This window comes from Bidens hawaiensis, unplaced genomic scaffold, assembly GCF_021521415.1.
Source record: "Bidens hawaiensis isolate Kalapana, Puna unplaced genomic scaffold, B.hawaiensis_p1.1 tig00009451_1, whole genome shotgun sequence".
NCBI lineage: Eukaryota > Viridiplantae > Streptophyta > Magnoliopsida > Asterales > Asteraceae > Bidens > Bidens hawaiensis.
Genome location: NW_027491702.1, coordinates 626,545 through 698,633, shown reverse-complemented (window position 1 = coordinate 698,633; position 72,089 = coordinate 626,545). Strand labels below are relative to the sequence as shown.

The 72,089-nt window shown below is 37.2% G+C and overlaps 1 protein-coding gene and 1 pseudogene across 1 annotated transcript; both read left to right on the top strand.

Annotated features, from left to right (window-relative positions):
• The first annotated feature begins 14,340 nt into the window (after window positions 1-14,340).
• LOC143532548 (putative acyl-CoA dehydrogenase IBR3) lies at window positions 14,341-19,930 on the top strand. The gene is made up of 17 exons (XM_077027575.1): window positions 14,341-14,475; window positions 15,035-15,169; window positions 15,254-15,394; window positions 15,486-15,617; window positions 16,085-16,270; window positions 16,353-16,430; window positions 16,519-16,635; window positions 16,707-16,805; window positions 16,884-17,001; window positions 17,086-17,315; window positions 17,403-17,597; window positions 17,676-17,818; window positions 18,075-18,159; window positions 18,236-18,445; window positions 18,524-18,676; window positions 18,749-18,853; window positions 19,639-19,930. The coding sequence occupies exons 1-17, from the start codon at window positions 14,341-14,343 to the stop codon at window positions 19,828-19,830; spliced, it is 2,454 nt and encodes an 817-aa protein (XP_076883690.1). The 3' UTR covers window positions 19,831-19,930.
• Window positions 19,931-28,515: 8,585 nt separating this feature from the next.
• LOC143532538 (pectinesterase pseudogene) lies at window positions 28,516-30,291 on the top strand (annotated as a pseudogene).
• The last annotated feature ends 41,798 nt before the right edge of the window (window positions 30,292-72,089 follow it).

Below are 72,089 nucleotides of genomic sequence, written 5' to 3'. Positions count from 1 at the left end.
TAGAAGATTTCTTGCTTTGTTTCTTCTCACTTTTCTTAACAGTTTTCTCATCTTCAAGGTTGTTTGAATCAGAAAAACATATCTAATGATTGATCATATTCTCTTCTTCTGAAGAAGAAATTCTCTCTTTTTCTTCATTCAATCTTCTTTTTCTTCACTCTTAAAAACTTCTTGCAAAGCTTCTTCCTTCTCCGCGGCTTCCTGAACTTCCTTCTCATGTGCTTGTTCTTCATGAACAATCGCATCCAGTCTTTCTTTCTCATCGGTTTCTTAAGCTGCTTTTTCATCTTCTACATTTTGTACGTAATCAATTCCAAGAAATCGAATCTTCAAAGCACACCATACTTCCTTAGCATTCATGAGTATGCCAACTTATACCAAGATGTCTTCCAGTAGGGTTTGACATATGAGCCCCAACGTCGTATACATCTTCCTTTCATCTATAGCTACTCCCACTGTAGGTTCAATAACATTCCAAAAGCCATACTCTTTTAGAAATTCCTCCATCTTGGTCGACCATACTTTGTAGTTCGATTTCGTCAATAATGGAAGTCCTCCACTCACCATCGTGTCTTTCCTATCTTTACTTTCTTTACTTATCTGCACTTTCAGTTGGAATTGATTCCCAATCTCGAAACCAATCTCCAATAAACAACCAAGCACCACAAACTTCTCTTTAAATCATCAAGAGCAACATTCTTGATTACCCGAATATAATTTTGCTAGACACGAACTTACTTTTAAAACTTGGATTCCAAAAACCCAAACACTAATCAATAATTAGAAAGTGAAACAAACTATAATGGCAAACCTCTAAGCATTTTGCTACGGTTTCTTTCTTCTCACCTACTAAAAGCAAATTGACTTCCAAACACTTCCAATAGAACTACTTGCTTTCTTACTTTTGTGGTTTTATATTAACTTTCTTGCTTTTTTAGTAGTAGGATTTACTTAGCACGATAATATGTTGCTGCTTTTCCTTTGAAAAATAATTCTCTTTCTTGACTTTTTTTACGTGTCTGCTTCAATTTAATTCTCCTGCTAGTTGGATGCTTGCTTTTTATATTAATTCATTCCAGCTAGTAGCTTGCTAGCTCTCGGTCAATTCCAGCCACAAATATGGAAATTACTTGTTTAATTCTTTATTTCTTCCGTGACTCCGTCTTTCGATATGATTAGCTTGAACAAATTGATTCTTTGCAAGAATCAATTAATTCTTGCAACTGCTGCTTCTGTGGTTTCAAAATATTCCGTAGACTTCCTTCAACTAACTGCAAAAAAGAAATATGATACAGTTTTCCAACCTCACCTTATTGCTCTAATACCAATTGTCGGTCCAGAGGATCAAATAATTAGATTAAACGAACTTAACAAACAAACAAATTTAACAAACTCACATGGAGAAGAGAGACTCCTCTTGACTCACAATAAACAATAACCTAGACCCCTATTTATAGATCTACTAAACATGTTCTTCAAGCCAAACCTAACTTGGAAAACAAAACAACCTTATTCTAGAATAATTCATATTAAAATAAACTTAACAAAGCAAACTCTCAACTTTATTGATAAGTCAAGATTAACCTTCAAATTTTTTTTAGGTCCTTGTAGTGGTTGCAGTTCTGTCCCTAGATCAAACGAAGTCATGGACGGTGTTGCCTTTCTAGCCACTCACATGTTCATGCTTAAATATTTTGCTTCTTCGCTGATTAGAATGAAAGAGATATCTTAGATCCGGAGTGGCAGAAGGTCGAGACGACTACAAACAGTGGAGACTATCATTACATCTCATCAATATCTTAAAGACAACTTTTTTTCCTTGTTCATCACGAAATTAGCCGGCAAAAAGGTAAAATGGGCAAATACTCTAATTAAAAAATGAAAGACTTATCTATATGGCCTCAATCCGAAATATTTGGTCTTGGATATTATTTGTGAAAAGTGATCAAGAGATTAGAGGCATTTAGATTTGCTAGTGCTTTCTACTGTGTCGTCTTTAGATTTTTTTTCTTTAATTAGGTTATCTCATTTGTTTGAGTGGAAAGTCGATCTCTTTACTATTTGTGTTTTCATAATCACTTTTTTCCGTTGGAACATATGCTAAAAATACATATAATATGTTCTAAATGCTTTAAGGTTCTCCTATCTGAAATCTGATTTCTAATTTCCTGCCACGGGAGACCATATGTAAAAGTAAAAGATTCATATTTCATAAGCATATTAAAAGAGACTAGGTCATGATACTATACTTCCTTGTAAGTTCCTTTTTAAACAATTGGGAATCAGAATAAATCACGCATGACACATCATATGCTTAGAAGATGTGCTATGGGTTATTCTTCTCATTTTCCATCATTTACCACGTCTGCGCCACCTTCATGCCAACTCAACTTTTCCTCCATCATTAAACCCCATCACTCAAACCCTGTTAAGGGTCAACCCCATCACTCGTGTCTCATCTTAATATCTTGAAGACCACGTGTCTAACACAAACTATGATTTATATGATCTTGTTGGTTAGTAGAGTATTGAGAGGTACAGTGTGTTTTTCGATAACAGGTTCTCATGGTATCTTTGGTTCTCAAGAAAAAAAGATTTTTAGGACTTAAGAAAATATTTGGTCCTAAAAGCATCTTGGGGTCACCGGACCAGATTTCATATAGTTAATCATTGTGAGACCATATAGGATCCAAACACAACTTGTTAGGGCATATAGCTGCGGAAGAAAGAAAGAATCTAATTGTAGTATTCCATCTCACTACAACCTAACATTATTCTCTGAACAAAATTGGCCATATCTACACACTAAAAACATCCCTCATAGGGGATCCATGAGCTCGTATGTGGGCTTTGTGGGCGTCCGCTACGGAAGTATCATGTATGCATTGGGTGGATCATTGATGGGGCATCCGTGGTCAACACATAACTACTAAAATTAATGAGGAAAACCTGATAAATATGCTTTGAACCTCGGCACTTTAAGTATGAACATTTTTTATATCTCAAACTTTCAAATCTATGTACGTAGTAAGTGTGGATATATTTCTGTTACAGAGATCAAATCAAAACATTTTAAGCAACTATCAACAATTTGAACAAACCACTTGGAAAAATTAATAAAGTTCTTGATCTCCCTTGTAACGAAATTATCAAACCAATGTTTAATTGCATGTTCGATCAATCCATCATGACAAAAACGCATATCTATTCTATACAAAAAGATGAAGGGGAGAGAAGACAATAAAAACACTGTAACATTTCATATAAGACCAGTTGTTACATTTAGAACCTAAGCACACTTACTAAACTGACTATATTTTAACCTATATATATGAACTTCATACAGACATGACAAATACTAGATAACAAAACTACATTAGTTGAGTCCTATAACTCTTTCTAGGAAAGAACTGATTTATGGATCAAATCTAGCTTCCCACCACCACAGAACAGCATGTGGCCTTGCAACTTGCACTAGACTCATTCAGTGCCACCAGATGCACCGTAGGATGTTGAGGAACGTACTGATAGTGGCAAGATTGGTGCAACATGGTCGAAGACCGCCCTTTCTGACCTATCGATCGCTCATTTTCCGTGCTTGAAGCTTCCATAGCAACAACCTTAACAAGAGGTGTCTTTGATGCCATTTCTAGTGCTGCAGTTGAGAAGATTAAAACTAGAAGTAAATATGTTGTTGGTTGTAGGTGTGTATAAAAGTTTTGAGAACATGAAAATTTATATGAGGGAAAAGGGTTAGAACCGTAAATTGAGCAACTTTTCGCATCAGTAAATGATACACCTTTTCAAGTGGTGATGATTCCTTTAAGATAAGTCGGTAGAATGAATATGGAGTTGAATTGATATCAAAAGAATGCACCTCTATCCGGATAACAGAATTATCTTAGTGTGTTCAACTTATTAAGAATACCTCATCAAAATGTGACCACATTAAATGGTGTGGTACTAGGATATTCATGGTTTGAAACTGTGACATAAATTACTGGGGTAATGATCAAAAAAAATATTTTTATCGAATTTCATACAATGTAAACGAAACAAAAACATATTTCAACAGATGCAATTGCAATAGGTAAAAAATCAACCTAGCTTCAATACTCGACGAATCAAAGGAAAAACGGTATGCTTTCGGTTTCACTCTTACATGAGCAAGGTCACACATTCCACCCAATTTTGCAAATTTATCATATTCCTTTAAATTGTGATAAAAGGTCATACGATCACCCAAAATACACCCTCTTTATTCATTACCAAAATCATTCAGATACATTTCTGAAAATGTCACTATTTTAGATATGTCAAACTTGGAAAACGAATCTCATAGATTTAAACTAGACATATTTTCTAACAAACTAGTAAAGAACTCATTGAATCTATTTCCAAGTTCTTGAATTTGCATATCCAAAACCGTATTAAAAGCCTCAACCTCAAAATGATGATTTTGTTGAGCCTGTTTCTATTTGATGTTTCTAGTTCAAACGAAAGAAAAAAAAATGTTAATTGTTTGTATTTGCTTTAGGCATTTTGTTTGGGCTTTATTTGATTTGAACTTTAAAAAATGATCATTCTGTTGAGCTTGTTTCTGTTTAAGTTCCCCGTTCAAACGAAAGAAAAAAAAAGGTTAAGAGTTTTTATTTGTTTTGGGCTATAAACTTTGTTTGAGCTTTATTTGATTTGAACTTTTAATTGATTGGGCTTTGAACAAAAAGGGGTAACGTAATATTTTTTTCGAGGAGCAGCGAAATACGAAAACCAACCCAAAATGAAAAAAGTATACACTATCGACGAAAAGTTGAGGGGTAGCATATGATTTAGATCTGCCCCCTGTCAATGGTTAACCATTGTATTGTGGAAGGTTAATAACTATCAGTTTTGTTGTATGAGCATCTTCAAAGAGAATTTGAATTTTTCTTTCATTTGATACTAAGAAATATGTTCGATCTCTTACTTTCGCGTAACACTAACAAAGGAACACAATTATTAGTGACTGAAAGCTGCATCTGAAAAACGTTTGCAAAGTCGTGACGGATTTGTGACCACAGAAATTGGTTGCAAATCAAAAGATAATCTAGCGACCACATATTTGTCGCAGAGCTATCGCTAAAATTAAAATAATATATATAGTATTCTTGAAACGATCAGAAAAGATGAAAAACTGTCATAGCTTTATACTAAAAGAACAAAAGTTAAATCAAATTTTAAAAAATGTACTTATGGTCATAAAACGATTGTGAAGGTTAGAAAATATGTGACTAAACATTAATTAAGTTCTAGTAAAAAAAACAGTCACGAAATTCCTTTTTAAGAAAAGATTAAGAAAACTGAAATTAGATTAATACTCCAGCTGCAAAACTTTCAAAAGGAAAAAAAAAATATTATAAAAAATCAAATCTAAATTCCGACGGTAAAAAGTGAAAACAAAAAACTCCCGTTGCAAAGCGCTTGTCGCAACTCAGTAGCAGAAGGTTTTCGGCGCAACGAATAATAGCCATACCGGACATATGGTAGAGAAGTATTATGTTAACAGATAAAACATCATGAACAAACCAAGACAAGCCAGAAAATGTGGCATGCAGAAGCCAGCAACCCCTAAGACAATATATGGCAAAACGGTGCTAGCCTTTAAGTCTTTAATTAACCTTAATCTTTCGTTTCCGCAAAGACCTATTCTTGACCATGTCCTCAGAGAAATGCAAGCTTAACAAATCATGTCTAGTTCATTCATTCCATGTTAGTTTGAGTTTGCCTCTACCCCTCCACCCTCCACAAAGGGAGTTTGAGCGGCTCCAACAAATGCTTTGTGACATTTATTGCAAATGTCCTCCCCTCCACAAATGTCCTCTTCACATGTCCAAACCATTTTAATTTTCCCTCTATATAATATGCTATGCTAGACATACTTAACTATTCCTAAAAAATATGTACCTTATTCGGTTAAACCTTATATTCCCACACATCCACCTCATCATTATCATCTCTACTACCTCCAGCTTATGTGTATGTGTCTTATTGATGGACGAATAATCTGATTCATAAAACACGGTCGTTTGAACTGCAATATCCTACAAAATCTTTTCTTTAATTTGGTTGGAACCTCTTATTACATAATACCTGTTTAGCTGCTCTCCACCTACACAGCTACACCAGCCTACACGGGCGTGATGGCCTATATCATCCTTGTTGCTCTATACAAACATCCTAGTACTTGAATTTGGTTGGCTATGGACCACATAGCCTTCGATGTTGATATGGCCGTCTTAGAGCTACTAATCCTTAAACGGTTTCTCCCTAATGCTGCTCGTCTGTAACATTTCGGGTTTTACCATGTCCATTTATTTTCGTTTTATCATTTTACGAACATCTTTCGGATCCTAATTTTTAATAATAAATTTCATTTATAAGTATTTAAGTTGTTAAATGTTCATTTATTACCCCTTGCACTTTAGAAATGTTCATTTCCTATTTACTTCCATAACAAGTTCAACAAGTGACCATTTAATAAACTATAGGGACTAAATGTGGAAAAAATGAAAATGTCTTCTCCTGGACGCCGTCGCGCAGCGCTCCGGCGGGCCTAGGGCTGGTCGCGCAGCGCGTTGGGTAAGCTGGGCAGAATCTTGGTTCGTTTTCGTTTTCTAGCTCATTTTTGGTATAAAATCGTGTATACTAGGCATATTTGAGTGAATTAAGATCCAAGAAAACATAATATAACTAAAATATAAGCCTAAATTCGCTTCTTATTGATCAAGGTCATGTTTTTTGGCTTATTTCGTTGATTTTGTCATTAAAACGATATTTACTCGCTTAAACGAGTAAATCTTCCAAATATAGTTTGTTTTTGCTATATCTATATAAACAACTCATAATCTCTGCCACAAACCTTTACACTAAACCCTAAGAGCCTTCTCAGCCGTCACCTACCTCTGATCATCACCAAACTCTTCAGTTTTTGCTTATATGTTGAAGATACAAGCTTGTTCGTTTGACTTTGCTTACGTGTGGACCTTTGACTCGTCGTATCTGTTGATTCTTTCACTTTCCGGGTAAGTTGTAAAATAAAAATCGTTCATACATATTCCCTAGTCAATAAATTTCAATCAATTTCGGTGGTTGAAGGGTATTGACTGGTCAATTCGGTTAAAACTCGTTAAAAGGCAAAACTGTCAACAACTGATCGGATTAAACGTTCGGTCTAGAAGACTTTTATTCTCGTAACGAAATTTTAAGGCTACTGACCAAAACCCGACTTCCGACTCGCTGTTCGGATTTTGGTCAGTACCAGCTCGCTTAAATTTTTAACTTAACATAACCGGAGTTCTAAACGTCCGTTTGGATTGATTCCAGTGACAACGAGTTCATTTTTACTCATATTATCATATCTCAAAGTTGCAGGTTCTAATTGTTTATATTGTTTGACGCGTAGTGGACGACTCGCTTATTCGCTAACTCGTTTATTCATATTTATAGTTACTTGCCTTTAATCTAAGGTGAGTTTTATTATTCTCATATTTTACTAAGTTTTCTAAACGTTTTAGGTACATATGCGTATATCATGTTATATATATATATATATATATATATCTCAAACAATAGCAAACATGTAATTGTGTGTGATTAATCAAATATACTTGTTATATGCTTACTTGCTTATGTGCACATTCGTATTCAAAGAGGTCCATCATATCTGTAACACCCCGGCTAAAGCGGAAACGTCTGAGTGTGACGTGCATATTGCTCAAACACACGTGACACTATTAGGTGATCATAGTAACATTATTTCATTTAAAGCTTCATGTATCACAAGTTTATCAAATAATACAAGTTGTAACAAATAAATAAGCAAAATGATAAGTTTCTTTGAATATCCTATAAGCATGCTATGTGTCTTCTAACTTTCATCCTCGTATCTCTACACCTGTAACATATGTATAAAATAAAGTCAGCTACGAACATAGCTGGTGAGATTCCCACAGTTTGATATAATACGTAAAAATCATACAATTCATGGACAAGTGAAAAACGAGCAAGTAAAGTCCTTTCCAATTGGTATCAACCAACGTCCTCAGGTAATTGCGCAAGTAAGGTCATTTCCAGTTGTTAACAACCAACGTACTCGGATAATGAGGCCCTTTTCCACTCGATACAAATGGACCTGAGTGCAAAGGGGGGGCGTATGATCATACTTATTGAGGCAACCACTGAGCAAGTAATTCTGAGCAAGTAATCAAGTAACGCACAAGTCCATATAGTGAATTGTAGTTTGTAATCGAAATTGTAATACTTGAATTTGTAATAGATACATATGCTACCCCAAAATATGAAAACGTTTAAAAAGGGGTTGTGAGAAACTCACCTTGAAATTGAAGATAAACACTGCAATAAAAACCAAAAGCATGATAACGAAACCGAAGCAACCAAAAGTGCGTTAAAGAATTCGATACGATGAACTTCATGAACTATATATATAATTACGAGCATTTTAAGACTAACTAACGGGATTAATAAAGTTACTTATTGGTTTTAAAAAAGGCACGTTATATTTTATTATTTTAAAGCGTTTTGGATTTTTATATTGTTTTTAAGCTTTAACGATGTTTTAACAGGATCATGTTTTTAATATTATATATATATATATATAGGGGTGGGTTCTAGTGAAAACTCCTCTTAAAGAGAAAACTTAAAAACTCCTAAAAACTTCTAAAAAAACTATTTTTAACTTTTTAAAAAAAAAAATTTTTAAGTTTCTTTTTTTTCCATTATTTTTATATGTTGTTATTAGTTCCCAAAAAAAAACCTGTCGTTAACCTCGTCGGTATAGTGCGCATGTGTAATAGTGTGCATTGCATATATGTAAAAGTGTTGTATTGTATAGAATACAACACTATTGCACATATTTGATACACACCATTGTATATATGCAATATAAGACTAATACGCACATCGAATACACATTAGTACGTATGTGTAATACAACATTAACGTACATGTGCACCACATCGACTTTTATTTTATTATTTTTTTTCCATATAATACAACACTACTACACATATACAATACACAAATATTAAATATATGCAATAAAACACTATTAAACTCAAAAATACATAGTAATACACATGTGTAATACAACGGTATCGCACAGTAATACGTATGTGCATTACAGCGGGGGGTTTGTTTTTATATTTTTCGAGTGAAATATAAAAAAATATAAGAATAATGGCTAAAACAGAATTTTGAAAATATTTTTTTATTTTTAATTAAAAATAATTCTTTAGGAGTTTTTAAGAGTTTTTAAGTTTTCTCTCTAAATGTGAGTTTTCTCTTGATCCTCTCCCTATATATATATAAAGTATGGATTTGAATGGTGATCATGATCTCAAAAAACATTTATGCTAACGAATTAAAACTAACTAATTATAATTCTAACGGGTTAAAGTTTAACGAAACCAAAAGCTATAGAATTTAAGTTTAACGAGTTAAAGCAAATTAAAGCTAATAAATTAAAGTTTAATGACGAGTTAATATTACGGATTAAAGGCTTAATAAATTAATGTAAAGTAATGGGATTATAAACTATTTTTAACGGTCTAACGTAATAAAAGTTGAATAATTAAAGTTAGCAAATCAATATTAACGAACAAATTAAAATTAGCGGGCTAACTAGTTTGAAAGTTTGGTTTTTAGATGTGAAATGATAAAATATATTTTATATTTAATTTATAAAAATTTATTTAGTCCAAAAAAAATTTTATTTGATTTATTATGATTTTTAAATAATATATTTAATAAATATATAAGAAGAATTGGTTCAAAAAAAAAGAAATATCACCAGGGTCCTCCTGGTTACACATATGGCTTCAAGAGCATTTATCTCCTTTCTCATGGCTTCTCTCAAGTTTTTGTTCTGCACAGCTTTGTTGAAAGTTCTTGGCTCATCGTGTGTCATGATGGCCGATAAAAAAGCTTTGTGAGACTTAGAATATTTATTATAGGAAATATAGTTTGCTAGAGAGTGTACCGTCGAGGAATTGTCTTGAATGGGGATAGGTAATGCACAATCTATAGATGGCGGAAGCTCAACTTCATATCCATCAAGACGTTTGGATCGAACACGTTCTCTTTTCTCCCTACCAGGAATTTGTTGATGGATTCAACATTATTAGTCCATCATTAATAGGCCCTCGGTGTGAGCTTGCAAATTTCCATCAGAATGTTCTTCAAAAATATCTTCTCGTGCTTCTGTTTGGACTTCCACCGGTCCAATATTTGTTTCTTGAGTATGGTTGGTTTCTTGGGTTTGGCCCTCCACATAATACCACGGAGGGAATTCAAAAGTTTATGTGATGTACCCGGAAATACATTTTCATTGAACCGAACATCTCTGGAAACAATGATTTTGTTTTTATTGACATCAAAAATTTTGAAACCTTTAGTTCCTTGAGGGTAACCCAAAAATATGCCCGGCTTCCCCCTTTCTTTAAACTTATCCCCTCCTGTTTCCATTCTACGATAATAAGCGAGACACCCAAAAATTTTCATGTGTTCATAATCTGGGGTTTGATTAAAAACCATTTCATATGTTGTTTTATTCCCAATTGTCTCTGATGGTAAACGATTAATAACATATGCAGCTGTCAAAATACATTCTCCCCAAAACCGAGAGGACAAGTTAGCTTCGAATTTTAATGCCCTCGCGGTTTCGAGTAAATGACGATGTTTTCGCTCCACAACACCATTTTGTTGTGGTGTATGTGGGCATGTTGTTTCTACTAAAATTCCATGATCATTATTATAGAAATTGATCATACGGTTTGAGGTGAATTCGCCACCATTGTCACAACGAATTCGTTTAACCGTTTTGTTGAATTGAGTTTTAACCATGTTGTGGAAAATAATTAAACAGTCACTCGCTTCATGCTTGTGTTTTAAAAGGAAAACCCAAACCGAGCGACTATAATCATCAACGATGGTAAGGAAATAATTTGCACTTGTAATAGATGGGGTTCGATATTTGCCCCAAATGTCACAATGTAGGAGTTCAAAACAATCCTTAGTTTTAATTGAACTAATGGGGAAAGGTAACCTGGTATGTTTAGCTGTAGCACACGAATCACAAATCTCATTACTAGTCTTCAAAGAAGCATTCTTAATGAAATCAAGAGAAGAAAGCTTACTGTTTGAGGCATGCCCCAAACGTTTATGCCAAACATCATAAGTAGTCATCATTGCCTTCCTTTCGATCCCCACCATGTCCATATGATAGAGTCCTTGTTTGCATTTACCCACTCCAATTAATCTCTTAGAGTTCAAGGACTGCATAACACAAAAATCTAGAAAAAATGTAACTGCACACTGCAAATCTTGTGCTAATCGACTAACCGACAAGAGGTTGCAAGTGAATCTTGGGACGTGTAGAACACCCCTGATTTATCTTTCATTGGGTAGGGTGCATGACCCTCTTCCCTCTACAGGTATTGAAGAACCGTTGGGAATGACAACCGGCAACTCGTTTGTTGTCATAAAATCGTTATCAAACCAATCCAATCTATGAGTTATGTGATCGGTGGCGCCCGAATCGATAATCAATGTGTTGCTATAGTTGAGTTTACCTCCTATATTGGCGACGGGCAGAGTTTCATCTTTGATTGACGCGACATTTGCTGCAAAAAACCCCAAAAATTGTTGGTACTGATCTTTGTTCAAACCATGCATAAGACTGTTCTTTCCGTCAACAAAGTCTATTGCGGTTCCAGTCATGGTGTCGGCTCCAGCAAAGACTGACCAATGTGAACAAGGGACAAGGGTTGTCGCTTATAATGGAACTTGAAAAAAAAAAAAAAAAAAAACTTTGATTATGTTGTGAAACAAGAAGGATAATATATTTTCCTTATCTATTTTTCGGTGATGCACAACCACCAAAATAGGTTAAAAATAATATATTCCCTTTTCTTTCTTTCTTTCTTTTATTTTTTTCCGATGATATACAGCAACAAAGATTTGATCGGTGGCTTTATCCAAAAGGTCAATAGCACCACATACGGATTACGGAAGCTTCTTCTTGCTTTGGTTGTCGATAGATTTATTAAACAATTCAACAATACTTGATGTGAATGGAACTACGAAAGCGCTGTCTTCTTCTTGCTTTGGTGGTAGGTTTGAAAGGGTTCAAGAGTTTTAATTTGGTCGAGCCGCATGCCTGCTCTGATACCATAAAGAATTTGGTAGAGTTTCTATTCCTCTTTTTCTTCTGACAATGAAGAACAATTACAAGATTAAATATGATACAATCCCATAAACTAGGAAAGAGATCGTAACAAAAATAAAAATTGATATATCTTCTTTAATTCGTACGCGTCCTCCATTGGCTAAAGGTAGCCCGAGCCGGCCACGAGTCCAGACGGACGGAGCGAGGATCCGGTAAAACCTGACCTTCACGCCCGCCAAATGGCACGACAGCGAGGATCCGGTAAAACCGGGTGAGATCAGGACTCGAACCCTGGCTCTCATATAAATTGGTGATAGTGATGTTTGAACCCTCTACCTCTCACTAGTTAGATAAGTGCTCTACTATTGAGCCACATCCAATTTATCTAACTAGTAAGAGCCTAAAAGGGCGATGAAAAATTAATGATTTTTAGGGGCCTGGTCTCATTTCGATTATGAATATTTAGACTTTCCACATCCTAATATGTATTGTAGTGTAGTCTTCTATTTAATGGACGGCCCAAACAAGATTGTATAATACGACCTGGTTATTAGTTGTAGTAAAGATCATTTTTGTTTTCTTTCACAAAATACAGGTTACGAAATATTATCAGTACACATTATAAAATTATAGTATGAATGTGGCGAGTTATGTATTAACTTAGTTTAACAAAGGATTACGCGATTAATACCACATAAATAAGTAGCTTAATTGATAAAGGTGTTATTTTACAATAGTCGTTATTGCTCAAATATTTTATCTGTATTTTCAACAAAATACGAAAATCTAACACAAAATAAAGTTTTTCAATAATTTACACCTTGCTGCTAAAGATACTCCTCTTCCACTTATTTTTACTAAACATACCCACTCCCTCAAATTTTATATTAATACTATTTACATTTTTATTATTTCTTTTTTGCCATTTTGTTATCTTTTATTAGAACTATTTTCAAAATACATTTTTTAAAAATACTTTTTGTTTTGTTCTTTTATATTAATACGATTCACATCTTTATTATATAAAGTAACATTTTCTTATTATTTAAAAATAAGTTTTTTTTTTCTGTAAGTGTTTTACTTTTTTAGAGTGTTTTTATAATTAGTTATTAGAGAGAGTTTGCATTTTTAAACAAATTTTATATTATTTGTTAATAATAAAAAAATAGTGATTTATTTAATAAAGTACACAAATTTTGTGAATTGAGAATAAATGCTTAAATTTATGTGATACTTAATATTTTAACATATAGATAGTGTTAGAAGGGAGTAATATGCCAAATAAAATTATTAAAGGAAATGAAAGTTCAGGAGAGGGGGCATGACAAGTAAGGGAGAGGGTACGTTTAGCATAATCCAATAAACAAACATGATAATAAAAATCTTACATGTATGTATTACTAGTTTCCTCCTTAATTTTAAAACTTGTTGAATGTTTGGTTCAGACATGAAAGCGATCTAAGAAAATCGGTAAAGTATATCATGTGCAAACTAATTTGGTCTATATCATCATCACACATACACACATCTTAAACCTACCCTCCCAAATTCGGTTCATATCATCGTCACACATCCTCAACCAACTCTCCTCGATTAGGTCGATATTTGGGGTTTTCACGTATATATAACTGCCTAATTCAATTATTAGTATTGTTTGACTTTTTTAAATATTTTTTCAGTTAGTCAACTTAGAAATTTTCAGATTATATGGGGTTTATAGTCGATACAACTTAGAAAAAACCCAAGGTACTATCTGTTTTTATATCTTTGACTTGGGCTTACAAATATTATAATTTCTTATTATTATTTGAAAGGTCCAATAAACTCAAATCGTGAAACCAAACATTAGTTTTTTGGTTTGGTTCGTTCGTTTTTGACACTATGGTTCAAAATAAAATGGTGAATATAATACCCCTAATCCCTATCATTAGTGTTATTTGTTTGACAACCTTGTTACATCATTATTGCGTTTTTGAGATCCTGAGGTGACAAGCTTAGTCAAAAAAGACAACTTAAGCATATACCATCAAATCCCATTCGTTACTCCCAATAAGTATAACCCCTGTTCTTTTATCATACGGAAACCTGTTTTGTTTTCATCAGACCAATATCCACCAATGGCTCATCGTACGGACAACCTCGTGGGAGAAGTGAACTCAGCACATCAATTCGACGCCGATGCCTTGTTTAGCTACTGCTCTCTCCACGTCGAAGGCTTCACTGTCTCTTCCTCCAAATTCTCAGTTTCTCAGGTATCAATTATTATTATTATTATTATGTCACACTAACGTAATCTGTTAATTCATACTATTTTATGATTAGTGATATTGAATCAAATTAGGGTTCATCTCTACCTGCCATCTGTGCCCCTTTTGATCATTTGTAATTATTGATATTCAATATGTTTTCGGCTACAACCGAACCAAAGTAATTTGACCCATGATATTCTGAAATTAGGCCTAATGTTTTGTAAAAAGATTAATAATTAATAGAATATTGTACATTTTGGCGTAGAAAATTATGAGCTAATAAAAGATACTTATGTTTGAAATGATTTAATCTCATCCAAATCGACAAAACATAACTTATCAACGTTAAAACTAAAACAAATATCCAAGTTTATAAAACATTAACGATTCAATGAAAAAGTAATTCACCAAATCGGTTTTTTCGTTTTTTCACAAAACCGAACCGTCGGTTTCTAATTCGGTTTGGTTTTTCAGTTTATGCACGCCCCTAATATGAGCTTTGGTATAAGCATATGTAAATCTTTGTGATTAGTATTCTTACCTACTAGTTATTGTTGATCAGTTTGGGCATGGACAATCAAACCCTACATATCTTCTAGAATTACAGTCTGGTCATTTGGTAAAGCGGTATGTTATGAGAAAGAAGCCCCCTGGGAAGCTTCTTCAATCCGCTCATGCTGTCGAGAGAGAGTTTCGGGTAATTAACTAATTATATGTATATATTTTCGTGTTTGCGCGATTCATTTCATAAGTTTGATAGAAGTTTTAATTAATGTGGCAGGTGCTTAATGCGTTAGGTACTCATACACTTGTTCCTGTACCCAAAGTGTTCTGTTTGTGTACCGATTCAAGTGTGATTGGAACTCCGTTTTATATTATGGAGTTTTTGGAGGGGCGGATATTTCTAGACCCGATGTTACCTGTATGAACCCGTGTCTCTGGTTTATTTTTAAATCTTTACTTGAATTGTTTTTAGTTATATATTTATATGTTATTTGTTAATTTTTTGATAGGGTGTAGCACCTGATAAGAGGAGGGCTTTATACCATGCGACTTCCAATGCTTTAGCTTCTCTTCATTCTGTGGACGTGGATGCAATTGGTTTGGGAAGCTATGGACGACGAAATAATTACTGTCAACGACAGGTATGCTGACTTTAAACCATGAAGCTTTGACCTTTTTTGTAAAAACAGATCATGTTTTTTTATGGAAAGTTGCAAAAATATTCATTTTGATGGAGGATATTAAGAAAATAAACTTGACGTTTGAAATACAAAAATAGCGCTGACTTTTTCAATATTCGAATATTTTCCACCAATTACAAGAGGAAACATGTCACAAGTCACTGACGGATTAAACCGTCAAGCAAAATCTTCTGCCCGGCGTTTTAATTTTAAAAAGGAAGTCAGCTTTTTTAAACTCTTGAGGCTATGGATCTGCTGTGCCAAATTGAATCTGTTGCAGCAGAAGATACTTGTCATGCTCTGGTTGATCTATAATTTTAAGAAGCCAATGCTATGTTGTTAATTTTCTCAGTCAAAATGAATATATTCATGATTCTCTATTATTAAATGGCATTAGGAATAATACTTTTTTCATGAATGTATGACAGGTTGAAAGATGGGCGAATCAGTATATTGCTTCTACTGGTGAAGGAAAATCTGAAAGGAACCCTAAAATGTTGGAGTTGATTAAATGGTTGCGTGAGAATATTCCGTCTGAGGATTCTTCCGGAAGCACAGCAGGTCTTGTTCATGGCGATTTTCGGATGGATAATTTAGTTTTTCATCCTATTGAGGTTTGTATAATTGTATTATAATCTTCTTTTGTACTTTGGTTCATTAATATTCTAATAATATATACAAAATTGTGAAATGCAGGATCGAGTAATCGGTATTCTTGATTGGGAATTATCAACTCTTGGAAATCAAATGTGTGATACTGCATACTGTTGTATGGTAAACTATTCACATTCATTTTATTACTTAAAAACATATTTGTAAAGTGAAAATTAATTAGTTTTTTTCCTTTTATTTTTTGTGCCAGTTGTATATTGCAGATTTTACACAGGATAAAGTGAAACATAATAAAGGTTTTGAACTTAGCGTCCCCGAAGGAGTTCCTTCTTTAGAAGAATACCTAACAGACTACTGCTCTGCTGCTGTAAGAATATTTAATATTATTAACTGTAATATTAGTTATAATAATATTCAATATTATGTATTTCATTTTAGGGAAAACCATTGCCTGTTGCCAGTTGGAAGTTTTATGTCGCATTTTCACTTTTTCGTGGCGCGTCAATCTTAGCCGGCGTCCATAGTAGATACATCATGGTATGATGGAATAATAATTTTGTATTTTTGTAATTGGAATGACTTGAAAAAAACGTATAAACTTTTTAAATATTTTAGGGTAACGCATCAGGTGGAAAGCGCGCTCAAGATGCAGGGGAAAAGGCAAATGATCTTATACAAATTGCTTGGTATTATATACAAAGGAAAAATGTTCTGTCACAAAATCCTCCGTCTGGTAACTTTATGTATTTTCCTTAAATAATATAAATATACGAGTGAAATATGCACATGTTAATGGACCTTTTTTTTATAATTCTAGTTACAAGAGGAAAAGATCAAGGGCTAGAAAGTGGAGGCAGATTTGTTCCTAATAAAAAAGTTAAGGATTTAAGAGAAAAACTGATTAAATTTATTGAAGAACGCGTGTATCCAATGGAGCAAGAGTTTTATAAGCTTGCTCAATCAGATAAACGTTGGACGGTCCATCCACACGAGGAAAAATTAAAAGAGATTGCAAAGGAAGAAGGATTATGGAATCTTTTTATACCTGTAAGTCTAATTCACTAGTTAAAAGTGCTTTTTTAATATTATATATGCATTAGTTATTGTTTTATAATTTTATTACTTGGAATGCAGCTTGATAGTGCTGCAAGGGCAAGTGAAATTCTTTTTGGAGGAAAAAGTGATGATGTAATCAGAACGGGATTCCCTAACCAATTGGGTGCGGGCCTCTCGAATCTTGAATATGGATACCTTTGTGAGATTATGGGTCGGTCTGTGTGGGCCCCACAGGTGTTCAACTGCGGGGCACCTGATACCGGAAATATGGAGGTAAAAAGTTCAAAACTTTAAAAGATTACTGAAAATAGATTTTTAGAGTAAAGTAATTCATACTTCTATATTTTAAAGGTATTATTGCGGTATGGAAACAAAGAACAACTTCAAGAATGGCTGATTCCATTATTAAATGGAACAATTCGGTCTGGATTTGCAATGACCGAACCGCAAGTTGCATCTTCTGATGCAACTAATATAGAGTGTTCTATAAAAAGGTATTCTATTAATAAATAGTGGGATATTTAAATGGTCCATGTGGTTTGGCATCAACTCTCCGTTAAAACTAACTGGATTAACAGTGGGGGACTAAACGTGCAGCCCTCTCACGCATGTTTGGACTAAGTTTGCAATTTTTTAGATATGGCGACCAAAATGGCAACATGGTCAAACCACTGGGACCATTTGTGCAATTTCTCATAATAAAATTTAATTTTTTTATGAGATTTATAATTAAGTTAATAACATGAACAGAGAAGGTGATACATATGTAATAAACGGAAAGAAATGGTGGACAAGTGGAGCAATGGACCCAAGATGCAAACTCCTTATACTTATGGTTAGTTAAACGATACGAGAGTTGACTTTCTTAGGTCAAACAGGGTACTTCTGAGTTGACTTTATTTGATACGCAGGGGAAAACCGACTTCAATGCACCAATTCACAAGCAGCAATCCATGATTCTTGTAGACATCAATACTCCCGGTGTTAAAATAATAAGACCTTTAACCGTATTCGGGTTCGATGATGCACCCCACGGGCACGCTGAGGTTTTGTTTGAAAACGTCCGTGTGCCAGCTAAGAACATACTGTTGGGAGAGGGTCGAGGCTTTGAGATCGCACAGGTAATAATTAATCACCAAATTACCCTTTACACAAACTGGCTAACTTGATTATTAAGTAAACGTGTTTAATATTTGCAGGGTCGGTTGGGTCCTGGTAGGTTGCATCACTGCATGAGGTTGATCGGTGCAGCAGAACGAGGGATGCAGTTAATGGTTCAGAGATCTGTTCAAAGAAAAACATTTGGCAAATTAATAGCTCAACATGGCTCGTTTGTTTCTGATTTAGCTAAGGTAGTTATTTAAATAGTATTATTTTATTAATTTGTTTTTGGTTATTTAAAAGTTGGAGATATTTTAATGCAGTGTCGAATAGAATTAGAGAAAACTAGACTATTAGTATTTGAAGCTGCAGACCAACTTGATCGGTTTGGAAACAAGAAAGCGCGTGGGGCCCTTGCAATGGCCAAGGTAAACTTTAATCCTCACATTAAAGTTGATTATTAATCTTGTTTGTGTTCATTTGTTAATGTTATAAACGAACCTGTTCTCAAACGTAAACGACACAAATAGACGGACATAGATGAATGAACATAACCGAGTGAACACCAGTTAAAAGGAAACGTGAACATAAATTTGTTGCGCCTAAAAAATTATAAAACTCGGATACATTGTAATAGGTAATATTTTAATTTCATAAAACAAAACTAAACTGTAACGGGCCTAAAATATTTGAATGAGTATGTAGAAACGTAAACAGACGAATATAAATGAGTTTAATCGAACAAACTAAAAGAACGTAAAACGAACGAACGTAAACGAGCATCAACTAACGAACATAAATGAGCGTAAAACTAAAGAACATACACAAGCGTAAATGCACAAGCGTAAACCGATGTTCACGATCATAGATGAACGAACAAGATATGTATTCATGTTCGTGCGTTTAACAATATGAACGCAAACGCTGTTCATGTCAGTTTGTTATTAAATAAATGAACTTCCTGCCGAACGTTCACAAAATGTTCACTGATCGTGCGGTTCATTTACAGGCCTTTTGAGATATGAGTTGGGCAATGGGTCAAAACAAGTTTGGTTGACCTGAAAGTGCCTTTTGTCCATTTAAAAAAATGTTTTATTTATTAATCATGATTCATGATAAAATGAACAATATAAGTAAAATGATTTACTAAGTTCAACTTGTTTGACCCAAAGCTTTGACCTATTTGGAATTAATATTATATGATATATGACAGGTGGCAGCTCCAAACATGGCGATGCAGGTTCTAGACACGGCGATGCAAGTGCATGGTGCAGCCGGGGTGTCTGGAGACACTGTTTTGGCACACCTTTGGGCTACGGCCAGGACTCTTAGAATTGCAGATGGCCCAGACGAAGTTCATATTGGAACAATTGCTAAGTTAGAATTAAATAGAGCTAAACTTTGAAGTATGAAAATGTGTCATATTTGTGCAAACATAAAAGAATATATTGAAGTATATCATGTAAGATGTTTAAAAGAATGTGCCAAGAATAAACTGTTGTTTTGTAATAATATGAAGAGATTATACTCTCATGGTGTGGTGATTTTATGTTTGCTTAAATAGTTGATCTTTCATTTATTTGACTTTTAGAAATTTTTTAATTACTGATTGAGCTGATTTGGGTGATGTGTAATCTCAATGTGGTCAAAAGCAACTCATTTTCAGGTCAAAGATGTCTAAAGTAAATATAGTTCATGTATAATATTAATAATTCAAGACTAGTTTCAATGCTCTCTGAGTTGACTTGAATTTATTATACTTAATATTTTTGTTACTGTTCTATTATTGTTATTAGATATTACTATTATTTTTCGAATCATCTAGAAAAGCATAAACGCAACAAGTGCGCAGCGAGAAATTATAAGGTGTTCAAAGAAACTGAAGTTAAATTGGAAGACGTTATTGGAGACATAAAATCTTTTGGTTTTCTTTGGTTCAAGAATAGGTCCAAGTGTAGATCGATAAGTTGGTCGAATTTGTGTAATTTTGTTTTCATGTAATTGTGTTTTCTCTTTTTTGGCTGCCTCCGGGTTGTGGAGGTAGCTTGGTGGTATTTTTGGTGGTGTTTTGTTGGTGTTTGTGCTTGTTTATAAAAGTTAATAGTTCAAAAAAAAAAGAAAAACAAATGCACAGCTTAGATGAGTGAAGTGAAGTTACGAATAAGAAAAAAAGAAAGATGAATAAATCATTCAAAATCATTATATTTGTTTATAAACACTCTTTATTTACTCTTCTTATATTTTACTACATAAATGTTTACTTTTATAATAATCACAACCATTATTACGTCATTAATTACTTTGTAATTTTATAATAACTATTTTATTACTACTATTTTTTAGCGATAATTCACGCTCTAACCAACTTTTATTATTGACAAATGACAATTATAGGACGGATGGCTATTATAGCCCTTCTTGTAAAGTTATCATTGCTTAGACCATCTGTAGTTGGACATTTTGGGGCGGCGTTTTAGCCCAAAACGCCGGTAAACAACCCCCCCCCCCCCCACCCCCGTTTTGGGTGTGGCATTTGGGTGAACTTTGTAAACAAAAAGCTAGGCCGGCTCGATTTTGAGGCTTTTGTGAGAGAGATGTAGAGAGATAGGGAGGAGAGAGGCGTTTGGGGGCATTTTTCCACTACACTTGTTTTCTGCAAAATGTTCAAATACTGACTAGACGCCACATGACGTAAGATGCCCGGATGTAATCCAGAAAATAAATACGACAAAATATAGGGCTTTCTCCCGTTTTCATAAACCTACACTTATAGTCAAAATATTATTCAACTTCTTGATACCTATAAGCAAAATACCCTATGGAATTTACTACTACAAATTATTTATTATTATTCTTATTATTTATAGTGTTATTAAATTTTTTTTAACGACGATGGTCATCTAAGATTACCTAGGGAATGTTAGTGTTGGTAATTCTGGACCGTATTCTCAAGTTGGTGAATATGAAAGGATCTAAGTTAACAAATTGGTTAGGTTTTCTAATTGTAATATTATTATTATGGTAATGTCTTGATTACCAAGTTAGGGTTAGATCTATAAATATGGGGCTTGGGTACAGGGCTTAGAGGCGTGATGAACAAAGAACTAGTGTAACGAGTTTTTGGGTCATATGAACAAAGAACAAAGGATCTTGTTGATTACTACCCAAGTCAGTGACACGAAGACTGTTGTTTGTTTTTCTTAGTTAATCAATTCATATTTTGATTTCAAATTGGAAATCAAATATGAACTATGACCCAAAGGACTTGATCAAGAAATGAAGACAATCGAGATTGATGAACAAGAAAAATTGAGTTACAGTGACGGTTTCAAAATTACAGGGGTGATTGTTGGTAATTCGGACCGTATTCTCAAGTTGGTGAATATGAAAGGACCTCCTAAGTTGACAAGTCAGTCAAGTTGGTTTAGTTTTCTAACTATAACATGATTATTTTGGTAATGTGTTGATCATCAAGTTAGTGTTAGATATATAAATTTAGGGTTTGGGTAGAGGGTTTAGAGGTGTGTTCAACAAGAAATTATTGTAACGAGTTTTTAAGTTAGTTTTTTATTTTACAATAATGTTATTGATCATGTTTGTTGAATTTGAACTTCAGATCCTTTAGATACCATTAAGTTGTATAACAACTTTTGTCATCATTTATTTATTTTATTTATTTATTTATTAGTTTTAGGTTATAGTGATTGTATTATTATTACTTCAGTAAATTAGATTTTTTTAGTTAACTAATATATAAGAAAAGCTTTTTTTTTTTTTTTTCATTTCAAAGTGTTTTTATAATGTATTTATTTACAAGCAACATAAATAACTCTTCCAAGGTTCACAACTATTATACTTTTTTTTTCTAGTTTGTTTTGCATATCAACATGATTTTGTAACAAAAATATGTACAATTTTGTAAAACATATACACTTTTTTGCAATCCTTCTTTAATTACTAGCTAATTCTTTACTTTTTGATGATTCGGAAACTACATTAATTTTTTAAAATAGATTTTATAAAAAAATAAAATGAAATGTACTAATGTATATTTTAGACAATTCTGATTCTCTTTTAATATAACTAGAAAAGCCAATGATCTTCGATCTAAGTGGTTGGTATGAGGTATCTAAATACTTTAATTTAAAAAAACGGAAAGTCTTGGGTTCAAGTCTCACATATGACAAAAAGTAGGAGGTCTTAGGTTGGACTAAGGCTATGTGTTGTGGGGGGTTACAAATTAAGGGAATATGTTACATGTGACATCTAGTCAACAAATGGACAATTTTTATTCTAGGGGTGTAGTGGTTTTATAGCCCCATCGCATCATCATGTCCTCTTTTTTTATTTTTTTATTTTTATAATTAAATTAAACAAATAAAAACTCATTAAATTAAATAAATAAAAATACATTAAATTAATTAAAGAGAAGACTGCATTAAAATAAAAAAATACACCAAAAAAATACATATAAAAAAATGCTAATTTAAGACTCGTCTTCGCTTTCGCGGTATCCCAACAGGACGATTATCCCAAACATGTTGAACAAAATCTGCCTTAAGTTGGTTATGTATCTCACTTGATGTGAGCTTGTAATTGTTTCGTGTTCGTTGTTCTTCGGTTGGTTCAGCAAATTGTTCTGGAACGCTCCCTAGTATATAATGCTAGCATATTTCTTTGCCATTGTCTTCTAAAATCATATTATGCAATATGATACACATATACATGGCATCACTCATTTTTGCCAACGATCAAACACGACAAGGGTTTTTCACATAATGCCAACGCTTTTTTAGAACCCCAAAACACCTCTCAATATTCTTTCACGCGGACACTTGATTCTTCTTAAAATATTCTCTTTTTTCTTCGATCGGGTTTTGGTCTTGAAACGTTTTCACGATGATCGAGTATTCTGAATATATCCCATCTCTCAGATAATATCCGTGATGGTAGTAGGTACCATTGGCATAGATAGGGTGGTGCAATGGTTCAGAACCGAGTTAAACGGTTCTTGTGTAAACGGTTCTTGTCAGAACCTGTTTTCAATTAAAATTCTAAATATGAAATATTATAAGGTGCAAGAAACAAGTGACATCCCATAAAATAAAACATTATCATATCAACATATTATACTTTAATGAAGGGGATTAAGAATAGATTAGAATGACTCAAAATATTTCAGAAAATAATTATTTTACAAAACAGATTTAGGGCCGCAGAAGATGATTATCGTTTATGATATTGTAAGGGATTAAATGTAACCGGGAAAGTGAGAACGTGGATGGTCTCTCGTACGTAGAAGTTAAATATAATCTTCAAAGTTTAAACATAACCCAGTTCTAGCGGTTCTATAATTGGAACCGTCGGTTCTAAGCGGAATCAAACCAGGAACCGTTTTCACCAAATTTAAGAACCGGAACCGAACCCAAAATACAATAATACGGTTCGGATCTAGCGATTCGGTTCCGGTTTCGCGGTTCTCACGGTTCGAAACTGTGAATTTCTACGGCTGATGTAGTACTCTAGCACGGGCGACGAGTTGATAACGTTTATGTCGTTGTTGGACCCGACAGAGCCAAACTAGGCCAACCAACCCCGAAGGTCTTGTGAACAAATGGCTTGAAGACTAATCGTTGATACTCCATAGTCACCACGAGTATATTGACCTTGCCATGTGGTTGGACAGTTGCCATACTCCCAATTCATGCAATCTATACTCCTGATCATGCTGGGCAAAGAATGTTTACTTTTGTGTGCAACGTATATGCAACTTAGGTCATTTAACGTTGGAATTCTCAGATAGAGAGAACCGTATAATTGTACTATTCATATATAAATACACAATTAAAACAATTTAAATTAAAAAAAACAAGTAGGTTAAAAAATAAGGGATTTTTACATATTTTCCTTTCCTAACCTTTGAAATTACATATTTCTTTAAAATACAAGTTTTTAATGCAAAATGTACAACGCTCTTTAAGCATGGTTTGGGGAAATATGTAATTTCAAAGTTTAGGAGAGGGAAATATGTAAATGCCCCAAAAATAATTATAGTTTAAACAATTTAAAATAATTCTTATATAAAGTTTTAATTAACTCTGATATTTAGAACTGCGGTTATGAATAAATCCAACATAACTTATTCCACCATGTCGGAAGTATTTGTTGAATCCATTTTGGTAAAGAAAGTTGGATGATATAGATTTTTGGAAGTTGAGTTGGTATATAGAATGATAAAAATGATTGAAGTGGTTGGGTATTTTTATTAACTTTGTTAATTAACTTTTCTTTTTAATTTTGGCCATTGGCAATGGTCAAATACTTAAAATAACAATTTTTATTCAACGTATCAGGCGACAAGTACATGTCGCCACCCCTATCGTCCTGGGGGGTGGGGGGGTTCTCTCCCAATTTCACCCTAAATCGCCCCTATTTACCTCCTACTACACTTAGACTAAAAGATTGGGTTTTCTCTTAAAGATGAAGATGATAGAGTGATCAATGACCTGTCGGTGACGCGTCAGTAATTCAAATGACCGTTAACAGAAAAGAACAAAGAATTAAAATACGATGAGTATGCATTCAATGTCCGCTTTATATTACATTTAATAAATTATTCAAACATGCACATTCTATAAAATACGACTTTGAATAAATTTACATATATAACGGATTCCAGATATATAATTAATGTAATATGATATGGATTTAAAGAATTCCTCATTGCAACATACTATATAATATTTTAAAATTGAGTAATGATTTTTCTTATCTATATAATTTGTTTTAACTTAGCAACACACAAAAGAGAGCATTATTGTAATACTCAACTCAATGGGCTTTCCAAACAAATTTGGAGGTATGTAAAATTTATAGCACGTACACACATATATTTGTAGCGCTTGTGTGACAGATGCCGGATGCGATATCGTCTTCAACTAGTTCATTCTCAAGGTCGTTGGGGTGCTAATGAATACAAAAGCTAAACAAGGTCATATTTACTTTGTTTCTTTGGTTTATTTATAATATATATATTTGTAGGCGTTTAAATTTATAAAAAAACCCACTTGCGCCATGCTTATCTAGAGAGTAAAATGATAATTAAGTGTTAATATAGTTAAAAGCACATACTAACCAAATTACATGTATTAAAACAATTTTGAATACTCGTTGACCATAATTCTTAAAAAAACGAAAAAATTTTATTTACTCATTCTTGTAAATTAGTTTTTGTTAAAATGTTTGTGTTTACAATAGCTAAGAGCATATCCACTAAATCATCCAGCAACCGCCCGTGAATAGGGTGAGGCTCGCCGGAAAAGAGAGAAGAGAGAGAGAGAAGAAACCGTACAGCAGTGCGGATTTTTAGTTTAATGGAATGAAGGTGATGGTTAAGGTCTGGGATCTTAAGGTATCAAGTTTGAAACTTAACTTAAGAGGATTTTCTCATATTGGTGGGTTTCCTTCTTGATTGTGTTCTTGACAATGGCGAAGCTTGGGCTTAACCAATGAGGTGGCCAAAGTCGTGAAAAAAATATTTATGGGTGACCAGATTCAATATGTATAAAAATTTTCGAACAAAGACGTACAAATTTACACTACTAGGAGAAAAAACGAAGGAGACCGGGGACATCCAAGGTCCTTTTAATCATGCACCTCTGGTTCTTAGGTGAGTTAGATTTGAAACGTCAAAATCAATATGAATTCTTAGGTGAGTTAGATTTGAAACGTCAAAATCAATATGAACGATTAGTATTTCATCTCAGGAAGGTTCACCCAAGTATTGGGGATGATTTCAAACACTGTTAAAAAATAAATAAATAAATAAAAAGTAAAATTGGAATTGACGTAATATTTACACGAAGAATTATGTTTCTTGCAAATAACTTCCATGTCTTAGAGCATTCATATCTTATCCTTCATTTTTTGTGAGATGCGGGCTTCTAATATAGAGAGTGGTTTAGGGTGTTGTGAATAGATGAGAGAAAAAATATAATGATTTTTTTATATATTTGAAAAGTTACAGCTCCCCTTCCTATAAATTTTTCATATTTGTTGAAAGTGGTTGTGAGTAGAGAAAAAAAAATGCACTGATAAATGTATACAAAAATATTATTTAATTGAATATAAAAGATAATATGTAATAATTTTTAATGTGATTTTAAATTTGAAAATAGGAGAAAGAATGAGAATGCTATTAAAGCCCTTCTAAAAATATAAGTTTCATGCCTAGTTGCATAAATTATTACAACCAATGGAGTGGTTGTGTATTAATATATTATATTTATGTTTTCTTTTTGGAAAAATTCTCAAAATAGTTCTTTTTAGAGAGAGGGTCTCCAAAATAGCTCTTTTTTCCTTTTCCTTAAAATCTTTTAAAATTTGGACTGGCAAGACATTTTGGGAAAAGATAAAAATAAAGAGGGAGCAAGCCAAATTTCGAAAAAAAGTCAGGTAGGAGACGAGATTTCGGGAAATAATGAAGGTAAAGTCTAAATTATTTTGTAATCTTGGAGGAAAAGTTCAAATTTTTCCAAATCTTTTTTATTCAAAAAACCGTCTTGAGAGACTTTTTTTTATGTTTCCTACATTTCCCGTCTATATTTTCAAATTCTTGGAAAAAGAGATTTTCAAATCTCATCTTGAGAGACGCATTTCGGATGAATTTGTTCTTAAGAGGCGAGATTCTTTTCTTTCTTCCAACCTTCATGCTACACTCACACCTATACACACATACATATACATACATACATATATATAAACATATATATATATGTATATATAAATTCAGTATATATATGTGTGTGTGTGTGTATATATGCATGTATGCATATACACACACACATACATATATATACGGAATTATATATATATATATGTATGCATATATATATGTATATATGTGTGTGTGTGTGTACGGAATACACACACACACATACATACATACATATATACGGTATTTATATATACATATAAATATATAGGGTAAGGTTACACTGAAAACCCATTTGAGTTGTGAAAACCCGCGAAAACCCTATGTAACATCGTTTTTTTTTTGTTACATGTAATATATGTTGTAACATTTAATACAAAACATCGAAACATAAAAAAAAATGTTTTGCTATTTTTTAACATTTTTTTACTAATTTTTATATATGTTTTCAGGAGAGAAAAAAAGTTATATTTATATTTATATTTTTTTATTCATTTTAATTGTGGACCACAAGATTTAAACATTAATTAAAAACATGTGGTTGAGAATGGGTTTCTAGAGTTTTCACAACTCAAGTGGGTTTTCATTTTATACTTAGCCTATATATGTGTGTGTGTGTGTGTGTGTGTGTGTGTGTGCGTGTATGTATAAGTGTGTGTGTGTGTGTAGATGAAGGTTGGAAGAAAGAAAAGAATCTCGTCTGTTAAGAACAAATTCTTCCTAAATGCGTCTCTCAAGACGAGATTTCAAAATCTCTTTTTCCAAGAATTTGAAAATATAGACGGGAAAGGTAGGAAACATAAAAAACAGTCTCTCAAGACGGTTTTTTGAATAAAAAAGATTTGAAAAAATTTGAACTTTTCCTCCAAGATTACAAAATAATTTGGACTTTACCTTCATTATTTCCCGAAATCTCGTCTCATACCTGACTTTCTTTCGAAATTTGGCCTGCTCCCTCTTTATTTTTATCTTTTCGCAAAGCGTCTTGCCATTCCAAATTCTAAAAGATTTTGAAGAAAAAAGAGCCATTTTGAAAACTCTCTCTTTAAAATGGGCTATTTTAGGAATTTTCGCTTTCTTTTTTATACTGCTAGCTTACACTCTTTACTCTATTTTTGAACTACATTTTAAATGACTACAGGACTCGTATATATTCTCACTCTTTACAAAGAAATAAAAGCGTTGTTGATCGTATATGTATTTATGTATGAGATAAAATTGTGTGTAGTTATCAGCTCTTTGAACAATAATGTTATTACTAAAAATGATTGATTTAAGTCAATGATAATGATTTATATCATCATTATAAAATTTTCCTATTATCATAATGATTTATTTACCTTTTTATGTATTTTAGGTTAGCTAAATACCAGAAAAATGGATGTGCAGAAGATCAACATCATCTTGTTAGCAATAAGAGTCGTCTTATTAGCAATGGCGGCGAACAGTTTGACCGCGACAAGCAACAAAGCCATGGAATCAGTTTGCCAGCATACTGATTATAAGCAATCATGTCTAAAGAGTCTTGCACATGTAAACAGCACAAATGACCCTAAAAAGCTTGTGAAGATGGTTCTTAAGTCTGCTATAAAAGAAATTCGCAACGCAATGGATAGTTCATACACTCTACAAGCATTGGCTAAAGATCATAAAACATATATGGCTTTAGCGCAATGCAACGAGGCTCTTAATACCTCCATTAACGATATTAAACGATCGATTAAAAAGCTTGATCATTTTGATGCTACAAATGTAGATGAATATGTTGGTGATGATATTAAAATATGGCTAAGTGGTTCGTTAACGTATCAAGAGACGTGTCGTGACGGTTTCTTGAACACGACAGGTGAAGCGGGTGAGGAGATGAATAAGTTATTAAGTTTGGGTTGGGAGCTCACGAGTAATGGGCTTGCAATGGTTAATGGTGTTCTTGACACGAGCTTGGGTATTGATGAGTGGTGGGTGCGAGCTGCGAGGCGAATGCTTCTTGATGTTGGTTCAAAATCATGGAGGCATAAACTTGTCATTGTGGCTCAGGATGGCTCAGGGTCGTTTAGCACCATCATGGATGCGGTTCGGACCATTCCTAAGAGGAACAAGAAACCCTTTCTTATATACATTAAGCAAGGTATTTACAATGAGCATGTGGAAATTCCGCGCCATGTTAACTGTGTTGCCTTCGTTGGCGAAGGCCCAACCCGAACTAGGATCACGGGTAGCGTTAGTCATGATGATGGAACTCCGACTTTCAAGACCGCTACCGTTGGTAAGTAAACTTTTGTATATTTCAAAAAACAAAAGTTTTTTCAAATTCTGTTGCCTACTTGCCTGCCTCTACGTTGCAAATTTGTAATTGAATCCTTTTTGTTCATAAATAGTGCAAAAAGCAATATTCATAGTTCAAAACCTGTTTTTTCACTGAATTATATTTATTTTTACTAAACTGAAACAGCGGTCAATGGCGAACGGTTCTTCGCAAAAGACATCGGATTTGAGAACACGGCGGGGCCAGAAAGGAATCAAGCCGTGGCCCTACGTGTCTCGGCCGACAAGGCCATATTCCACAACTGTGCCATGGACGGGTACCAAGACACCCTTTACACACATTCATACCGCCAGTTCTACCGTGAATGCAACATCTCAGGAACCATTGACTTCGTGTTTGGTGACGCTGCAGCCATCTTCCAAAACTGCAAAATGATTGTCAAGAAACCCCTAGCGAATCAAGAGTGCATGGTGACGGCCCAGGGGCGAAAGGACCGACACTCAAAAGGCGCACTAATCCTGCAGGGCTGCATCATCACAGCTGACCAAGAATTCCTGGCCACTATACCAATGCCTAGATCCTACCTCGGGCGGCCATGGAAAGTGTTCTCGAGAACCATAATTATGCAGTCGTTTATCGACCGTAACATTGTCCCAGAAGGGTGGTCACCTTGGCCTGGAAAGTTTGCTCTAGACACATGTTATTATGCCGAGTTTGATAATAGAGGACCAAGTGCCGACACCGCGCAAAGGGCAACGGGGAAGTGCATCAAGAAGATAAGCCTAGAAGAGGCTGTTACTTACACCCCAAAGAAATACATTCAAGGAGATATATGGATCAAGGCAACTGCTATTCCTTATGATCCTGGACTCATGAATGTCATCTAATTATTTACTTTTGAACTTCAAGTATTGCATAAATTTTGGATTGCATAAGATTTGGCTACATGAACATTTTTATTTTCAATCTAGTTTTTTTAGCAAGTGCTAATTTATAATTTTAATTTCTTTTGTTGGTCGGCATTTTCAAGTTTAGTTTCTTCACTTTTATATAACTAGAGTTAAGCTGATGTTTTATTAATTTTCACTCATTTGGAATGAGAGATGCTTAATCGGTGAGACACGAACGTGTCATATGTTGCGGATTGCTATGGTGTGAGTTTATAACACGACATGTGTTTGGTTTAGTCCAAACAAGTTAGAGTTAGTTTAGGGTCGTACATGAACACGTTTTCTAGAGGAAAGTTGTTTGTGTCAACCGTCGGTTCACTGGTTAATTAACCCGTTCAACTATTTATCTTTTTATTTTTTTTAAACTGGGCAAAAAATAAACACAAACTTTACCATTTTCCCTAAATTTAGCAATCAATTTCACAACATATGCAAAATAGAAACCAAGTTACATTTGGTCTTGTTTGGGTTGACCCATTTAATTTCTCTCATGTTCATTGGATTACATTGAAACAAAAGGCAAGAGGGCAACAAGCTGCGCCGCTACCCCTTTTTGAATCGCAAAACTCAATCTTTTAAAAACTAAATGTAACGGCAACAAGCTGCGCTGTTACATTTTATCATTGATTTTGACAATCAAGTTAACATTTAATTACCCATTTGTAGCAACTAATCACCTAATTTTTCAGAAATTGATCGATGCTGTGGCATTCTATGTTATTTTAGTGTGTATGTAACATGTATATGTTGTTTAATAGCTTCTTTTATATAATTAATTTTGTTACGTGATGTGGTCGCTTGCATGTCATTAAAAAAATTGTAAGCTGGTTTCTGTAAAGTTCATGAAAACTGTAAAACTTGTTTTCGACCATTTTGACAAGTTTGGCAGTTAACTTTATTAGTGAACTTTTGTTATAAAGTATTCATATGACGGCGTCACAAGATATAGCATAACAAGAATTGACACATTCCTAGATGAATGCATCAAAAGTAGCCGCTCTACTTATAATCTAACTCGTTGAACCCAAGAACATAAGTAGCTTCTTGAATGCATTACACCAAGTGAATAATTGAAATGTTGAACTCATTAAAAGTGGATCGAACCCATGGTGAACTGATTAACCGATTAAAAATGTTCATCTAGTGCATCTAAATTCATCCGATAAGAAACCAAAGGCTCGATTGATAAGAGGAAAAGAGAACCATAGGCTAGCCACAGGTTCACCATCTTCCTCCCAGATGTATAAATTATTAAGAATAGCTGCATCCCAGAAAGCAAGAGGAGACGTGGTCAAGACAGTTGGCTTGAATCCTGCAGGGTGGCATGACTAGTACTGTAGTAGGTTAATGTGAGAATTGTATTGATTCTGTTTGATTTGATATTGTATACTGACAACAGTCAAAACTTTTAACTGATTTTTATTATTTTATTTCAATATTCTTTCCTCTCTTGTAAACATATTTAGAGAAATCATGAAAATAACCATTTTAATGTCAAAGAAAAATTATGTCTTGCTTTAAAATCACATATCAATTGCTAATATAAACACTAGCAGATACAACATTATAGTCTGAGTTAGCCATTTTAATAAAAGAATAAAATTATAGACATATATATATATTATATAACTCTATTAAAACTATCTTGATTGTTAAAATGAATTTCAAAAAGGGCCTTGAAACTCCTTGAGGCTTTCAAAAATATTGTGTCAGAGCCCGGTTCAAAATGGCCTATAAATGTGTGAAATTTGTCAATTACAAAAGGCTATACATGTGTAAAATTTGTGAGGTCTTAAAATAAGGATAAAGTGAATTTCATATACATACCATGAGAAATTGGTTCTGATAGGCAAACAATAACTGTTTGCTAGACTTGGGTGTATATGTCTAAAGAGAATTTAAGTGAAACTTATGAGACAAATTTTAAATCAGTAACCTAAAAACATAATTAGGGCATCTTTGAACCATGGGGGAATGTTGGCACCCCACTCCTCTCTCCCCTCCACATATATAGGCATGAGGCTCGAGTCTAAGAAAAGCCACAAACGGTCACTCACGTTTTCCATGAACATCCTTCCGTTCTCATAAAACGACTTTTCTTTCTGTATAGATAGTTCCTGTTTGTAGATTTCATTGTTTCCTCTATCCTTCATGCTAACAACCTCCTCCTTCACCAATTCACCTTAGTAAGGCCGGCTCAACGAGTTTGGAGATCAATATCGAAATGTGATTTTGTGGCTCTTTCATAACCATTGTGAAAAAATAAAAATAAAATAAAAAATGCTTGCTACAAAAGTTTTGAACTTGGGATCTATAACTTAGCAACAACCAAGCTTGACACCAGGAAATAAATAACTTTAAGTTTACTTTCCTCATTATAATATATCTATATACAATGTTTTTTTTATTTGAAAGCGTTAATTAAGTATGGGCCTAAAGCTTTTGTCTTATTTCGCTGGCCCATGGGCTGACCCTCACCTTAGCCTTCTCTTCTTCACATCCATGTTCGTAAAGATCAACGAACTCCATTTCATATTCTTTTAAAAGTTGGATGTTAAATAGTGTGTAGGGCCAATAGTATATGTTTATGGCCAATAGCATTTAGTATATGTGTTTAAAAATGGGCACATGTTAGACCACTTGGATTTGGAGACTTTCCGCTTCCCCGATAAATATGAATCCGCATAAGGATACTTTGAATGAGACTCGGTAAGATTGTAGGGTCCTAGGAGTTAAGCAGGTTAGGCTGAAATTTTAAAATGTTTATACATATAAACATCTACGTTTTTATTTTAAGTTCTTCAATAGTTAGAATATGGGTTAAGTTATTCTGTTATAGAGGTGAAATATATTGTTGTTAAATCTTATGCACTATAAGTAATTGTTTCGTACCCATGACATTTATTCTAATGTTATGGTGTTCCTTCCTTTAAAAGTAAGATGATGAGTTCATATCCTTGAAAATGCAAGATGGAAGAATTTTAGATGAAAAATTTCTTATTAAAAAATCAAACGAACTATTTCGTCATGATAAGGAGCAATTAAGCGTATTAAGAACCTTTTGCATCTTTGTTTTATATAAATTTTGTTGCATCACAATTTACAATATTCTATCAAGTAATTTAAAACATATAAAAAAAGCACTAAATAAGTCAGCATTTAGCCATTCGAAGCCCGGAACAAAGTCAAACAAAGTTAATCCATGCATTTTTCCGAATCACAAATTCACAATATGGAGCATATGGAAAGAAAGAAATAATAAGATTTTTAATGGAACAAACGCTTGTCCGATTTAAATTATTGAGAACATAAAAATACAAAACTTTCTATGGATTGTTTCAAGATTGAAGAGAATAAATATTGTCGATTGGGATAGTCGGTGTAAATTCAATGCATTAAACATGTAAGCTTTTTTGTCTTGTTTGTTGGGGACTAGTTTTTGCTAATTCGCCGTTGTTATATAACACAGCCATTAAAAAATGACAATAAAAGCACATACACTTATTGTCTATCATAACATACTTGTCATTCTAGTCTTGCATGTTTGGTAAAGACACTTACCTTTTATCCCAAAAAAAAACAGACTTCAAATCATAAAATGGCAAGAAAAATCAATCATAATCTATTTATTACATTTACTTATTAAATTCCAGTTACTCGATCTCATTACATCACATGACCAATATGAAATTTTGAATATATACTCAACATATCCGTTGGAGATATAAAATTGTTTACCCGTGAAAGGGGTAGTTTGTAGGCAACCCGAACGTGAGGGCCATTTATTTCATTCACGATCCCCGAACACGCATCCCCGCATTTAACACCTCCACTCCCAATACCCCATCTCATATAATATTCAATCACTTGTTATATTACATGCGTTTCTTACATAAATAAATTGTTATATTGATATAATAATTTTCTTTCTTATAATATGATTAGTTCATTTGTAACACTAAACTATTGTGAAAATAAAAGTTAAAAGTTGTAATCAATAATTTGTATTTTTTTTAAAGTTTATACTTTTTACCTACTCATTCTTGTGTATGTTATGTACATAAAACCTAGTCAATCTACCAACAATTTCTTCATATATAGTTTAATTTTATATTATTTACCTACATGTTTACATTTTGAATACATAAAAGTGAAAAGGAACAATGAAACCATTTTTTTTCTTTTTAGAATATTAGGAAAGAGGAGTAGGAAACAGTTTGTCATCGGTCCTTCCCCTTCTCTTTAGGGTCGGCCCGTGAGACAGCGAAAATAAGTTAGGGCTTTAGGCCTATACTTAATTAAGGCCTTCAAGTTTAAATAAAATTATATATATAGATATATTATAATAGATAAAGTAAATTCAATATAATGTATTGGTGTGGTGGTAGGCTTGATTGTTACCAAAGTATACGTTATTAGTTCAAAACTTGTAGGAAGCAATTTGCTTCAATTTTTTTTCTTAACGATTGTCATAAAAAGGCCCTAAAATCTTATTTCGATTTAGGCATTCACATTTATTGAGTCAGTCCTGCTTCTCTTTCCCGTTCCAAAGAAAGAAGGCGGTGCTTCTCTAACAAAAACAAAGAACACGTTGACGTTGATGACGATAGTGACGAGATAGGGTAATTAAAGGGTACAAGACTACAAGTAGGCTTCGCTCTTAAACGTTGGAGGCGAGATACTGTTAAATTCAGGTTTGTTCTTCAAGCGGTACCGATGAGGCATGTTTTAATCTGCTTTTATTCGCTCAATTTCGTTAAGAAAACCAGTGTTTTGAAACCCGACCCGGCCGGTCGGTCGGACCGGTCCGACCGGGACCCGGTCCCTATACCGGGCCGGGACAATGTATTTTGGACGTTTCTAGAAACCCGGCCGGGTTTTACGTGTGGCGGTCGGCCCGGACCGGTTGACCCGACAGGTGGACCGGTAAAACCCATTTTTTATAAAATCCAAAATGAAATGTGCATGCCAGGATTCAAACTTGGGTCATTTCAAAAATAAAAGCTTTAATAATTACTCCATAAACCAACCAACTAAGCTTCATTGATATTTTTATTGATCAAACATAAATTACGTATATTAAAACAATGTATAAAACATAAATAAACATTAAAATTTGTTATTATTATTATTTTTGGATATTATTATTTTTAATATTTTTTTTTGCGGTTAACAACTCCCCTCTATTTATCCCTTATATTCATTCACCCCTACCACTCTCAAACCTACCATTCGTACTTCTCACTAACTCACTGACACTTGGATTCTGAAAACCATGAACCCCATTTTCACCATCAACGAACCTCAACATTTCAGCGACTACGGCTTCGACTCTCAATTCGACTATTTCCAGGTCTTTTTAATTTTATATTATTAATATATTAGCCTCCTAATTAACATTACCTAACTAACAATATCATTATTTGGTCAACCTTTTCAGGTGTTGGAAGAAGCCAGAAAACATAAACGTGACACCAGATCCGCCATTGACAGCCTTCATTTCAAGCTCCAAAAACCCATCTCCAAAGACGACAACAACAGCAGCAAGAAGATCAAGAAAACCCGTAAACGCTGGTGGTGGAAGAACGCCTTACATTATCTCAAACGCAAATGCACTATTTCTTCATCCGATAATAATAATAATATTATTAATCGCCACAACGTGCTTGCTGCACCGGTGTATTTAGCTGAAAGTAGAAGTGGGTCTGCCACCCCTTACCACCGTAGCTCCACCAGCAGACCGTCGTCTGGACCACTGGACATACCTTATATTAGTTTGAGGGAGCTTAACATGGATCAAAGTCACAAGATCTCCGCCTCCCCCATGCCAATTTACTTGGTCACTTGACTTATGTTCAAGTGTTATTAATTAATTTAAGAATTAATTTGTTGCATTAAAGTTAAAAAGTAGAAGTGATGAAAGTGGAGATTGGTGGGAAAATCTGTGTTCCTTTTCTGTGTTTATTTGCAGAGGTTTACTTTGTTGTCAGTTGAACTCATGACCTGACTAAAGTCAAGTTGACCAATTTATTGGGAGTAGTGATATGCATGACAATTGATGGATTGTATTTGCAATTAGTTTTTTTTTTTTGGGTTTTACTTTTTAGGGTAAGGCGTGGTTAAACTCGGCTCATTTTGATGGAATTTCTGTATTTAACCGGTAGATACGGTTTTGGGAAAATTTATAAATCAGCGGGCTGAGTATATTTGTTTGTAAGATGTTAATAAGGATTGAACGGTTTAAGACAAAAATGGGTCGATCAGTTTGATCGGTTTAATACTCAAACGGTGTGGTTTGTCGGTTTAACGGTTCAGTCCGGTTTAAAACTTGAGACCGACTGTGCAAACCAAAAGGGCCGTTCAACTTTTAATATCTTTATTTTTTTATCTTTAGGTTGTGTAGTTAAGTATATGTGTTATAACAACAATCATTTTTATCATGTAAATATTTTCATACCAACTAGTGACTAACAAAAATTAGATCAAATTGTCAGCCAAATCCCTCAGTTACATTTATCGCTTTTCAGAACGGTAGTTAATCGTTCAACTAGGTTTTCATCTAAACTTATTAAATTGATCAAACCCGAATATAGACCGAGAATTTGATGTCACTTTTCTTTAATGACAACATTAGTTGGGATTGAGTTTGAAAATAACTTATTGGCTTATTGATGTTTCAAAAAACCAGTAAGTTAAAGTGTTTGGCAATCATAAAAATCCTTTTTATTTTAGCTTTATAAAATAGTTAAAAATCAATTTCTCAAAACCCTAATGACTTTTTGAAAAATTCAATAAACTAATAAATAGTTTCAAACTTAATCCCAAATATGATATGGATGTCATGGAGTTTTCTTTGCATACCATTAATAGTTTGACTTATTACAATTGCGGTAACTTTGAGTTGCATTTGATTTTATTGAATGAGGTGAATTTGCTAAACTGTAATATGCTTTTTTTTTAAAGTTATATGTCTATTTACATCAATTTATTAACATTTGTATTGTTATTGAATTAATTTAGTGTAAATCATATTTAATAGATTACTTTTTATTCTATTCATCTTTAATATTTTTCATTAGTATATTATATTTTATTTTAATAAAGTTTTTTTTTAACTTTGGATCATTAACGAGCCATTGGCCCACTTGCTCATCTTCATTCCCCGAGCACCGGAAACCACCCTTATAAGGAACCCACCACAGATGAAAACACCTTCTAGTCTCCTACCCCAACGTAAAACCCTCTGTTCTTTATTATTATTATTTTTTTTCACAAGTATGACCCGAACCCAAGACCTCCCTCTTTTAAATTAAAGTTTTTGAGTGCATCACCTCAACTACTTGCTATAGATCTTTTAGTAGTTAAGAATAGCGAAACTCAAACAACCCCATTTCACGATGCTGCCTTCTTTGGCAAACTTCAAATTTGTTCTACCATGTCGGTAGATCATCATTCTTAAATTTTAAGAATTCATTATAGCCTTTATTCAAATATAAGTATTTACTCTTAGAGTAGTGTAACGTAAATTCTTAAAAAGAGTACCAAGAATCCGAATGCATTATAAGGACAGACTTATCCTTGTGATATGGATATAAGTTGTCCCCTGTGAATTTCTTTTATAGTACTATTCTAATATGTAAAATCTTGACCGACGCTGTGAGTTTTATAGCGATAATCGACTGAGAAGATTTCGGACCCCTATGAAGAAATTTTATGGATATGCCATTGCGCCTCATATGCACGCGAGTACAGTTTAAGGGGAGAGTAATTGCCTCAAATGAATTACATTGTTTCTTGTATTAGGTAAAATTGAACGCCCTATGTAAATAATTTAGACTCACTGTTATATTGTGGAACGACAAGCACACAAGTAAAATCCAATTACTACGTACATCCACACATATCTAGGATAATTGGGCACACTATTGTAAATGACATGTAAGGCCCCGAACCCGGTAGCCCTACTTTAGCGTCGGATTTACTCATAAACACAGTCCTTCAAATCAGAGTTTATTAAAACTTTTCGCGGAATATAAAACATCAATCATTTGTTACAAAACATTAAATCTTTTCTTTGATACCATAACACAAAACTTTATATTTAAAACATCTTTACTTCTTTCTTCAGATGCCAGCCGTTCAATCCATGCCGTGTGTCATCCTCATGCTAACTCTATAATCAGCTCACCTGCGTGCATACTAAAAGTCAGCTACGCTGAGTGAGTTCTAGTTAATCAAGCAACTTATCATACAATACCTTATTACATACATACGTACTTAACCTCATAACTTTCTTTCATACACACATAAGTACTCATACCTTCATTCTTACTTACATACTTTCTTTCTTACTTACATACTTTCTTTACATTCATAATCATACGTTTTAAAGAGCATTTCGCCCTATAACCTCACAGATATTATAAGGGTCTGGTCCCTAACATCACAGATATTATAAGGGTCTGGTCCCTTGTTTTCGAATATTAGTAGGGTTCGATTCCCTCTTCGTTACCATACAACCATACATCATACCTCGAGTATTATTAGGGCTCGGTACCCTTTTCGTAACCATACAACCATACAACCGTCATTTCCTTCCTTTATTAACTTTATTACGTTCATACACATAAACATACATATCATACTTACCATATTTATAACGTTACAACCTGACAGTACGTGCAATATCCGAAGATCGTTCACGTACCATCAAGCAATCATTCTTACATATCACATATATCACATATGGCATACACTTATCACTTAGGATAAATGTATTAACAACACATCAAGTATGCACACAGCCCCGAAAACATAACAAGGAATGGGGCTAGAAACTCACCTGGATCCTGTTACGCTCGCCGTTGATCGTAATTCCTTTCTTTAACTGGGCTCGGCTAACTGTATAATATTTACACATATCAATTAACTACTACTACTCGTTTTGTATTTCTATCTATATATGACCCACAACGAACGGGGGTCCGGGGGCAGCGCCCCTGGCAGCGGGGTTCTAGGGGCGGCAGCCCCTAGCGGGGTCCAAGGGGCAGAGCCCCTGGCTGGGGTTAAGCTGCCAGGTCAGCTTGGAAAAATTTTATTTTCGATAACTGCCTTAACACATTTTCCATTAAGTTTTTAATTTATTTTATAAACGAACTTCACTTCAGGCGAAGTTAAACCTTAGGCGAACTTGGCTTCAGGCGAAGTTAAACCTTAGGCGAACTTGGCTTCAGGCGAAGTTAAACCTTAGGCGAACTTGGCCGTAGGCGAAGTTATCCTTAGGCGAACTTGGCTTCAGGCGAAGTTAAACCTTAGGCGAACTTGGCTTCAGGCGAAGTTAAACCTTAGGCGAACTTGGCCGTAGGCGAAGTTATCCTTAGGCGAACTTGGCTTCAGGCGAAGTTAAACCTTAGGCGAAGTTACGCTTGAAGGCGAAGTTACGCTTGAAGGCGAAGTTCATCAGGCGAACTTAATCTTGCAGGCGAAGTTATCGCGCTGCAGATCTGTTTGCCCATAAATCATTCGTTTCTTAGCCAAATAACTCGATTTTGGTACCCACGGAATCGTATGATCGGCGCCTACAAATCCCAACCATCAAATCGGCCTAAAATCGACGTTTTAGGGGTCCGATTTGGGCAGTTTGGGTTTCGGGTCCGGTTAACCCATCCAATCCTAACCATTTTCAGTAATATTAGCTTAGTTGGATTTGTTCTTACCTTACCAACTCAGATCTATCAACAAAATCTCGGGTCTCGGCTTCGAATCTTGATCGGTTAGAAGGTGTGTGTATGTGTGTGTTAGGAGTTTTAGGGTGTAGGGTGAGAATGAAGATATTTTGGGTTTAGGGGATATTTATATCCCTTAAATCTCATTCTCATTTAACCCATCTCAAATAATCCAAGTCCACAACCCGCATCCATTACCCAACACTAGCCCGATTCATACCAACTCCTATTCTGTTATTTATTTCCTGATAATCCGAGTAAACTTTCCCTCTATAATTAAGTAATATAATTAATATCATCTTGGAAATTTCGGGATGTTACATGACAAGACCCACTAATTTAGCATGTCTAAACACATCATTGTAGCCTTTGTTTGTTTAAGATCTTAAATCAAGAAGTCCCAACAACTTCGCGGTTGTAATTGATGTTGTGTAGGATTTTAAATACTGATCTTGTACCGCCACCGCCTCCTACTCCGTTGCTGCCACCTCAAGCGTTGACACCACCGCCATTGCTGCCCTTCGTTGTCAGTAGTGGCCATAAAAATAAATACAGTGCTTCGGGCCCTATTTTGATACTTCTTTTACTTTCTAAAAACAACCCTTATTAAGATCCATTTTGACCGGGCATAAATTGAAATATGTTTTTAGAGATACTACTTTGATCCGAACTCGTTTTGATTAAAATTCGTTGAACTTGAATGGTATTCACATGGACTGCCATAATATGTCTCCATTTCCACAGTCAAGTAACCTTAATTCGTAATTTGCTCTTATCATAATAAAGAAATAACAATGAACCAAACACAAGGGGATAACCGACACCCGAAGCTAATATGAGCAAACACCACATGTTACCTTTGATTCTGGTGCTAGTCAAATCTTGTCAATTTTGTCCCACATTGGGCCCTTTAGAATCGTACTTCATTCTTTAGATCTTGTGATCAATAACATTAAATTTTCTGCATTTTAAATCCTGTAAATTATATTTTGTTGTTAGTAAAGCACCTTCATTTAGTTTCTACTGGAGAGTAGTTACTATGCATTTATCATGTAGTAGGTAGTAGGCAGTTTATATTGTTTTTGGTGTTGCTTGTTTTGTTTATCTATAATATATATAAACAACAAAACTTTTAAAAACTCTCTGTTTGCTCCATAAATTATTTCAAGCCATCAGATTGTTTTATTAGTAAATGGAGTCTTCTCATGCATTTGACCCGAATTCACGGGTATGTGTCTCACCAAACACAGATAGCTCTTAAATGAGTTATAACATATTATTTATTTGTGAGCTCCTTTCATTATCAAAACCTAAGTATATTATTTACTTTTCTTACAATAAAAAAAAATAAAATCCAAGACACAAATATTAAAAAACAAAGGGCGATAAAATCTAGTATAATATATAAGAGAAATTAGGAGGGTATATTGTTCGCTTTTAATAGCGATTAGGTTAAACCAACATTTTTTCTCACCGTAAACCAAAACCAAAGCGTCAGATCAATACTAAAATTGAAATCAAAACATTACAAAATAGAACTTTCAAATAAAGATGCATAAAATATGATCATAATTCATAATAATGAATGGATAATGTTTCAGCTATGAAAATCTATAGTGTTGTATTATTAATCAAAAACCCAATTATACGTATACTTCAACATAAATAATTAAAGTTCTGAAGTAAAATATAAGAATTCACACGACCCCAAGTCTTATGCTCCGGGTTTGTTTTTTATCCGAACTATTTTGAGTATGAAGCATAAATCAAACCACTTGAAATGGTTTGAGAAATCTTAACAGACCAATCAGAAAAGAAGTTAAAAAACCGACTGCAAAACTAAATCGGAGACCACTTTAGACGGTTTCCTGATATCGCACCTAACCATGAACACCAATCGTATCAGGTGTTTACAATACATTACACATTCTTTCCTACTTTGTTCCTTAAATCTAGCAACTTCTAAGTTAATTTCAATATATATTCTTTAAATTTAATTAGAGGGAAGTTCTGAACAATATCATCAATAGATTGTATAATTTAAATTAACAATGACTTATTTGAAAATTAAAGCACAATATATAACCAATAAGCTTTGACATGTATTCAAATCAAAATCAGGGGTGTTTGGGATTTCTTATTTTAACCTCCTTATAACTTATGGAAAAGTCACAAGTTACAACCTTATGACTTATGAACCTTTTCCTCTCATATATTAAACAAACCAAAAGACACCTTTAAACTTTTTAATAAGTTAAAAGTCATAAGAAGTGACAAAATTTAGGAATCCCAAACACCCTTTTAGAATTGTTTCCTTTGAACTTTCATAAGTGATCTTTAATGTGGTCAAGAAAATATATTTTTCTTGATCGGGGGCGATTTCTTTTCCTTTTCCAAACTTTATCTTGTTCCCATTTTCTGAACGATATGTAAAGCTCAATAATATTTGGGCTTTCGAAATTCATCTTTAAGCCTTTTCTAGCTTCTATAGAGAGAGCCCATAATTTATTCGGAATTAGCTTAAAAAGAGTGAACATGGGATTCGTCTTAATTTTGGCCACCACCAGGCAACGAGAACCGTCGTCCAAACAGTCCTTTTGTTCGGTTCTTACGTACGTTTTCAAACTTGTTCGAAAAAAATCGAGTCAACTCGTCAAGGTAAATCTGAGTTGAGTTGTATATGGAGTCGAGTGCGAATGAACTCAAATTCTCAATAACTTTCAACGAAGTAGAGAGATTTTGAGCCGAATTGAATCGGCATGTACTGTCCCAGCTTAAGCCCAAGTTGAGATTAACTCGACTTCACTTGCTCATTAATGGGCCTATGTATACGTAGGTAGTTAGAGGTTATTATGCTTCTACTTAAGAATACAAATATTAGTTAGGTTATTAACTTCCAAATCTTGCCTAACGCCCCAACCACATATGTTATAGATTCCAACCTCTCAACTCAACCAGTGGTGCGCCAGCAGAGCTATGTTATAGCCTTTGGTGTCACGTGACATCGATAAAAACCCTTTTTATTTACGTGTTATTACTATATATTCAAAAATATAGTCACATTCTATTTCCTGAAGATATACTCATTGAACACGTTTTTATAATAATATATATGTTTATAAATTTTAATGTTTGAAATAATTTAATGATTTCTTATCATACGAATAATGATAATTACAAGAAAATATATAAAGTAAATATCAAAATACTTGGAATTAAATAAACCTTAATAAATAAGGAAATGCTAAGAATTAAGATATTTAAAATGTTTGGCTGATTCCAAGCCGTAGCCAACTTCAAATAAATTAAGAAAATAAAAGTCTTTTTTTCTTGAACGGCTGTGTTAAATTATAAACAATCAATAGGGACTGAACCAGAATATATAACAAAATTAATTAACAAAAAACAGAGAGAAAAAATATAAAAAGACAACAACCAAACAAACCACAAGATGCAAAAAACCAGCTTGAGGGGAAAAAAAAAAGGCATCCTTTATCCGAAGCAGCCAGCGGATTCGATTCCCACATTTCACTTTGGATCTATGATTTATCCAATTGAAAGTTGTTAACTTGATTTCGTCAAAAGCTCTTTCACCAGTTTTTTTCCGTCATTTGGACACTTGATCATATCTGGTTTTCCATAGTCATCAACACGATGTGTACACAATGGCAGTCCGCACTATTAGTTTAAAACATTTTTCTTTAAGATGTTATTAAGAAAAATAGCCTTTGTTAAAATATAATTCAGAAAAACAACAAGACTTTGGATTTTAAGTCGGTTTACACTTTTAGAATGAGTTAAATCATTACACTGTTAACACAATTATTATCATCCTATATTTGCATTCTTGATCTTTTCTTTTTTAACGGTGTTTTTACCGCAGTAAGCCATCCAACCTGCCAATCATCAATACCCTCGATCTTTAGACAAAATTTCAACCGCCCATTAACGCTGTATAGATTTGAACCTAGTAGGCCATGACCTCCCAGGAGGAAACCTGAGGGGGAAAACTCCATGATTACCAAATTAGAGGCTTGATGGCTATGTACTCTTGATCTTAATATATATATTATTACAATTACAATTTTAGTGGCCTGACCCGTTAAAATATATTACGATACGCTAGGAGATCAAACAAGTAACACGAGTAAAAATATTATGTGCTCACCAATGGAAAAAAAAGTCTAGGAAAGAGACCGTGACGTCTGGTGTTTAGGAACATGAATTGGTAGTTTGTGTCTTTGTGAATACACACAAACCACATGTATCTTGCTTGTTTACTTTATTAAAGTAAAAGCTATTCATTACACAAAGACAAAAGATTCATGAAAAGTACCACCTCTAAAGATAGAGATGGAAGAAGCGTGACAAGAATACTTGAATTGAAAGCTCCATTTCACAAAATATTCTTTTCAATTAAAATAAGTTTTCATAGAAAACAAATGCAAAAAATTACTTTCCCAAACCCTCTCTCTTTTCAGTCCTTTCTCTTAGGGGGTGTTTATCCCTTTGGATATTGATTTATTTCGTTTATTCGATTTGATTGATTTGGTTTTGAATTTTTTTACCCTAACCGAAAACTGAAGCAATCATACTTAGATATGTGTCTAACTGACCAAAATCAACCTATTAAACTGATTTATTTGGGGAAGCATAACCTCTCTTCGTTTTCTATCTACCGTGATTTCTCTCATTTGAACAATCAATGGCCTCGGCTTGTACCTGCCTTTGAAGTGGAAGGGGAAAATACAAAGTAATGGGCAAAATAGTATTAGGGATTGCATGAGATATAAGTGGGTGGGTCATTGGGTTGTGCCGAGTGCCTACGAAGAAGATGAAACACGAAAGTGGTAGTTTGGTAGCATCCTTAGTGACATTGCCCAAGACCTAAAAGAAAGTGTTTCTTCTTATTATTATTACAATTTTAGTGACATTGTCCAAGACATAAACAAACATTTGCGGTCGCAAATGTAATTTCTAAAGAGTTAGGATCGAAATCACAATCCAACCTTATCACAACATCATCCTTAAAATCATTCTATAATTTATAATTAGTCAAACATATTTGTTAAGTTAAAATATATATATTAAAGCTAACATGCATGGAACGTTAATGTCAAAAGTACACCAATAACTTAGTTACATATTATCAAACTCATTAAATTTTTTTCTTTTTCTATATATAAAGAAACTAGGTTAGATCCCGTGTTACATACGGATGAAAATATATAAAACTTCATATATATATATATATATATATATATACGTGTGTGTGTACATATGTGTTATACAATTTAATGAATTGTAAACGGCAGATAATCTAATTAATATAAGGTATCACATTGTTGTTTTAATTATAAAGATCCAACATACAAAGAAAACAAAAATAAATAACAATTTAAACATATTTCTAACTTATACCATGAAATAAAAAAGACACGTTAATTAAAACTTCATTATATACTGAAATCATATGTTGTATACTACGAATCATAAACATGTAAATGTTGTAACATAAGTTGTGTGCTATAAAAACTATTTTTACTGAAATTATAAAACATATAAGTACACAACATAAAAAATGCTACAAATATAAATATAACAATGAGATATAACAATTATAAATTTGATTAAACCGATTAATAAAGCAACAATAAAATCCAAACTTCCTAACTTATACCACCATTTCAATCCAAACATCCATACATCCAGTCCAAACGTTTATAAATAATTTCCCAAAATAAAAAATAAATAAATAAATAAAAAGCTTCAAAATTTTAGAAAATAATAACGAAAACAATTAATTGTCTTTGTTGCTCAATAAATAGTGATTATAACCATTTATTTTGAAATATTCTCCAACTTAGGAGTTAATTTTATAATTAAATTGTTTATTAGGTGGATAATTTATTTATAGAAATTGTATACTTAGCATTCTATGTGGATAATCTAGTTAAATGACATGTGAAAAAAATATGTTGCTTTAATAGTATAGTAAAAAAAATATGTTGCTTTAATAGTATAGTAAGATAATAAATTAAACCCCATGGGTTGCGTCACTGCGTGTAAGGAAACTATTGTACGATTGTAAAACATACTGATGACGCACCCATCACTTACTCCATTGCATGTTGAGATATAATTATGTTTAAAAGGAATAAAGAAAAAGCATACTAAAAACGGTCTTTTTTATAACTTTTTAAATAAAGGGAAGATAAATAAAAATCTTTAACTCGTCCTCACTAAAAGTATTTAAAAGAAAGATTATAAAATAAGACCAAATCAGGTTGGATATATGCGTAATATGCTCATACTTTAGGCCAATTATTACATGCGAAAATGAGCATCTACAATCTGTATAACATATAATAATGTTTTCTATAGCATATATAAAACTTTAAACATCGAAAACTGAGTTTCTCGATAGAAGTATACATCTAGAAATTTTATAGGATTAAGGTAGAAATATATTAAAACAATAAACGTAAAGAAAGAAACAAGAGTCTTGTTTAAAAAATGGTCAAGTACTAGGTAGCTTCAAGGTAATGAAGGCCGTTAATATATTATGCGGTTTTCAAGATTGATCATTTTAATTAATAGTAGATAACAAAAGAGCAAAGGCCAATTGGCCCTATGATAGCTTCATGATTTTTCTTATGAAAGGTTGTGGGTTCGAGTCACGTATGAAGCAGCTTGCTCTGGTTCAGTCATAGGGTTTTTATAATTGTAGGTTTCCTCTTGGATGGGTGGGCCATGTGGTCTTCATGTCCTGTTCTTTGGCCGAAATTCAAGTCTCGATCGATAATCGAATACGACCTATACGAATAACTCTCGTTTATATTAATCAGAAAATGTGACTCAAAAAACTTATTACAATCTCTTAAACCCTAACTTAGTTTTAACTCTTATCAAACCCTAACTCAATTGCTCCTATTTATAATGTTAACCATAGTTTATCTAACAAGAAGTCTAATAAACCATAACTTACTCGTTAAGTAACCCATTAATAACACCTTTCAATACTTGGGTTGGGTTCTATTCCTGGGCCAAACACCAATTGAGCCAACAGGAATGATGTTCTATTTGCCATGGTGATTCGGATGTCTGAGCCTTTATTGTTCATTTTTTTAAATAACAAAAGAAATAAAAAAAAAAATCATGGAAGAAAGCAAATAACAAAGATTGGTCAAGCGACTACCCTTGTTTAACTAGTGGAAGTACGCAACAATGATACTTACTTTTCTCAAAACCACCGTAGACTAATCAGTAGAGTCGAAAGAAAATATTTATTGATCATAAAGCTCTGATAAAGGGATGCTAAGAATATTATTGCTTTATGTTACTTGTCTTAAAGAAAACATGCCTGGTTAGAGAATGAAAGAGAAAAGGGGGACAAAAATCTTTTCAGGGTGACAAACTTTAGGGACTTGGCTTCGGATAAAGTTTCTCCTTGGACCCAAAACACAAAAAAAAAAGAGAAAAAACTCAAAAACTTGTCTAAACTTTTACCAAGAATTACTAGATATAAGCATATTCGGTTGATTGTTCAGCATCAAGCTAGTATATGATGCTTACACACGTACGTGTTTGCTTCAAATAGCTTATTATACTCATTCACTTGTGTTCAACTTACCATTACGGTTAAACGTCTTGTGAATAAAGCCAGGATTGTAGTTTTATCGTTTTCATGTTACTACAAGCATTTAACAAATTTAAACTTGACTATTGAAATGTTGATTGCTTGAATAGTATTTCGTTGTTCATTCTTGACTATGTGTTAAGTTGTATGTGGAATTAGTGCACTACAAGAAAACAGGAACTTCACTAACATATAGATTTGTTAAAAAACGATCAGTGATGTCATCACTGACGAGATTTTGTCTAATGAATCACCTAAATATATTAATTTCCAACGTTAAAGCGTTCTCTTTTCCGATGATTGCTGATGAACTTTTTTCTGCCAAAGTTCGGTTACGACAGATTAGTCATCAATAGCCTTTTTGTAAGTTTCAAAATGTAAATACAAATAAATTAAAGATTCTAAATTATCCATCAATAAAATAAAAATAAATATGAAAATTATATTTAATTCACAAATTTCAAATTAGAAAATATGAATTTCAAATTACATCACAAAAGTACAGTATGTTTCTTCCTTTTGTCGCATTCCCTTTATTCATCCTCTATCTATTAGGCTGCGTACTATGGTGGCCTGGTAGGGGGCTTCGAAACCTCTCTATAGTGCCACGTCAGCATCACGTGAGCACTGGAGGCATCGAAGCCTCAGAGTATAATGCCCCTATATGGTGGAGAGGTTTCGAAGCCCAACCTTTTTTCTTTTTTTTATAAAACAAAAAAAACCAATACAAATAAAAATAAAAACATACAAATAAAAAAACCAATATAAATAAAAATAAAAACCCTACAAATAAAAATATAACTAATGCTCGTCGTCCTCGTCCTCGTCCTCATTTGCATATCTGGCCAATATCTTTGCTCTTCTTTTTTCCATCACCGCCCGCGACACAGGATCTAGATACGATAGATCTTTTGTGATGAGCTCGAGTTCCTTTTGTTTCGTTCGCGTCAAGTGCATCGCTTTGTATTCCGCAAGCATCGCCTTTCTTTCATCGTGCACTTTCATGAGGCCCTCCTGTTTTTGTTTTTTAATGTTGGCAATCTCGGCTAGTCTTAGCTCCTAGTTTTCAAGATTCGAGCTCATGTCGGAACTCTTAGAGGATGTGGTTCTGGACGAAGATCCTCCACCTCTAGCCGCCGCCTTGGCTTTATCTCTTCCTACCGGCCGTGGCAACTCATCCGGTTCGTCAAAAATTAATTCCGGATCCAACTCGTTTAGATCGATTAAATTGACAACGACCATCGGACATGGGCTGCGACGGCGATTGAGTGGCCGAAGTAGATGTTGTCTTTGACCGTTTGGACGGTCACGGTGGTGATGATGTCGGGACCGTATGCCACTTTGGCGAGCTTATGCATTGTCTCCAAACATCCAACATGCTAAAATCTTTATTATAAAGGGCTTTGTATTGTTTTAAGCAGGCCTCCAGCACATCGTTATTTGCGAACAAACTAGCCAACCACATAAAACTCGGATCCCACAGGTTTTGATTCGGGTTCATGTTTGGGGTTCGGTGTTGAGCTTGAGCTCATGTTCGGGTTCGAGTTAGGATTCATGATTTGGTGTGAAGATGAATGTTGTGAAGATGGTTAAATTTGGTGTGAAAATGGTTAAATTTGGTGTGAATATGAAAGTTGTTTGAGTAAAATTGAGAAAAAGGTTTGAATTTATATAGAAATGCTAATTTTATTTTTTTTTTAAACGGCTAGAATTTTTTACCGTTGGGGTGCCCCCCCCCCCCCCACCTCCCCCCTCCGCCTCTCCCCCCTCCGCGCCCATCGTCCCCTCCACCTCTCCCCCCTCCGCGCCCCATAGCGTTTAGTCTTATTGGTCATCCTCCGTCCTTTTTTTATTCTCCTCCATGGATTTCTATAGTTTTTCTACCTCTACTACACACGACAAACCCTCAAGTATACCTGATGTATTTCATAGCACAGTATTTTGAAGTCCCATCTCCGAAGGAACCTCAATGATCGAGAAGTTAATTAACTGAAGTTAATTAGTTTGTGTCTTTATTAAAACAAAGATGTTAACTTAATTGAATAGAAATGTTTCCATGATAGTGTTTAGAGGCTTAAAGCTTAATTAGAGCCACAGCCCAACCTCCTCGAAATGCTTTTGTACATTCTCTACATTCGCCATGGAGATTCTAAATATCAAGAATACGGCATCAATCAGGAGTGATGTTGATTCAAATTTCCTAAAGAAATCAAAAACCATGATTATGAGTTTTGAGGGTTTCCACACTCGTACCTATCACAATAAAACATGTGAACACAATCATCATTATACATACATACATATAGACAGTCTAGGCATGAGTTTGGATCAAATACAAATTAACTTAACGTGCTAACTGTGAGAATCAAGTAGTGTAATTATGTGATATTACATCATAGTTAATTACACTATCTTGTAATTACACTAGTATAGTGTAATTACAAGATAGTGTAATTAACTATGATGTAATATTACAACACTACTTGATTCTCACAGTTAGCACGTTAATTTAATTTGTACGTTAACTTTCCCCATCTAGACATAATACACAGCTTGCTTATATTTTCTTTTCTATTTTGAAACAAGATTCATAATATTATCAGTCACTAAAAGTATAACTACAGTTTTAATTTTAGAAAATTACAATTTTTGTCCTTTTAAATTAGCTAAATTATGGAATAGGTTCTTTTTGAAAACGACTTTCACTCTTTATCCTTTACTTGCATGTTTGACTCGGTTTTAGTCCTTTACGCTAACGGATGTTAAGTGAAGAGGTATGTACCCGCCTCAACACCGAGCGAGGCGGGTCAACCCACAAGATATAGACAAGAGGCTTGAAATCAAGACATTATGAAGGCGCAAAGCCAAAACCTATACGCATGGCGCATATCACATATGCTCACGCATATCATATATGCTCATGCATCACATGCTCATGCATCACATGCTCAGGCATCACATATGCTCAGGCATCACATATGCTCACGCGTATCACATGCTCACGCATATCACATCTGCGCGTGGCGCATCCGCGCGTGGCGCATATCACATGCTTGTGCATATCACATCTGCGCATGAAACATCTGCGCGTGAGAATAAAGAGAAGACCTCGCGCATCCTCAGGATAGGCGCATATCACACATGCACATAATCAACCTCGTCCTTATCCAAATTAGGGTAAGGACAACCTTGATTGTGCACGTCAGACAACCTTCCAGAAGGTATCTTTTTAAGGAATAAGAATATGCTGATGTTGACAGCTCCCAATGAAAGGTGGACAACTCAGCAAAACCCACGTGCAACTAACCAATGAAAAAGCACCAGGTGTCCCAAGGACACGTGGCGCGAAGCTATAGGAGGAAGCCAAAAAGGCCCTAATTGGGTCTGAGCCCAATCATTGGAAAACCTAGCACTATAAATACCACATCAACTCCACAAGGAGAGGGACCCTATTACACAGTATTCAGCTATATTAAGCAATACACTCCAATTTCCTTACTCTCATATTATTATCTTCTCCTACAAACTCTTATTCTCACACCGGAGAGTTACCCCAAAGAGGACCCCTCTGTCCCTTTCTGAGGGGTAAGTTTACGGTGCTGTTCATTTTGTAGGCGGAAGAATCCAGATCCCAGAGAACCATCGGTGAAATAGCATAATCACACCCGAGGAAGGTAGATCGTCTACCAGTGAGTCGATCCACGTTTCTTCATTGGCGCCATCACCTGTTACAACGGCAACAAAATCTCATCAGTTCTCTAAAAAAAAAAAATTTTTCACCATGGTTTCTGGTGTTCGTAACGTCGATCAAGTTCTGGAGGATATTGAGCGTGAGGATGTTAATGGGGGACAACAGTTTCTGAGGGTGCCGCGTGACTCTACGCGCACCACCAGTAACCATCCTTTCATCACAACTCCTCATGGCCAGACTGAAACTCCTCCAGACGATCTCACGTTCCAAAATCTTGACGGCGCGAAACAAAAAGGACCAATGGGTCCAGAAGATGAAACCAATGACCCCAAAGAATGGCTCATAAACGAGCAACGACGTCTAATGGACAAGTACAATGAGCTGGTCAAACACAAAAAGTCAGCCGACTTAACACAAAGGCTAGCGTTTGACAAGCAAAACGTTCATGGAACAAAAAGGGCGCGCGCGCCGGAAGATGGTCATTCTGTTCACACTGCAAACGCTGAGTTTAGTGATGAAGAAGTGCACAGCATGAGGAAGACGCGAGATACTCATGCAGGAGGCTCACAGCTCCGCGCGCACGTGAACATGGCACCTGGAGCCAAAGCCGATCTGGATCTGCACATACCGTACAGTCCACCAGTTAGAGGGCAAGTGGACGTAACCACACCGTACAGGCCAGCCATCTTGGTGAAACATTCAAAATTCACTGAGCGCATCGCGAAGGCCCCCATTCAGCACAAAACCAAGATGCCAAGTGGTTTGGGCAAATATGACGGCACAACAGATCCAGACGATTTCTTACAAGGTTTTTACAACACTGGAAACCTAGAAAGCTGGACGATGCCAACATGGTGTCACATGTTTGCTCGCTGCCTCACGGGCGCGGCGCGTGTCTGGTTCGAGAGCTTGCCGACTGGGCAAATCGATGGGTTCGAGGAACTATTGGAAAAGTTCTAAGCCCACTTCGTACAGCAGCGCAGACACACGCGCGACCCTGATGACATCATGCACTGCGTACGCAGGAATGATGAAACGATTGAAGACTACATAACTCGTTTCAATCAGGAGTCTCTGGCAATCGGAGGTATCACTGAGCAACTCTTGCGCGTGGCCTTTATACAAGGCGCGCGCAGTGATCAACTCCGCCGAGCTCTCGTAAGCAGAGATGGCATGCCAACCACTTGGGCCAAACTAATGGAAGCATCGCGAGTCTTCGCGAGAAATGAAAAACAAATTGCCCAAGATAGGGAAAGAGAAAGAGCGCATCAAGCTGAGACACCGCGCAGCAACGAAAGAAGGGGCAAACAGAACTCTGTATGGTCCAGGTTGCAACCAACCAGTTTTTCTCCCGCAGAAAAGCAGGCGCAACCAAGCTCACCCCAGCCCCAAAAAGACGTTCGTAATCGCGGGGAGGGTGACAAGAGGGAAGGCGGCAGAGATCCTAACAGACCTCTGCCAAGAATATGGACTCCCCTCACTAAAACGCCTTCACAAGTGTTAAGCACTGAGAATGTCCAGTTCAAAAGCCCCAAGCCACTACACTACAAGGGACCATCAGACATTGGCAAGTACTGTGAGTTTCACAAGTCCACAGGACACAACACTGATGCATGCCACCACTTGAAGGATGCAATTGAAAAAAATGTGAAATCAGGCAAGCTGGCTCACCTGGTAAAAAACTCAAGACCAGAAAATGAACAACCAGAAGGTGCCTCTGCCAGCAAAAGGTTCAAAAGAATCTGTGTAGCCGAGGGAGGAAGGCAAGGGCAAAATTCAAGAAAGAGAAGCGCGCAAATCCAAGGAGATTGGCGCGAGCAACAAGTAATCTTCCCAAGAATCAGGGGAGGCCCTTCTATCAGCAGTCCTCTTGTCATCACTACACACATTGCTCATTATGAAGTGTCAAAAGTCCTGGTGGACACTGGCAGCGAATCAGACATCATGTATGAGCAATGTTTCAGGAAACTGGATCCGGCAGACCAAGCAAGGCTTGAGATTGTGAATGCACCGATCTCTGGTGTTTCAAATGAAATCATTCATCCCCTAGGTCAAATACAATTTGAACTAACCATGGGGGATGAGAAACACAAGCGAGCCGAAGTTGTCAACTTCTTGGTCTTGCCCACCACTTCATGCCACAATATGATCTTGGGTAGGGGAACGATCGCCCAATTCAACGCCATACCGTCGCCAGCGCACGGCGCATTGGGGTTCCCAACACCAACAGGTGTAACTTTTGTATACCGAGATCATTTGTGTGCAGTGACAAGTACTCCGCGGGAAGGGAGAATGAAACTTCCAATGGCAGACAACACGCCAGAGGAATGGATTCTCAACCCAAAATTCCCGGAGCAAACAATCACAATTGGCGCTACGATATCAGACGACAAGAGGTTGAGAATGAAAAGATTGCTCACAGCATATATGTCGGTCTTCGCGTGGCAACACTCTGATATGACTGGGGTTCCGCTAGACCTGGCGCAACATTCTCTCAACACGTTCAAGTCTGTAGAGCCAATTGCTCAAAAGAAGAGAGTCATGGGGGATGAGAAGGCGAGGGCCATGAATGAGCAGGTTGAGGATCTATTGCGCGCAAACATCATCCGCCCGATACGATACCAGACATGGGTAGCCAATCCTGTGATGGTAAAGAAAAGTAGCGGGTCGTGGAGGATGTGCATTGACTTCAAGGACCTCAACAAAGCGTGCCCAAAAGATTGTTACCCCCTTCCAAACATCGACGCAAAGGTGGACTCCGTGGCGCCATTCAAGCTCAAATGTTTCCTGGATGCCTACAAGGGCTATCACCAGATTCAAATGGCACCACAAGACGAGGACAAGACCGCCTTCAGAACCGACAAGGGTGTTTTTTGTTACACAAAAATGCCCTTTGGTTTGAAGAATGCGGGAGCCACCTACCAAAGACTTATGGATGCTGTTTTCAACGAGCAAATTGGAAGAAACCTAGAAGTCTACGTGGATGATTTGGTGATCAAAAGCAGGGAGGAAAAACAAATGCTCAAAGACATCGAAGAAACCCTTGGGCGCCTAAAGGAAGTTAACATGAAGCTCAATCCGAGCAAATGCACTTTCGGCGTACAGGAGGGAAAATTTCTAGGTGTAATGGTCACCAAGGATGGTTTCAAGGTGAACCCAGAAAAGGTGGAGGCCATCCTTGACATGCCCTCGCCATCCACCATGAAAGAAGTCCAGAAGCTGAATGGTAGATTGGTTTCAATCAACAGATTCCTAGCGAACCATGCAAGCAAATCTACCCCATTTGTCAACACATTGAGGAATTGCTTAAAGAAAAGCCAATTCAAATGGACTCCTGAGGCCGAGCAAGCTTTCAGTGAGATAAAAGAATGTTTGATAAATCTGCCCGCGCTCACAGCTCCACTTCCTGGTGAAATTTTAACATTGTACCTATCAGCAGGAGAGCGCGCCATCGGCGCAGTATTGTTGGTGGATCGCAAGGGAATCCAAACGCCAATATACTATGTGAGTCGGGTGCTGACAGATCCTGAGACGCGCTACTCCATCATGGAAAAGTTAGTTTTGTCACTAACACACGCGTCGCGCAAGCTTTATAGATACTTCAATGGTCATTCTATTGAAGTTCTGACTGGTTACAACATCCAGCAAGTCTTGCGGCGTCCCGCGCTCTCAGGAAGGCTGACAAAATGGGCGCTGGAATTGGGAGAACACACGATCGCCTATAAGCCCCGTCCAGCAATAAAGGGACAAGTCTTGGCTGATTTCATTGCAGAAATCCCCGAAGGAAAAATTGAAGAGGCTCAGCGCGAGGTAGACCCTCCGCGAGCCAATGATGAAGAAAATGTTTGGAGTTTGTTCACTGACGGAGCTTCAAACAACGAAGGGTCCGGCGCAGGCCTCAAGCTGGTGGATCCAGAGAATCATGAATATACTTACGCCATCAGGTTGGACTTCAAGAGCACCAACAATGAAGCTGAGTATGAAGCCCTGCTGGCTGGCCTGCGCATTGCGCACAAATTCGGAGTTAAAAAGCTAGAGGCCCATGTTGATTCATACTTGGTAGCAGCACAGGTCAATGGCCTTTACGATGCCAAGGAGAACACCATGCCTCTGTATCTAGAGCAGGCGAAAAAGCTCATCGAGCAATTTGACTGCTTCAGAATCATTCATATTCCGCGCAGTGAAAACAAATCTGCTGACGCGCTGAGCAAGATGGCATCAACCAGCTTCGATCACTTTGGCAAAGATGTCAGGGTAGAAGTAATGAGCAACCCGTCGGTGGGAGCGAAGTCTGTCCTTGTAACTCATACAACCCCTTCATCATGGATAACTCCAATAATGGAATTCTTGAAGGAGGGAAAAGTACCGGACAATCGCGCACAGGCGAGGAAGATAAGACACAAGTCGCAGAACTATGAACTGCTTGATGGTACGTTATATCGACGCTCTTATCTTGGACCGCTCATGAAATGCCTAGATGCTGAGGAAGCAAGCTATGTGATCAGAGAGATACATGAAGGAATCTGTGGAATACATGCTGGCCCACGCATGGTGGTTGCCAAGGCAATGAGCGCAGGTTACTATTGGCCAGGCATGTACTTGGACGCTTTAAAGGAGATCCAAAAATGCAAAGCATGTCAGAGCTATGCGCCAAACATCATGCGGCCAAAGAACAACTTGATTCCGGTGACCTCTGCATGGCCTTTCCACAAATGGGCAATCGATATTGTGGGTCCCCTACCGCAAGCGCAAGGGCGAGTAAAATTTTTGGTAGTGGCAGTAGACTATTTCACAAAATGGGTCGAAGCCAAGCCACTAGCAAAAATCACAGCCGAGGCGATGAAGCACTTTAATTGGAGCCACATCATATGCCGTTTTGGCCTTCCCATGGAAATTGTGAGCGACAATGGCAAACAATTCACTGACAAGAAGATATCCAGCTGGCTCAAGGAATTGCGCATCAACCAAATCTTCACTTCAGTATACCACCCTCAGGGGAATGGCTAAGTGGAGCGCGCGAACCAAAGCTTGCTAAATGGGCTGAAGAAAAGGTTGGAGGGAGAATCCCATTCTTGGGTCGAAGAGATACCTAATGTCCTGTGGGCGCACAGGACATTAAGCAAAACCAGCAATGGCGAATCCCCGTTCAGCCTAACCTATGGAACGGAGGTAATGATTCCAGCAGAAATTGGATGCCCATCCCATAGGGTGCTCATGATGAGCAAGATTGATAACGACCGCGAAAGGAGGTTGGATCTCAACTTACTTGAAGGGCGCAGAGAGGCGGCTATCATCAGTGAAGCCAAATACAAGAAAAAATGGAAAAATATTACAATCAGCGCGTGAAAGAATGCCACTTCAAGAAAAATGATTTTGTCCTTCGAAACAATGAAGCTAGCCGCGCGATACCCCCGGGAAAGATGTCCCCCAATTGGGAGGGACCTTATCAAGTCTCGGAAGAATTTGGAAAAGGCGCATACACCTTAAAAGATTTGAATGGAAGAAGATCCCGCGCGCATGGAACGCGGCACAGCTTAGAAAATGTTTCATGTAAAATTTGTAATCAAGGCTCTTTAAGCCATTATGAATAATGATACGCGTTATCTTCTCTTAATGTGGATTCTATTACCTTTTGCATACATGTTTCACACTTCCCTTTATTAATTTTGAGCAATATGACAACATTGTATTGACATCAAAACAAAAAATAAAACGAAGTAAAACATACATGCGCGAGCTTCAAGCTCAAACGCGTTAATGAGTCTTAACTCTAAAACGTCAGGGCCTTAGCCCAATAATATGAGCCTTAGCTCAGGGCCTTAGCCCAATAATGTGAGCCTTAGCTCAAATCACTCACAACATCCATCCTACATGCTGCGCAGCCTTACCATAAAAATACCTAAGCACAACTAAGGCAAAGCACATGCCAAAACATAGTTGTTAAGGTCTCAGGTCGAGGTCGCGCATGAAATTGTAATGGATATCTGAGTAACACACTGACACGTAAAGGCTAAAAAACTCATAATTCCCAATAATAAATGCGCGATAACGTCGCGCAAAAGAGGAATAATGAAACGCCAGAGCACGTGTCAACATAGTCAGGATATTGCAAAATCACTTACAATATGACAAGGATTAAGTAAAATAATTTCCTTACAACCTTGTTCTTATTTCAACGTGCAAGCATATCTTATATTCAACAAGCAAACATGCAATATAAAGAGATGATTCGGGAATGCGCAAGATGCGAATAAGGGAAAAACAAAATTTCATTCCAAAGCATTGAAATTTACAAGTTTACAAGATGAGATACAAACTACAAATAAAAAAACATGAAGGGCTTCTCAAGTCTCCACGTCGACGTCAGCCTCTTCATCATCCTCATCACCGCCCTCAGCATCTGGCGCAGCCCGCTCCTCGTCATCTCCAAACTGACCATAGTCAAGTTGTTCGTCCTGAATGGAGTCTTCTATCACAATATTGTCAGGAGCGGGTCCTTTGGCCACGCCAGAGCCGCTAGCAGGGGCAGCATTCCCCGCGCCATCATCGCTGCCACCAGCCCCTTCGCACTCGTCAAGTAATTTCTTTAGCGCGCCGAGATCGGGCTGGTCAGCAAGCGCGGATATCTGCAAATCATAAGGAAAAATATGAGTACAAAAAGACTTGGAAAATAAGTCAAGGTAATCTCATTAAGGTTAAATTAAAATACCTGCGCAAGGATGGGAATGGGAGTATTCAAATATTTCTCCCCCATCTCGGCCATATCCGCGAAGACAACGTCGAGCTGGTAAGGGTAGTCGGATGGGTTCTTCTTCAGTGCGCTATATTCACAACCATCCTTGAACCCTTCAGCTCGACCCACCAAGCGCGAGGCAGCGTTGCAATCCATCACAAGGGCCTGAAACTCGTCTGAGTATTTCATCGCATAAGCGCAACGAGTCATACCCTGTGAGACTAGCCATTGGCGATCCTGCGCGAGAGAAGAAACAGTCGTCTCGAGGGCAGGAATCTAAGAGTTTAACAACTCAACAGTTTCCTTGGTCTGTTTCAGCTTCTCTTTGTCGGACGCTGCTGCCGCCAAGGCTTCTTCCTTTTCCGCTCGCGCAACATCGAGTGCTTCCTGGCTAGACGCTGCCGTCGCCAAGGCTTCATCTTTCTCGGCCCGCGCGGCCGCCAGCTCATTCTTCAGGCGCGCAACCTCACTCTCCAATGATGATTTGTCAGTTATAGACTTGACAAGAGCTTGGTCACGCGCCTCCGCGTCCAGCTCCAAGTCGCGCACTCTACGCGCGTACTTGGCTGAGTCCGCCTCGGCCGCCTGTAGCTTCTCCCGCGCAGCCTGTAGCTCATGACCGCGCTTCACGAACGCGGTGTTGGCACTTGCTCTGTTCTCGCTGAGCTCTGCTTGGAGCTTCTCAGCTCTCTCTCGAGCATCAAAAAGATGCCAAGCAGACACTTTAGCCTCTTGCTTGGCTTCCGCAAGAGCATCACGTACCTTTACGTAATCATAGCGAAGCTCTTGGGAGGCAGCAAAGAAAGCCGACCCAGCAAACAGATGGTCGTTGAGCAAGTCATCGCGAGCGCGGCCCTCCTGAAACCTCCTTTCAGCTGGAGGCACAGAATGAGCCCAGAAGTCCTCACACACACCCATTGACTGAAATGAGCTGTCTTCAGTAATATTCCATCTCAGGCGGTAAATGTGATCGGCTTCCTGCAAACACAAAGTAATGATCTAAGTCATCAAAACACTAATATGGAAGTCCGCGAAGCGGAGCAAAAAACAAACCTATACCTGCGGGGATGAAGCAGAAAAGTCAGCGCCAGCCCCACGAGAAGACTGCGCCGCGAAATCTCGTGGCGCTGCAGGGCTGGCGCGGCCACTATCGGAGCCTTCAACTTGAACCTCCTCATACTCCTCTGAAACAGGCCTTTTCTTCTGCGACCTAGAACCAAAATCGGTCTCGCGAGGAGGGCTGCGCGCAGGAGGAGGTGAGGGAGGTCTCGACGCCGCCAGATCGGCGCGTAAAACGGCCTCCTGCTTTTTAGTAATCCCGATGAGGGGAGATTCAGCGCTTGCAGGAGCAGGAGCAGAACCAACGGCGCTGGCACCGGCGCCAGCAGTGCCGCCAGCAGCTTGAACGCCAGCTATGACTCCTATGAAAAATCAACAAAAACAAATGATTCATGACTTGATCTAAAAGAAAAAGTCAGAAAATAAAAGTGCAATGCATACCTTGGCGCAACGCAGTTCGCGAGTCAAACATCGCCATGAAGTCCATTCTCCCCTTTTTTGAGGGTAAAACAGGGGACTTCGAAGCGACCTTCGGCGCAGCCTCGGCACCTTGTTGCGCCTGAGGTTGATCCACCAATGTCGCCGGCTCTACAAACATTTGAATGAGCAAAGATTCATTAGTAATTCTATCAGAATCGCGCTCATAAAACCATAAACTATAAAGTATACCTGTCGGAGAGGAAACGGCAGGCGCAACGCCGCTCCCTTTTTCCGCCGCGCCAACGGAGGAGGTAGCGGCACCATACCTCGTGTGGACAGGAGGTCTGCCCACTTTTTGAGGCAGGGAAGACAAGGAAAACGTGGAGGTAAACTCCTGGGTTTTCTCAAGTCCCCTCGCCTGAGTAGGAGGATCCTGAGCAACAGGGGCAACATCTTTCTTCTGTTTCTTACTGGCCCCTGCGCCAGTTTTCCCCTTAGCTTTACGCTTTAGTTAGGGCAACTCAGCCTCCTCCTCCTCCTCCTCTTCCGCGAGCTCCAGCTCGTAGTTCTCAAGCGCGTCTACAATACGTGCAACAGAAGTGTTAGCCAAATTTGGTATTATAAAGGCAAATGCATAAGTACAAAGGCTTACCAGGCGCATCGCTGTCAAAGAGAAATCCCAGATCAACAGGGATGAACATGTCATCGAAGCGATCGGGGAAGCCAACCTCCCCAGCGCTAAGCGCGACAGAGCCACCCTCCATATGCTCATCATAGGCGGCGTGGACATACTCCTTGCTGACTGCACAAAAACAAGTCAAATGATATCAGCAAAACGAATTATAGTCGCGCAGAAGTAATGCAATGAGTTAACTTACACAAGCCGTCAACTTGGATAACGGGCTCAGTCGCGCTGTCGGCCCACCTCCTGCTCATACCAACCCCCACCAGCGCCTCCTCACAAATGTTCTTGGCGGGGGATGGTTCGGCAGTCAACTTTTTAACCCAGGCGCCAGTTGGGTTCTTGAAGACACCCACATCCGCAGGCGCAGAAGAGATCGCGCGCATGGTCATGCGGATGGGGATCACACCAGCCCTGATATAGAAAAATCTCTCAGACCAGTCATGAAGGCTCTTGAATGAAACAGTGCAGCACTTGACCTTCTGACTGCGAGGAATAAATGAGAACCAAGAATCTTGGATCTTGGGCTTATAAAAAAATTGAAAGCGACGAGGGGTGGGCTCCTCGCGCTGAGATTTGCACATGAACTCAAAGTGAGTCATGCGCACGAGTCCAAACTGTCACACCCTCAAAATCCACTAACGGAGTTTTACCGTCAGAGGGTGTGAACTGGCAGGATCGGAATCATTAGTTATAATCAAACCAAAGAAAAACGTTTAAATGAAAGTAAGTGCGGAAGCGTAAAACCTTAATTCAAAAGTTGCGTCACGCAGGACGACTTAAAACCAAATGTAACTGTTAAAATTAAGTTTGCAGAATAAAAGTGTTTTCATTAATGCATGCTCCTAAACCGCGCGCCCGCCTCGGCTACCTGAGAATAACATACTAAAAGTGTCAACACAAGGTTGGTGAGTTCACAAGTTAAATAAGATAAATCGTTTAGCGTTTTGCGTAACCTCGTTACGGCGTTTCAGTGTTGCGTAACCCCGTTACGACGTTTGAGTGTGTAACCATGTTACAGCGTTTGAGTGTGTAACCACGTTACAGCGTTTAAGTGTGTAACCACGTTACAGCGTTTAAGTGTGTAACCACGTTACAGCGTTTAAGTGTGTAACCACGTTACAGCGTTTAAGTGTGTAACCACGTTACAGCGTTTAAGTGTTTTGCATTACCAGATAGTGTTATGTCAAATTATATATCGATAGGTAGCTAATCTATACAACAAGTATCGCTAAGTGGTTCGCGACCGAAGCTGACTGTTTATCAAGTGCCCGTCACCAGGTCCTCCAGACCATGGTAAGTGTTAGCCAAAATTTACACCCACTCAACCTCCAGTTGAGCTTAGCGTCGGGTGGGGTTTGTCAAACCCAGTAGTACTACCCAAAAGTGACTCGCTATTCCAAATATTAACCGGTCCGATGTGTGGGACTTCAAATGTTACGTATGCCGCTTAGCCTTTACAAGTGATATATAATTTATAACAAAATCTTTCATATGCGTTTATCTTAGAAAATATGTTTATCGGAGTATGTTATCTCCGCCAAGTGAAAAACGTTTGAAAACAGTTTAAGAGTGGGGTAAGTGAACTCACTGTTTGCGAAGAATATCCGATCTAGATCACCGAGTGATGCGCGTCGTAGAAAACTCTCTAGCGTTCTAAAATAACAAAGAGATTTTCTAAGTATCGGAATGTTTAACGAGTCTCTAGACTCGGCACATAATACCTATGCACGTAACATGTTTCGTGTTTCGTTTGTGAATCGTGTGTGACTTAAACAAGTAAAATTGTGATACGATACATGAGTGAGCAATTACTTTCGTGTCACGTACTAATAATGTATATCACTAGCAATTATTCCCGTAAGGGCATTTTGGTCAACAAACAAAGACTAACTAACCATTATTCCCCATAAGGGCAATTTGGTCAATTCATGGCAATCAACTAACAACTATTCCCCACAAGGGTATTTTGGTCAAAATACAACAATTTTATAAAAACTATCATATTTCATGCATTCCTATACAACTCAGCAGCTAGTTTCGTTATGACAGAATTTCTACTTGAAAGATTGCACTAGTTCACCGATCATAACGTCTCAATTAATTCACCAAAAATCACCACAGAAGCATACATATCTTAGGTTTCCAGAACATATTTCATCTTATTTTTATTCCACATATTTTTCTTATAATGACCAAAACATTACAGCAAACTCATATCAGTCAGATTCATGCGCAACAGAATGTTATTTACAATTCCCGTTAAACGAAAAATCCAATAAATGCAAGACCACTTGGGTTTGGTTCCTAACTCAGTGAGTCAACCTCCAGAAGTGGAACCAACCCAATTGGTCTCGTAGTTCATGAGATATAACATTTACAACATAACCTAACAGCAGGTCTAACAGCTCAGCTTTGCATCACGTTTTTGTAAAATCATAAAAGTATACTTCCACTTATCCAAAAATTACGAATTTATACTTCATAGAAACTAGACTCAACCTAGTTTACTGCAGTACCCACAATCTCAATCAATTTTCACGTTTACACTTCGTTACAGTCAGTTAAACATCGTATATACGTTCTGTCCAGAATCTGTTCACATCAAAACTCATCATAATAACAATCTATGAACTATCATGCATCCATATAACCCTCTAGACACTATAACTACTATCCATGCATATCAATCACACCATACATACAAGATTAGGGTTTTATTTGAACTCACAATCAAGGACACAACAATTAACATGCAATACTATCAAACTAGTTATCAATCATCATCAATTAAATCAAGAATCACATGAATATCATAATACCAAGAAATCAGCCATAAAGGTTTACAATTAACCCAATAAAACTAACAATTAAACATAGAGGATACATAGAATAGTTGTGTATACCTTCCTAGCACCTTAATCTTCAATCAAACTTGAAAGATCTTGATTGTGTGTGTGTGTATATTAATCGATCTCAAGGAAATAAAGGGAGGGGATGGCTGCCGATTTTTGTAGGGGAATAGGTAGGAGGTTAGGGTTTAGGTTTACCATGTATTTATAAAGGAATATGTTACACTTTGGCCCCTCAACTCCTAAGTATTACTTTTTCTAGAACATTCTATCATAACTTGCACATTAAGTTAACATCAAGTATTACTTTTTCTAGAACATTCTATCATAACTTGCACATTAAATTAACATGACAATAATATTATCACATAACACATAATCCTAACACATAATTATCACATAATTAGTGTTTTAGTGTTTTTCGTTTATTCATCAATCGTTTGCGTTTCGGTGCAAATCCCGAAAGACTACTACACATGTAGTAAGTGTTAAGCGTCATTTAAACCCTAGTTTAAATGTAATGAGGTTTGCGTTTAGATTCAATAATCTAAAGTTTGAATTGACGGAGTTGCGTTAACGGAGTTAACCTGAAATTGACGATTGTCACATCATTCCCATGTTAAAGAATTTTCGTCCCGAAAATTTGAGTCAAGTCGTGATGAGTGTCTGAAAAAGTAAGAAAAATTTTCAGTTTGTCATATCATCCCCTAGTAGAAAGAAATTTCGTCCCGAAATTTAATTCATACCTCCGGTGATTTCTGACGGTTTGCCGGGTTTCGCGTTTTTCTATGTTTGGTCAGCCCTTCAAAAAGGTGAGGATACTTTTTCATCATTTGATTCTCGCGTTCCCACGTGAACTCCGGTCCACGTCTCGAGTTCCAATGAACTTTAACAATTGGAATTTTGCTGTGCTTGAGCGTTTTGGTTTCCCAATCCAAAACCTCAACTGGTTCTTCAACGAAGCGTAACTGTTCATCAACTTGTAGTTCCTCCAAAGGGACTACTTGAGTTTCATCGGATAGGCATGTGAAAAACATTGTGTACACTACTGAGTTCTGCTGGTAAGTCCAGTCGGTACGCCACTGGACCAACGCGTTCCGTTATCCGATAAGGACCAACATATCGTGGGTTGAGTTTGTTTCGCTTTCCAAAGCGAACCACACCTTTCCAAGGTGAGACTTTGAGTAACACTCGATCGTTTACTTGAAATTCGAGAGGTTTTCGGCGCTTGTCAGCGTAACTCATTTGGCGATCACGTGCTGCTGCCATGCGGTTTCGGATTTGAACAATCTTTTCCGAAGTTTCGAGTACCAGTTCTGGACCAGTGATTTGGCTGTCACCCACATCTGCCCAGCAGAGCGGTGATCGACACTTCCGTCCGTCTAGTGCTTCAAACGGTGCTGCGTTAATACTTGCGTGGTAGCTGTTATTATACGAAAACTCTACCAAAGGTAAGTGGGGTTCCCAACTTTTTCCGAAATCCAACACGCATGCACGCAACATGTCCTCGTGGGTCTGAATAGTCCGTTCACTTTGCCCATCCGTCTGAGGATGGTATGCTGTACTCATATCGAGACGGGTGCCCAGTGCGCTTTGCAGCGACTTCCAAAAGTGCGAGGTGAAACGAGAATCTCGATCGGAAATGATCGAGACAGGCACTCCGTGTCTAGACACCACTTCTTTCATGTATAAGCGAGTCAGTCTTTCCATTTTGTCCGTTTCCTTAATTGCTAGGAAGTGTGCCGATTTAGTCAACCGGTCAACGATCACCCAGATGGTATCGCATCCCGTCGGTGTCTTAGGCAAACCCGTAATAAAGTCCATTGAGATGTGCTCCCATTTCCACATTGGGAGTTCCGGTTGTTGCAGTAGACCAGATGGTTTCTGGTATTCTATCTTGACTCTGGCACAAGTCAAGCATTTGCTCACGTAGGTGGCAATGTCGGCTTTCATGTTCGGCCACCAGTAAAGTGCCTTTAAATCATGATACATTTTATCTGAGCCAGGGTGGATAGAATATCGGGACTTATGAGCTTCGTCCATCACTAGAGTTCTCAACTCTCCGTATCGTGGAACCCAAATCCGGTTCTCAAAATATCGGACCCCGTTCGATTTGGTTTCAAGTTGTTTGTCCATGCCCCGCATGAGTTCTGATGGAAGATTATCATCTTTCAAAGCTTCAAGTTGTGCATCGCGAATCTGGTCGGGTAAGCTAGCATGAATTGTGAGTTGCAATGCTCGTACTCGTCTGGGTTTATCGGTTTCTTTTCTACTGAGTGCGTCGGCCACTACATTGGCCTTGCCAGGGTGGTACTTGATGGCACAATCATAATCCTTAAGCAACTCGACCCAACGACGCTGTCGCATGTTCAGCTCCCTTTGATCGAAGATATGCTGGAGACTCTTGTGGTCGGTGTATATGGTAAACTTGGTACCGTACAAGTAATGCCTCCATATCTTTAGGGCAAATACCACAGCTCCGAGTTCCAAATCATGAGTCGTGTAGTTCTTCTCGTGAATCCGTAGTTGTCGAGAGGCATAGGCTATAACCTTCTCGAGTTGCATCAGCACACAACCGAGACCTTGTATAGATGCGTCACAGTGTACCTCAAAATTTTCCGTTCCCTCGGGGAGGGCTAAAATAGGGGCGCTACAAAGCTTGGTTTTCAACAGTTGAAAAGCGGATTCTTGCGCGTCACCCCAGTTGTACTTAGTGCCTTTTGTGAGTCAAAGCAGTGAGGGGTTGAGCAATCTTTGAAAATCCCTCGATGAAACGCTGGTAGTAGCCGGCCAGTCCTAGGAATTGCCGCACCTCAGTCGGAGTCTTAGGTGCTTCCCAGTTTTTGATGGCCTCTACCTTACCGGGATCGACATGGATACCACTCTCGTTGATCACATGTCCTAAAAAGTGAACCTCGCGAAGCCAAAATTCACATTTCGAGAGTTTAGCATACAGTTGTTCCTTCTTCAGTAGTTCCAGAATTATCCTTAAGTGCTCTTCGTGGTCAGTCTCGTTCTTGGAATAGACGAGAATATCATCGATGAAAACAATCACGAACTTGTCGAGGTACGCCTTGCATACTCGATTCATGAGATCCATAAATACGGCTGGTGTGTTGGTTAGGCCAAAAGGCATAACTGAAAACTCGTAGTGACCATACCGTGTTCTGAAAGCCGTCTTTGAAATATCATCTTCGCGCACTCTCAGCTGGTGGTAACCGGATCGTAGATCGATCTTCGAGTAGTAACTCGATCCCTGAAGCTGGTCAAACAAATCATCAATTCGGGGTAAAGGATAACGGTTCTTGACCGTCACATTGTTCAATTCCCGGTAGTCGATGCACATTCGGAAAGTCCCGTCTTTCTTTCGGACAAACAAGACAGGGGCTCCCCATGGCGATGAGCTAGGTCGGATAAAACCTTTATCCAACAAATCTTGCAACTGAGTGGACAACTCCTGAAGTTCCGCCGGTGCGAGTCGATACGGGGCTCGTGCTATGGGTGCTGCACCGGGTGTCAACTCGATCTGAAATTCGACTTGACGAATAGGAGGGAGTCCAGGTAAATCCTCCGGGAAAACTTCCGGGAAGTCTCGCACAACCGGTATGTCTTCAATTCGTTTCTCCTCCGCGGGTTTCTCAACAATCTGCGCCAAAATTGCCGGATGACCCTTTCGTAAATACTTCTGTGCCTTCATAAGGGTAATGACGCTGGTGGTCATGCCGCTTCTCTCGCCTCGGACCGAAATGATCTCGCCAGAAGGGGTGGTAATATGGACTATCTTATCATGACATATAATCTCCGCTCGGTTCTCGGATAACCAGTCCATGCCGACAACGACATCGAAACTACTAAGCGTAAAAGGAATAAGGTCGATGTCAAAGACATGACCTGACAGTTTCAACTTACATCCCGCAAGTATATGAGTTGTTACTACAGTTTTACCGTTAGCTAATTCAACAGGAAACTTAGCGTCTAACGGGGTTGGAGTAAGGTTTAAAAGTTGGCTAAAGGCCTTTGACACAAAACTCCTATCAGCTCCAGTGTCAAACAAAACAGAAGCAAAACAATCGTTTACAGGGAACTTACCAGACACCACATGCGGATCTCTGCGGGCTTGACCTGATCCAATCACAAACGCTCTTCCTTTGCCATTTCCTCCACCGTTACTGCCACTTCCATTACCCCTATTATTGTCATTCTGTTTCAGCTTGGGGCAATCTTTCCGGAAATGACCTTCCTGTCCACATTCAAAACATCCCTTAGTCGTCATCGGTGGCTTAGGAGCACCCTTCGCCGCAAGGTCAACTCTACATTCCTTCGCTTGGTGACCTATCTTTCCGCATCTTTGACACTTGACACGGTCACACTGACCAACATGATGATAGTTGCACCTATTGCACTTTGGATATCTCCCAGCATATCCGCTCGAACCCTGCCCGCTACCGTTGTTATTGTTGTTGTGACTTTGATTGTTAAAGCTCCGAGTGAATTCGGGCTTACGGTAGTGTTGTTGCGGTGGGAGGTTCGAGGATGAGGATCTGGTGTTGTCAAACTTCCTCTTTCCGCTGCTCGGGTTGCTGTTGCTGTTGTTGTCATTACTCGGGTTGTCACGGGCCTTAGTGGTTGAACCCCTAGGTGGTAACGCACCTTGGGCCACTGCTTGATCCGTCAGTTTGTGAGCTAACCGGATCGCTTGTTGTATCGTGGCTGGTCTGGAAGACGTCACCATGCCCTGAATCTGCGGTGCTAACCCATCAATGTACATTTCAATCCTCTTACCCGGCGGATCTACCATCCGTGGACACATCACCGCTAACTCGTGAGAACGGGTAGTGTAGGCTTCGATTTCCGAACCCACCATCTTCAATGACCAAAATTCCGACTCCAACTTTGAAATCTCCTCCCTCGGACAATACTCTTCTCGCATCAAGTCTTTGAACTCCTCTCAGTTCATAGCATTAGCTAGTTCCAATCCAAGAATTTGCACATTTGCACATCGTCTGAGGACACCTCTGAGTGTGCCTCCTCCTCAGCCGGTTCTTCTTCAGGCTCCTCGGGATCTTCCTCGGGGTCCTCCTCAGGTTCCTCTTCAGGATCTTCTTCAGGATCTACCTCAGGCTCGGCCTCAGGCTCTGCCTCGGGTTCGGCTGCGTTCTGAGCAAGTTGCATTTGTAGGTCATCGCAACGCTCGAGTGCTATCTCGGTTCGGGTCCTTGCTTCTTGGAGTTGCTCTTGCAAGTCTATCATCTCGGCTTGCGTCTTCATCATAACCTTCGTTTGTTGCTCACTAGTCTCTTGCATTTCTTTCATTGCCGCTGCCATGCGGGCAATCTCCTCCTGAGTCTCGGTTCCGTCTTTAAACAGTCTGGAAACATTTTCTCTCGTGTAGCGCATGTAACCCACATCACGCTCCCAACAAGAAACGACAGCTGCGAGAACTCGCTCCACAGGTTCGGTTATGGGTGGTAGGGTGTTGGGATAAGCAGGGTGGTTCGGGTGAGGTAACGGGGGAACTTGTTCGCGATAGAACATACGTCTGATCATGTTAGGGTACCAATCCCAGCTAACGTCGTTTTCGTAAATGCCTCCGGATAGGCGGTACCTCTTTGGTGCGGGTGTTTCGAGTTCCGGGACTACTCGGGGTGGCAATGCGGTAGGTAATTGCGGTTCCTTCCCGTGAGCATGAGTCATCAGATCGGACGATGATGAGGATGGCGTCGACATCTCTACAGGTATGCCGTGTATGCGCGCGTATGAGTGAAGGAGGTAAAGAGATAAGACAACAAAGACTACACAAACCTATGCAGTGCGTATCATTATAACTAATGGGTCGTCGCGGTTATAGTCTAGTATGCATGCAGCTTCTAGTTCGCTATAACCAATGGCTCTGATACCAATCTGTCACACCCTCAAAATCCACTAACGGAGTTTTACCGTCAGAGGGTGTGAACTGGCAGGATCGGAATCATTAGTTATAATCAAACCAAAGAAAAACGTTTAAATGAAAGTAAGTGCGGAAGCGTAAAACCTTAATTCAAAAGTTGCGTCACGCAGGACGACTTAAAACCAAATGTAACTGTTAAAATTAAGTTTGCAGAATAAAAGTGTTTTCATTAATGCATGCTCCTAAACCGCGCGCCCGCCTCGGCTACCTGAGAATAACATACTAAAAGTGTCAACACAAGGTTGGTGAGTTCACAAGTTAAATAAGATAAATCGTTTAGCGTTTTGCGTAACCTCGTTACGGCGTTTCAGTGTTGCGTAACCCCGTTACGACGTTTGAGTGTGTAACCATGTTACAGCGTTTGAGTGTGTAACCACGTTACAGCGTTTAAGTGTGTAACCACGTTACAGCGTTTAAGTGTGTAACCACGTTACAGCGTTTAAGTGTGTAACCACGTTACAGCGTTTAAGTGTGTAACCACGTTACAGCGTTTAAGTGTTTTGCATTACCAGATAGTGTTATGTCAAATTATATATCGATAGGTAGCTAATCTATACAACAAGTATCGCTAAGTGGTTCGCGACCGAAGCTGACTGTTTATCAAGTGCCCGTCACCAGGTCCTCCAGACCATGGTAAGTGTTAGCCAAAATTTACACCCACTCAACCTCCAGTTGAGCTTAGCGTCGGGTGGGGTTTGTCAAACCCAGTAGTACTACCCAAAAGTGACTCGCTATTCCAAATATTAACCGGTCCGATGTGTGGGACTTCAAATGTTACGTATGCCGCTTAGCCTTTACAAGTGATATATAATTTATAACAAAATCTTTCATATGCGTTTATCTTAGAAAATATGTTTATCGGAGTATGTTATCTCCGCCAAGTGAAAAACGTTTGAAAACAGTTTAAGAGTGGGGTAAGTGAACTCACTGTTTGCGAAGAATATCCGATCTAGATCACCGAGTGATGCGCGTCGTAGAAAACTCTCTAGCGTTCTAAAATAACAAAGAGATTTTCTAAGTATCGGAATGTTTAACGAGTCTCTAGACTCGGCACATAATACCTATGCACGTAACATGTTTCGTGTTTCGTTTGTGAATCGTGTGTGACTTAAACAAGTAAAATTGTGATACGATACATGAGTGAGCAATTACTTTCGTGTCACGTACTAATAATGTATATCACTAGCAATTATTCCCGTAAGGGCATTTTGGTCAACAAACAAAGACTAACTAACCATTATTCCCCATAAGGGCAATTTGGTCAATTCATGGCAATCAACTAACAACTATTCCCCGCAAGGGTATTTTGGTCAAAATACAACAATTTTATAAAAACTATCATATTTCATGCATTCCTATACAACTCAGCAGCTAGTTTCGTTATGACAGAATTTCTACTTGAAAGATTGCACTAGTTCACCGATCATAACGTCTCAATTAATTCACCAAAAATCACCACAGAAGCATACATATCTTAGGTTTCCAGAACATATTTCATCTTATTTTTATTCCACATATTTTTCTTATAATGACCAAAACATTACAGCAAACTCATATCAGTCAGATTCATGCGCAACAGAATGTTATTTACAATTCCCGTTAAACGAAAAATCCAATAAATGCAAGACCACTTGGGTTTGGTTCCTAACTCAGTGAGTCAACCTCCAGAAGTGGAACCAACCCAATTGGTCTCGTAGTTCATGAGATATAACATTTACAACATAACCTAACAGCAGGTCTAACAGCTCAGCTTTGCATCACGTTTTTGTAAAATCATAAAAGTATACTTCCACTTATCCAAAAATTACGAATTTATACTTCATAGAAACTAGACTCAACCTAGTTTACTGCAGTACCCACAATCTCAATCAATTTTCACGTTTACACTTCGTTACAGTCAGTTAAACATCGTATATACGTTCTGTCCAGAATCTGTTCACATCAAAACTCATCATAATAACAATCTATGAACTATCATGCATCCATATAACCCTCTAGACACTATAACTACTATCCATGCATATCAATCACACCATACATACAAGATTAGGGTTTTATTTGAACTCACAATCAAGGACACAACAATTAACATGCAATACTATCAAACTAGTTATCAATCATCATCAATTAAATCAAGAATCACATGAATATCATAATACCAAGAAATCAGCCATAAAGGTTTACAATTAACCCAATAAAACTAACAATTAAACATAGAGGATACATAGAATAGTTGTGTATACCTTCCTAGCACCTTAATCTTCAATCAAACTTGAAAGATCTTGATTGTGTGTGTGTGTATATTAATCGATCTCAAGGAAATAAAGGGAGGGGATGGCTGCCGATTTTTGTAGGGGAATAGGTAGGAGGTTAGGGTTTAGGTTTACCATGTATTTATAAAGGAATATGTTACACTTTGGCCCCTCAACTCCTAAGTATTACTTTTTCTAGAACATTCTATCATAACTTGCACATTAAGTTAACATCAAGTATTACTTTTTCTAGAACATTCTATCATAACTTGCACATTAAATTAACATGACAATAATATTATCACATAACACATAATCCTAACACATAATTATCACATAATTAGTGTTTTAGTGTTTTTCGTTTATTCATCAATCGTTTGCGTTTCGGTGCAAATCCCGAAAGACTACTACACATGTAGTAAGTGTTAAGCGTCATTTAAACCCTAGTTTAAATGTAATGAGGTTTGCGTTTAGATTCAATAATCTAAAGTTTGAATTGACGGAGTTGCGTTAACGGAGTTAACCTGAAATTGACGATTGTCACACAAACGGATGGACTTGGGATATATGAATCCCATAAAACCTAAGCAGCGCACCCACAAACCTTGTCATCGGGAGACGAAGATTGCAGTGGGTGAAAAAATGGCAATAAAGGGAAATATAGCCGGTGGGCGGGTCCGCCGCCGTTTGCCCGGCCGCCGGCAGGATGCAGCCATACTCAGGGAGAAAACCCTG

Bases quoted from the DNA above. Each gene is read 5' to 3' on its own strand.
- LOC143532548 (XM_077027575.1), top strand. From the start codon at position 14,341: ATGGCTCATCGTACGGACAACCTCGTGGGAGAAGTGAACTCAGCACAT. The intron at 16,271-16,352 runs GTTTGTATAATT...TGTGAAATGCAG, and splicing joins TAGTTTTTCATCCTATTGAG to GATCGAGTAATCGGTATTCT. The intron at 16,636-16,706 runs GTAAGAATATTT...ATTTCATTTTAG, and splicing joins CAGACTACTGCTCTGCTGCT to GGAAAACCATTGCCTGTTGC.